The sequence below is a fragment of the Phyllostomus hastatus genome, unplaced genomic scaffold (genome assembly GCF_019186645.2).
Source record: "Phyllostomus hastatus isolate PE091 unplaced genomic scaffold, TTU_PhHast_1.1 phas_contig_150, whole genome shotgun sequence".
Lineage (NCBI taxonomy): Eukaryota > Metazoa > Chordata > Mammalia > Chiroptera > Phyllostomidae > Phyllostomus > Phyllostomus hastatus.
In genome coordinates, this window is record NW_025333611.1 from 4,908,315 (window position 1) to 4,976,304 (window position 67,990).

Sequence of the window (67,990 nt, forward strand, 5' to 3'; positions counted from 1 at the left end):
CACAGATAACACAGATCCCGGTGCGTGCCGTGCCGGGCGCTGCAGCTCCAGCTCCAGCTCCGGGGGTGAACAGGCCACAAGGCTGTGCTCCTGGAATTCACGGTCTGGTGGGGGAGGCCGACAAGGAAGCAGCTAATTACCGCCCTGACGTCATTGCTCCCCATGGAATCGGGGCAGAGGGGACAGGGGTGGCCTGGCAGGGCAGCCGAGGTGCCGGTGGGCGGGTCATACGCTGTTCCCGAGGCCGGAGCTGCGTCTACAGTGTCCAGCATTTTCGTAGCAGCATCTTGGCTGTGGACCCCTTTCCCTCGAGCATTTTTGCTGCAAATATTTTCACCGTGTGACTAATTGCAGGTGAGGCAACTGTGCCGACAAAAAGATAAAATCACAAGACAGAAAAGAGGAATGGCCCTGACCAGGGTGGCTCCGTTGGTTGGGCGTCATCCCGTAAAGCAAAAGGTCACCGGTTCGATTCCCAGTCAGGGCACACGCCTGAGTTGCAGGTTTGCTTCCTGGTTGGAGCGCGTGCGAGAGGCAACTAATCAATGTTTCTCCCTCTCTTCCCCTCTCTCTAAAAATAAATAAATAAAACCTTTTAAAAAAAAGGGATATTAAAAAGAACATACAATTTAAAAAGAACTTTACTGTGAAGTGCAAAATACGTGAACACATGTGAAACGTGAGGATCGATGGCAATGCTGCGCAAGTGGCTGGCGTCACTTTTGTGGGCTGTACCCAGGCATGTGTCTCGGTTCCTTGGGAAATGTGGGTTCCACTCTGCACCCTCCAACAGGGTCCTTGGCCCCCCCCTTGCTCCTCCCAGTGTGACGGGGTTTCCAAGTCAGAAATAGACTCTTGGGGCAGATCATCATCACCTGGAAGAAACCCTAACTATGTTCCTTTAAGATTTTATTTATTTCTTTTTAGAGAGAGGGGAAAGGGGGAAGACAGAGAAGGAGGGAAACATTGATGTATGAGAGAAACATGGATCGGTTGCCTCTCACACACCCCCAACCAGGGACCTGGCCCACAACTCAGGCACGTGCCCTGACTGGGAATCGAACCGGTGACCTTTCAGTTTGCAGGCCGGCGCTCAATCCACTGAGCCACCCCAGCCAGGGCGGTCCTAACTATGTTGAGGCCATCATCACCACCACATCTACCTGTCACTGTGCAGGCCACTATGAGGGCTGAGACTCAGAGACCATACGAAAACGGGAGTAACTGCTAGAACTCCATCCATGGAGAAAGGAACCCCAACCAACCAACACAAACCAGACAACCAGTCACTGTATCTTTTCCCAGGGCAAAGTTGCCTTAGGGCCCATTCATCGCATGATGAAAACACCTGTGGCAAACACATCTACGGCAAAGACGCCTCGGCGAGAGTGCGTGGAGCCGTCCCCGACAGAGGGCAGGCACACTGGGCGAAGTCTGGGTCACCCCACCGGTCCCCTAACCCAGCTCTGCCGTTCCCTGACCGGCCAGTCTAAAAAGCCTCAGTTGTGTCATCCGCACCGTGGGCAGCATCCCACCTGCTCCGAGGACACAGGGGAGCTCCGCTGTGGCCACCCACACTGAGAGCCCTTCCTGCCGGCGCAGGGCCGTGCCCAAGCGTGGGGCGGGCGTTTGTAGCCGGGGCCTCCAGCTCCCGCAGCGCCTGGCCGAGTCAGAGCCTGGACGGGCTTTGCTACTCTGCTCCCCCTCCAGGGACTCTGCCTTCCTGCCCTTCCTGCCCAGGAGATGTGCTCAGTCACGTCGTGGGGTTCGCTCCTCATCGCTCTGCGAGCACAGGGGGTGGCCACCGCCGGCCGAGGCCCCATCCCCAGCACCGGCACCTGCCCCACCCCGGATGGCCCCGCACTGGAGGGACCCTCTTACTTGGGTCACTGGTGTCATCTGTGCTCTGACCTCCTTCCTGTGAGTCACAGGGACAACACAGGCTCAGGACAAACAGTCGTTACCCGTCCATCCATCCACCCATCCATCTGTCCGTCTGCCCATCCGTCCATCTTCACTGAGCCCCTCCTCTCCTGCACAGCAAGTTTGTTCAGGAAAAGGGAACATGTCAGGGTGGCAGCCCGGGGCCTGGGGGGTTGGGGCACGCAGCCGGGGAGGTCTGCAGCGTCTACTCCAATGGGGGGGATGACCACACACGGGTAAACAAGACCCGTTTAGACAGTCACAGTATCGGGGTGGAAGGAAACAGGGCCACCCGGGGAGAAATAATGGAGTTGGTTGCAGTGCTGGCGGCGGAGTGTGGGCTGGACTCGCTGATGGGTGGGCTCAAGGGACCCCAAGGAGCTGCAGCCAGAGAGCTCGCAGGGCCTGAGGAAGGACGGATCCCAAGGCTTCGGGGCATGGGGCGCCTAAGTCTTGGGTCTGCCTTCGCTGGCTGCGTGACTTTGGGTGATAATCATCTCCCCTCTTGGGCCCTCAGATTCATTATCTCTAGAATGGGAATCCCAACGGCACTGTCCTTCCGTGTGATGATGACGACATACTTAAAAATAACACCCAACAGCCCAGCGGGGGCCTGGCCCCCAGGAGGTGCCCAGTAACTGCTCACTCTGCTGTCTCGTCCCTCTTCCTTCCCCTCCTCCGTGGCCCCGGAGGTTCCAGGAACCCTGAGGACCCCGCTTAGGCTGTGGCTCCTCCCCCGGCTTCCCCGGCTGGGAAACGGGGGTGACAGTGCCCGGCACGTACTTAGTGCTGTGTCACTGTGAGTGGCTGCTGTGGCTGCTGCCGCCTTCCAGTGACCCTTTAGTCTGTGGCTTGTGGACGCCCTCCCCAGTCTGGCGTCCACTGCATTTCACGTCCTGCGTCTGCCCCTGGCCCCACGGCCACCTCTCGCCTCCTCCCGGTGACAGTGACACTGTCCCGGCTTTGCAGGCCTCAGGGCCTTTGCTCAGGCTGCTCCGCTGCCTGGCTCACCCTCCCTCTGGCCGACCCCCCTCGCCCGCCTCACCCTTCCATCTTGGGAACTCCAATCACACCCCTCCATTTTTATTTTCTCCTGACACTTGCCAAAATCTGGAAGGACCTTTCTTATTCCTGCCATTTATCTGTGTATTATCTGTCCCCATGCACCTGGAAGTTCCAGAGGGCACAGCTTTCACCTTGCTCCCTGCTGTGTGCCAGCTCTTGGTACAGAGCCCAGCACATAGTAGGTGCATGGTGTTGCGAGAAGGAAAAAAGAGGGGGGAGGGGGGAGGAAGTAGAAGAGATGGTGAGAGGAGGTGGGAGCAAGGGAGGCCTGAGGAGGTGACAGGGAAAGGGGGCTGGGGGTGGGGGGCCCCTCGCCTCTCCTGCTCTGCTTCTCCCCACAATCCTTTTTCAGATCTCTATGCCGACTTGCACTTGAAGTCTCTCTCTCTTTTTCCGGAAACGTGCTTGTACTGGGGTCAGAACATGACATGAGGTCTGCCCTCCCCACGGACCAGCCGGTGCCAGGAGAGCGCCGCTAACTACACGCACTGTGTCGTCCTGCATGTCTCCTGAGCAACGTCCCTCCTCCTGTGCCCCCTGCCCCCCGGCCCCGGGTCCCCACCATTCTACTCTCTGCTTCTGTGCGTTTGCCTGTCTTAGGGAACCTCATAAAAGCGGAACCACGCGGTATTTGTCCTTCTGGGCCTGGCTTACTTCACCTCGCACAGTGGCCTCCGAGTTCATCCATGTTGTTGCATATTGCAAGATTTCCTTTTTCCTTTATGGCCAAATACACTCCATCGTGTGAAGAGACCCCGTTTTCTGCACCCACCCACCTGCCCGTGACCGTTCAGGTCGCTTCCGCATTGGGCTGTTGTGACTAGTGCGGGGAACCCCAAAACGAGCAGTTTTCTGCGCAGCGAAGGGGACAACGAACATCCTGGAAAGACAGCCTGCAGGGCGGGAGGAAACATTCGCACACCGTGTATCTGTACGAGCTGTATCTCGGAAATACACACACAACTCCTACAACTCAACAAACAGCAAGACAACTAGTAACCGTATTAAATCGTGGGCCACAGACAGGGCCCTCCACAGACACTGCTGCAGGGAAGACCCACCCGTGGCCAACAGGTGTAGGAAAAGATGCCCACCGTCCCTAGTTAGCGGGGGAATGCAAATCAACACTTCACACCTGTTAGGGTAATGATTACATTAAAAAAAAAAAAAAGACAGTGCGTGCTGGTGAGGACATGCAAAAAAACCGGAACCCTCGTGCGCTGTTGGCGGGAATGCAAAATGGTGCGGCCACGCTGTGGGGAGCAGTAAGGAGGTTCCTCAAAGAGTTAAACGTGAGCCACCACAGGATTCCACTTCTGAGCGTTATCCGAAAGAATTGAAACCAGGCTTTCTTTCAAAACGGTAGTCGCCTTCCCAGGTGTCCAGGGGCCCACAGTCACTGTCCTTCCCCCAGTCCCACTGCCCCTGGACTTGGGCACGTTGTGGGGGTGCTCAGGGAGCGTTTGCTGATGGGGTTAGCAGGCCCGGGGAACTCAAGGGCACCTTAACTTTGAAGTGTGGTTTCTTACTTGCGCTGGGAAGGTTTCATTGAAAAGAAAGCGCCCCCAGAGCCGCTACAAGGGGCCTCTGCCGCCACCTACTGGGCATCTGGGGGAACACCTCCTACAGTCACCCAAGAAGCCAGCCCGTCGTCTGGATATTTATAAATAAATGCCAACGACAGCAATAACAACAGCTATGATTTCTTAAATGATTACTCTGTGTCAGACAGGAAAGGCGGCCAGCGGGGCGGAGGGCGGTACAAGGTCTTTCGGCAACTCCTCCCGGTGCCCGTCCCAGGAAGGCGCCCTCACAGTTCCTCACCTTTCGGCGCACCCGCGCTGTCGCGTGGCCTCGCTCCGAGCCTTGCGCGGGACGTGCTCCCAGCCGTGCTGGCTGTGCACGCCCTCGCCCACCGTCACAGCTGGGGAAACCGAGGCGCGCAGGAGCGGAGAGCACAGACCACGGAGGTCCAGGGGGTGAGGAGCGGAAGAGGACCCCAGGCCTCGAGCAGGTGCTGCGGCGCCCAGGTGCTCCACTCGGAGAAGGGAGGGCTGGCCTGTGCCAAGGTTCCCGTGGTCTGTGTTAACACGTCACGTGCCGGGGGGGCCTGAGGGCCAGGTGGAGCCGAGCGAGCTAGATTTCTGGGCATGCGCACTGAAATGACGGCCTCGCGGGGGACAAGAGCGCTCCCTGGCGCGTCAGGAGGTCTCTCCGATGGAGAGCACGTGGCTGATGTCGGCAAGCTTCCCAGCTCGCCGCTTTCTAGTTCTGTGACCTTGGGCAGCTCCCTCCAGCTCTCTGAGCCTCAGCTCACCCTTCTGTAAAAATGGGCCGACCCCAGTCCCTACCTCTTTGGACTCGGTGGGGAATCCAGTGAAAACACTGATGTACAGCCCTGAGCACGCCCTCTGTAAGTGGCATCAAGGACCCCGAGGGACGCATACCAGGCCTGCCTCAGGGCCTCGTCAAGGCTGAGGAGCAGGTACAGGTGTGGTGGCAATGCAGAGTCGGGGAACAGTCACTGGGCCAGCGAGTGCCTGAGTCACCGGCCTAATGCTGGGAAACCTCCTCGCAGCCACCTCCAGAAATGCTTCGTGCCTCTGCCGGCCCCCCGGGGGGGCCCCCTCTCTCTCCCCAGGCCCCCAGCCAGGGCACGTGGAGGGAAGGAGCCCCTCGCAGTCGGGCTCAGCCCCGGAGTGTGTATCTGGGGACGAAATGACACTCAAGCAGCGATCAACCCCCACTCTGCCCTTGAGAGGACAGGGGCTTGGAAGGGGACCTGGTCTGTGCAGGGTCACACGCCGTGTTGGGGTAGGACCCTGACTCACGCGCCCCCCCAGCCGAGTCCACATCAGAGAAAGCTCGGGCGGGCGCTGTGCTCCCTCCCGGCCGGCTTCCCGCCCCCGGCTCAGGCCTGGGATCAAAGGCTGGGCAGCAGCAGGAAGCCCGCCCCGGCCCGACTTCCCTGAACTAGGACACGCTTTGACGTCAACACGTCCACCTTCCTGCCCCCGGCCCCAGGGCGGGGGCACCGGTTTCCTCCCCCCAGTGCTGGCATCACAAACAGGAAGCTGGGTCAAGTGGGTGGGTCCCCCCCAGGCCTGCAGACGGGGGGTGGGGGTGGGAGGCTAACAACCCAGTGTCGGTTCCTAGCCTGTGCCTACCTGGCTCTGCCACCCAGGAAGGGCCAGGGGTCCCGTTTAATGCCCCCCCCCGTAGGCACACACTGTCCCTAAGGCACTTACAAAGAGCCTTGAGGTTTGTCATCCCTACTGCACTCATCAATGAAGATCCACCTCGCTGGTTAACAATAGTGGCTGTCAGGGGCTGAGCCCTTGCACGCGGGTTCTCTCGCTGGAGTCTTATCAACAACCCTCTCATCTTCCTGTCTGGGCCGAGGCAGCAGAGGGAGGGTAAATCAGCTGCCCAAAGCCCCCAGCTGTGCCTAGGGGGCAGCAATTCGGACCTGGGACGTCCGGCCCAGAGCCGGCACTCAGAGCCCCACCGGGCAGGGCCTCCTCCCCATCTCAGCCCCTGCTCAGGGCAAACCTGATCCCGTCTCTCCTGCGCGACGCCCTCCCAGGGACAAAAATGCCTGCTCTGGGGGCGGCATTCGGTGCCCTGTATCTCCTGCTGCCCCGCCTCCCCAGCCTGCTTTGCTGTTTGAAAAGTGCAGTTTCTGATTCCGGAAACCGATCTCGTTGTTTTTGTTGTGACCGCCTTCACAGAGGAGGGATCCGAGGGCCGCAGAAGGGCCAGAATTTGCCTCAGGCCACAGGCCGATGATGTGAGGGGCAGAGTCGGAGCTCCCCCTGGGCCTGGCTGGCCCAAAGCCTCTGTGCCTGAGGTTCCCCCACGAGAAGGTTCAGAGGAAGGGGCAGGGGCCTGGGAGCCTGCCTTCTCAGCCATCTCCCCCGTGAGTCTGAGCACCCCTGCTTCCCAATCCTCAGCAGCCCCTAGTGCTGTCTTTGGGGTTCCGGTTCTCACAGCAGCTGTAAGACTCCCGTCCTTCGGGGCGTTTCCAGCTGGTGGCCCCTGCCTTCCCCGGGCTCATGGCAGCCAGGGGCCACCTGCCCATGTGGCAGCTCGGACTTCTCGCCCCGCCTCCATGGGCTCCCACAGTGGCTGCTCTTTGCCTCCCTCCTCACTGTCCTCACCCTCCCAAGGCAGGTGCTCCCCACACCTGAGGAAAGGCTGGGGCACACTGGGGTTGTCACACTATGTTGTGCGTGAGAATGGCCCAGCCCCACCCCCCAGTCTCTGACTTGGAGGTTGGGGGGGACCTCAGAGCATGCATTTCTTTCTTCCTTCCTTCTCTTTCTCTCTCCCTGAAGCCATCTTAGATCCCTATAATTCTTTCCACTGAAAGCACAAATTCTCCAAATTCTTAAACGAGGCCCTGTAAGTTTGTCACACTGAAGACCTTTAGCACTAACCGACCACCAGCTGTCCTGAGGGTAGACTTCTGGGTCTCTTCTGGAATTTTCGGCATAGCTTCTTTCTCCAAATCCTGGTGCTGCACACACGCCCAGTGTTTCTCGTGGGAAGCGAAGGGACCCACGCTGCCCGCCAGCGGAAGGGATTTTATCCCCAGCAGTGTCGCTGATGGTCCATAACTGGGTCATTTCTGGGTCAGCCAGGACGAATCTCCGTACGGGACTCATGGGTTTAGTTCCGAACTCTCCGCTGGTGTCACGCAGTGGCTCAGGGGTCCTGCACGCTCACCTGTGTGCGGTCAGTGTGGGCACACTACGGCAGCTGGTTTGGAAAGACGGATGGCTCCGGGGCCTCGCCTGCCTGCGGGTGGGTGAGTCCTGGCCCGGCTGCTGCCGGCGGACCACACTGGGAGATCCACCGGTGTGGAGGGGCAGGATGCCGGTGGGGGCGGGCACCGGGCAGGGGGTGGCCAGGGCGTCACCAGCTCTACCAGGAATATCTGTGCCTCGGTTTTCTCATCAAACACGAGGACGACAATACCCACCTCTCAGGGCTGCTGCGAGGTTTGAGAGGCACGTGAGAGTAAGGCGCCAGTATTCATTGTTCTTCCCCACCCAGAAGTCCCTTTTCCGGCTGTTTCTTTCCATGAATGTTCCCCAGCAAATACATCGAGTTTCTCCGGGGCTCCTGGGTTCCCGTTCCCACTGGGCCTGGGCAGCAAGGACGTTTGTCCTCACTGAGAGCTCCGTAGGCGGGGAAGCACCAGCTCTGCCCGGCAGGCGCTGCTGGTTCGACAGCCCCATTTAACAGATGGGGACACGGAGGCTCACACAGCGGGGAACCAGCGGGAGAGTGAAACCAGGTCTCAGTCTCTAGGGTCCCACCGAGGTTATCAAGGAGGTCACCGCGCTCACCCCTGATCGAGGAGACCCCAGGCGACCGGCTCAGTCCCCTGCGTGGGCACCTCCGCGCGTATCCGCCAAAGACCCGAGTCTGCAGGGCGATTTCTCAGGTTGCAGCGCCCTCTGGTGGTCAGCGTGCGAAGGCACGGAGCCCGGCTCCAGGACCTGAGACCACCCAGCGGCCCGGGCCCGCAGCCCCTGCCCACGCCTCCCGTGGCGTCTGTGTCCTGAGGAGACCTCTTCCCTGAGGTCCCTCAGACGGGGGTGGTTTGAGTTTTCAGCACTCGCGGATCCCGCGGCAAGTCCGTGGGGTGGCGGCTTCCTGGACCCCCTGAGCCTGTTCGAGACCTTCCACCTTCTTGCAAAAAACACCCCCCTCCTTTGAGGTCCCCCCGCGTCCAGCCCGCCCGCTCCGCCCAGCACCTGCTCCACTGACTCGCATCCCACCTGCTCCCCGCTCACACCTGCCGTCTTCCCGCTCAGCCCAGGCTTCACCTCGGGTTGTCCTCTCCGGGGGACTCAGCAGCGCGGGAGGGGCCCGTGGGATGGCGCCGCCTCCCCTCCCCCCGCGACTGCGGATTTGACCTTTCCTCTCGGGGCCACGTCGTGAAGAAGAGAAGAACTCGGGGTTGTCACCGCTTCCCGGTGGATTCCACCTTTTGTTATTATGACATCTTTATTTCTAGCGATGCTTGTCTTCGAGTCTGTTTTTTTTAGATAATAGTACAGCTATGTTTTTTTTTTTTTTATCACGGTTTGCTTGGTGTGTCTCTTTCCATCTCGTTACTGTCTACCCTTCTTATCCTTACATTTAAATGGTGGATTCAAGACATGCGGTCTCATATCCTTTGTTTCATTGCAATAGCCTATTTTTACGTCTTCAAATTACCTACACATTTTGTCTGCGTTCACCACATTACTTCGAGTTTTCTATTTCTCTTACCCGTTCTATCCTAGTCCACGTTCCTTTTTCTTTCCCTTCTTTCCTTCTCTTTCTTTTATTTTTTCTCCTTCTCTCCCTCTCCTTTGGACCAGTGTCCTCCGGATGCCACAATTCAGTGCCCCAAAGCGGGTGGCTTACAACCACAGAAATTTGTCCTCCTGCAGTTTCAGAGGCTCGAAGCCCAAAAGCAAGCTGTCAGCGGCACTGGTGCCTTTGGGAGGTTTTACAGGAACCCCCCACCCCCGATTCAAACACTGACTTTAGTGAGAAACACGCATGCGCCATTCCTTGAAGTCGCTCTCGTGGGGCTCCCCAGGGCTTCCTGATCTAATGGCCGCTTCCGTGCTCGCCTCGCACCACGCGCTCCGGCAGCATCTGCACGGCTGGCCGGCTGGCCTCTCTCTCCCGAGACACGCTTCTCTGCCGGGGACCCCGCACTGGCCTGCGTCTCCGCCAGCGGCTCCTCCTCTGTCTGACCTCAGACCCTGGGGTCCGAGCTCCCTTCTCCTCCCAACGCCCACTGTCCCGCGGTGTTATTCCCTTCCCTGGGCTGCTGACTGCTGAATCTCTCTCTCATACCCAGACCGCCCCGCTCTGGCTCCAGCTGCCCGTGCAATGCCCCCTCTTCAGGGTTCCGCAGACGAGACCATGTGTCCTCTAAAACCTGCCCCCTAGTGGCGATCCGACCCATCAGCACCTTCCCTTTGCTTCGCCCCCAGGACGCACCCTCCTTCTTGCACTGGGTCTACTGCCGCCCCCGCCACCGCCCCGCCATTGCAGACCCTCCCCGCACCGCGCCCGCCCTGGACCCCTGCGGGAGCCCCGCACCTCTCCCCGATCCGCCTCTCCCCTACTCACGGTCACTGCCCACGGCCTTCTGCAAAGACTGACTCAGTGCCTACCACGTGCCCGGTGCTGGGGCTGAAAAGTGAGTAAGGCAGACCTGTCTCCGCCTCCGCTCACCTGCTAACCGAGTGAGAGAGAAAGGAAACGGACAAAACGTGATCCGCGCTGTGAAGAAATCGAACCCGTGCTGAAGCAGCCGGAGGTCTGCCTGCCGCGGGCAGGAAGGGTCTCTCCAGGTAACGGGCATTCAGGCTGGGCCTTTGGCGACTGGCAGGGCCTGGCGGGCCCCGGTCAGGAGCTCTGGGCCTGATAGGAGACTCTTGGAAGGATTCTAAGCAGAGGAATGATGTGATCTGGCTTACGGTCGACGAACATCCTCCAGCGGCCGTGCGGACAATGGGTTGGGGCAGGGTGGGGTCAAGGGGAGCAGGAAGGCATGGGTCGGCCAGGCCATGGGCACGGCTCTCGGCCAGGAGGATGAGGTCAGCCTCCCTCCTGACCCTCAGGGGTCGGGGGCAGCGAAGGGTGGGTGGCCGCCCCGAGGAAAATCAAGGTGCTGTTCCCAGAAGAAGGAACATGAAGGCTGGGGAGAAAAACCCGGTAGCTCCTCACTCACATCAGGGAGCAAGGTGGGTGGGGTGTGTGAAGGGAAGCGTTTGGGAGAGGAAGAGTGTGAGCGAGGACGGGACCTTCCGGCCTGGGACTCGGGGGCTGGGCGAATGGCTGCTGCTAACAGGGCTGGAAACGGGGAGGGCGGAGGGCGTGCCTGCCCAGAGCCAGAGCTCTCCCCCTCCCCCCCCCATCCCACCCCGCTGATGCAGGAGACCTGCAGGGAAGAGGCAGGAACTGTCTGTCTGCTGTGCTTTCTCGAGGATGCAAGGCTCCCCCAGCCGAGGTCCGTGTGGTCCCGTCGAAGGAAAATCCTGTGGGACCGAGACCACAGTCTGGCAGAGTCGGGGGGCAGGAAAGGGGTCAGCGCAGCCCAATTCCCCCACGGGTACTTCCCCGTCACCAGGAAGAGGACGGAGGTCCTCCCTCCCTCCCTCCCCCACCCATAGGTGCTCCGAGGCTCTCTTCCAAATTCCACAACCTCCTCCCCCAGCCCGGCCTGCGGGTCTCGTGTGCTTTCTCCCACCGCCTGCCTTTTCTCTTGGAACTCCCCCCAGCAGTGGCAGTGGCAGCAAAGGCAGAGGTGGGAGGCCAGGAAGGCTCAGAACACGTTCATTCAGGAGCAATTGTCCCACGGGTGCAGCCTGATGCCTGCAGGGAGAGCTCCCTCTTGGACACCCTCAGCAACCTGTCCTCCTCCCTGTCCCAGTAGTCGAGGGTCTACCTGAAGAACCCTCTGTGGGGGACAACGAAGAGGCAGGCACTGTCCTGAGCACCAGGCATCCAGGAGTCCCTGCCCCCAGAAGCTGACGGTTTGCTGAAGGAGACAGAGATTGGTCGCAGATCAAGCCAGCGTGGTGGCGTGGGGGGCAGGGCTGGGGTCTGCTGGGGGGAGGCTTTGGGAAGAGTCACACGGGACTGCGAGGTCTGAGTGGAAAGCAGGTGAGGAGGCGCGATCCGGGCATGGGTGAGTGTGTGTGTGAGTGTGCACTGGGGGTGTGGCGGCAGAAGTGCACAATGCAAATGGATCTCTGTCCATAAACCCAGGCACCCGCCCCTGAGTGAGCTCACTTCCCCCGCCGCTTTGTTGCCATTTGGAGACCCCATTCCATGGGGTTTCTCGATTTCTCCCAAGTCCATGGCCAAGTTCGTGGGGCTTGTACTGTGCGGAGGTGTTGATGGGGAGCAGGCGCAGACCACAGAGCATCTGTCCACGTGGCGACTCAGGTCGGTCCTAGAGCGTCCATCAGGCACTTGGTCCTTGCACCTTATTCGCCGTGTGCCCCGTGGCATCTGGCCTTGCGGGTGGAGGGAGCGAGACCCCAGGGAAAGAGGGCAGCGCGGGGGGTCAAGGAGGCTCGGTCAGCGTTTTCAAAAGGACGAGGTGCCTGCATGGTAAAAGAGTTCATTCTGGCTGCGCACAGCAAGGTGCTGGGAACCCTGGGGGAGAGGAAGGGAGCACAGCAACCCTGTCCCTCTCCTTCATCTACGACGAAGGGCGTGGCCTGCGCTGGGCCGGGGCCACTGCTCTCCCCGCAGAGTGAGGGAGTGAGTGAGGGAGTGGGCCCTTTAAGGCCACCTGGGGGCTCACGTGTTTCCTCTACCCAGGTCGTGCAGCGAGAGGTCTTCTGGGCGGTTTGGGGGCCGTGACCAACCTGTTCCGTAACTACAGAAACTGAGGGTGACACATGAGTTTGCTGGGGGTCCCAGAGGTGACACAGCCCACGTCTCACCCCCCACCCACCCAGGCACAGCCCCTTCCCTGGCAGACGGGTAGGCAAAGGCCATCCGCCCTTGGAGACACACTCGTCTCTCTTAATCTGCCTGGCTGTCCTCATCCCCCTCGTAGCTGGGCAGCTTTGCAGTGTATCAGGGAAACCAGGGCCCCGGGGAGAGGCTGGACGGGTGGACCCACACGTCAGTGTTTTCTGGGGAGGAGGAAGGGAACCCAAAGGGGGCTAGTTACAGAGAGATATTCAAAAGCTATCCCCAAGGTGGACTGCACCATTCGTACAATTGGGTTTTCTCTTTTCTTTTCTTAGCTATTGGCTTGCTTAGCCACCGAGGCTAGAGTGAAGATGTCTTGAAGACTTTGCACCTTCTGTTCCATCTGCCTGGCAAACCCTTCTTCCTCTCCTCCAAATGGAGCCCGTCTGTGCCTCAAGGGTTCCCTCCCCCATGGAAGGCCCCCCTGATTCCCTCAGCCTAGACCAGACAGCCCGCGCTCTCTTGGGCTCACCACGCCCCTCCGTTGTAGCAGGTGCTTCCGACTCTGTCCCTGCGCTCTGCCGGGGAGGTCGCTGCGGGCAGAGGGTGTCCGTGTCAGGCTAGTTCGCTGACCCGCTGGGCTCCGCTCAGCCGGCTCCCTTTCGGAGGTCACCTCTTGTCAGTTTTCTTCACGCCCACTCTCCAGACCCTTCTCCGGGAAACGAGGATAATCATAGTTCCAAGATTCAGGGGTTGCAGCCCCAACCCCCAATGTGGCAGCATTGGGAGGTGGGGCCTCCCTGGAGGTGACGGAGGTGGAGTGAGGCCATCCTTGTGGCGTCTTCCTGTGCCAGACCTGGCGCGGCAGCAGAGCCCTCTTGGTTTGCGCATGCGCACGGGCAAGGCCGCTCCAGGTCACCAGACCCCCCCCACCCCCACCCCGCCGCGGAGGGCGCCCTGATCTCGGACCTCCAGCTTCCAGAACGGCGAGAAAATAAGTGTCTGCTGCACAAGTCCCGGCCTGTGGTGTCCTGTAGGGCAGCCCCAGGGGACGGGGACAGTGTAGGGGTCCTCACGGTGGCCACAGAGACGGTTTCAGCCGTACTGCCAATCCCTGTCCATACAGTAGGGTTGTAGTGGTGAGCAGGCGAAAACGCAGTTTATTCTCGTGTTATTATTTACTAATTACTGCAGCATTTTCCAGGTGAGCAACTGTAAACCGGCTCTTGCCAAACCCTGTATAGGAAGGTTTCTTTTTCTTTCCAGTTAAAAAACTTCTGGTAAAACAACACATAACACAAAATTTGCTGTCCCCGGCCACTTCAAGGGGACAGCTCAGGGGCATAAAAGCGCGTCTGCGTGGTTCTTGCCGCCGACACCATCGTCTGTCTCCGTAATGCTTCTGGTCATCTCAAACAGAAGCTCCGCCCCCATTAAACACCCCCCCACCCCCGCTCCTGGTGCCCACCCCTCTGCTTCCCGTCTCTGGGAATCCGACTCCTCTCGGGACCTCCCGTGGGTGGAAACGAACAGCACTTGTCTCTCCTGAGCGACTGTGTCACTTAGCATAACGCCTTGAGAGTTTCTTTTTATTGCATTTCTCCCTCCCTGCTTATTTTATTTTATTTTTTTATACTCCGCTGAGGACATGCTTATTGATTTTAGAGAGAGGGGAAGGGAGGGAGAAAGGAAGGGAAAGAAACATCGATCTGTTGCCTCTCGTTTGCATCCTGACCGGGGACTGAATCTGCCGTCTAGGCGTGTGCCCTGACCAGGAATCCAACCTGTGACTCTTCGGTTTGCGGGGCGACACCCAACCCACTGAGCCACTCCAGCCGGGGCTGCTTGTGTTTTTTTAAATGTGCCTGACACAGGGTGCCATGCGTGGGTTGAGCTGAGCCGGTCAGACGGGCGCCAGCGTTGGGGGCCAGGTACCATCTTCCCAGCATTGCAGGGTCTGGGGAAGGATCTGTCCTCAACCCAGTCTTCCCACCTCCCCTTCAGACCAGGCCCAGTGTCACCCTTACATGGCCTCCTCAAGGTGACCCAGATCCCCGAGGCCATCCTGCCTCCCCAGGCCGCCTGGTGACATCTAGTTTCTGCTGGAGGTGAGGCGGGCAGTGGATTGGGCAGTACCTAGACGGTGGCCGACAGTCCGTTTCTTTCTGCTCAGGTCTTTGCTGTATCTCATGAGGACCACTAGAGGGCGGCAGTGCTCCATGTTCTAGAAAAACTGCCGCGCCCTCGCTAGAAAGACCCCAGAAAGCTCTTCTCTGGACCTCAGGTTTTCCAGGTTCAGGTTCACTGCTCCTGAGCGAGAATAGGGGAGGAGGCGGGGCTGGGGGGACAGGACCCTCAGCTTGTATCACCTGGCCATCCTGCCTCCAGACCCCTCCTGCTCCCTAGCCCCCCACCTGCCCCCCAGGCTGTGCCGCTGCCCTTTGCCCACCTGAACGTGGCCTGCACCAGCCAGCAGAGTGGTGGGGACCTCTTGGAGGAAGAGGGGCTGGTTACAGCAGAAGGGAAGCGTCTCTGCGACCTTTGCCCTCACCCTGGACAGCCCGCCCCCCAGCATGCCACAGCCCTGCAGCCTGTGCCCTGGGCCCCGCCTTGTGCAGGGCACGCCACCCCCTCTCTGCGGCCTGCTGCTGCCCACCCCCCAGGGCCCAGCTCTGCATGACCTCCTGGGGGAGCCTCCCCAGTGCCCAGAGCTACAGCATCGCCAGGGTGGACACGCAGAACGGCCGGGCAGCAGGGGTGGCCCTGGAGTGGACCTAGGCGGCCTGGGACTCCCTGTCAGCGGGGACAGAGGCCTAAGGCAGCCGCAGATTGCTCAGAATAACAAAGAGGGGTCTTTTTCATAGAGGTGAGAGATGCCACCAGGGAAGGCAGAGGCAGATCCGCTGGCCCTGGGCTGGGGGTGAGCGAGGAAGGCCAGAGCCTTCTCCCAGACCCGGTCCGGGTGGGGTGGATCTCCCTGGAGACTCCGAGGTGGCCTGCGGCTGCGAGGGTGTGGGATGTGGGGTGTGGGGACGGCCAGGCTGCAGACAGTTCTCAGCTCAGCCTGGGGACGGCCTGGTCCTTCCCACGCCCCTCCTGGGATGCAGGGCTGCTCCTGGGAGTTGAGCAGAAGTGTGACTTTCCCTCTGGAGTCCGAGGTCAGCCAGCCTCCCAGGCCTCGGCCAGCATTCCTGACCTGGAGCCAACACAAGCAAGGGGTGAGGGGCCGCCAGGGCCAGCTCAGGCCCAACCGCCCCCCCCACCCCAGCCCTCGCCATCTGACCGCTCCTCGCTTTTGCTGCTTTCGGGAAGAAGGTGTCTAATGCCAGAAATTCCACGCTGGGGGAGAGGACGTAAATACCAAGGCTCCGCTCTTTGGGAGACGCTGTGCCGGTCACCTGCGCCTGCGGCTGCGAGCAAAAGTGACGTAGGATGCTTCTGAGGGGCGAAGGGGAGTTTCGTTCGGACTCCACGTGCCAATCAGAGGGCGTGGCCTTCGGCATAACCCGCAGACGCGCTCTAAGGTGGGAAGGATAAGGCGAGGGTTTTAAAGGTGACAGCTGCCAGCTGGTCAAAAGGCTGGTCGCTGGGGGAACAAGACCGTAAACGGCCATCATTCATCGCCTGACTGGTGGGGTTTTCAGGGGTCGGCAGGTGGGGCTGTGCGGTCAGAGTGATGGGCAGTCCCGATCGGTCAGCAGAGGGGCGGGGCTCACAGCGCGGGCCGAAGCCTCAGCGTCTCTGGGAGTCTGCAGAATAAAGCAGCACAACAACTTTCCTAGTGAAAGGGGCGACGCAAAGGACGCACTTGGTCAGGTGAACCGAGTCCAGTGTAAACCCAAACGGCCTAGGCGCTCCAGCAGGATCAGAGACCAAGTGGCAGAAAGGTCCACGTATTCTGTCACGAGTCGTGATGTTAGCACACTCACTGTGAACCGTGTCACGGGCAGACTCACTGAGGCAGCCCAGGGCCTGACCGGAGGCCCAGGGGGCCGTGGGGGGCAGAGGGACAGCCCGGCCCCCGCTGGGACAGGGACCGGGGTGGTGCGGCAGGCCCCAGGGTGCCGGTAAAACCAGGAACCCCCAGTACAGAGCCCCTCCTAGTGCCAGCCACACCCCGACACTGTCGCTCCTGACACGGTCCTCCAGGGGGCCGACACCCCTCCCACCTCAGAGATCCAGAGCCAACACGCAGAGAGGGTCGGGGCCTCGTCCACCGTCCCACAGCAGGGGCCAGGCTCCATCACGTCGGAGACGCCCACCCAGGGCCAGGGAGGGGAGGCACGGGGTGGGGGCCCTCCACATTGCACAGCTCTAGGGGGACGGCCACACCAAAGCTAGGCGCCTTGGAAAGGCCAAGTGCCCCCTCTTGTGGGGGACAAGGTGCGGACAGAGATTCCTGCCCAGGATCCTGGGACCCCTCTGAAGGCGGATGCCTTCCCCGGCATGCGGGGAGTCGGAGGACCCTGACTTGGACAGAAAGGTTTAGACCTGGCAGGCTGCAGCCCGGGAGGGGGAGGGCGGGGAGAGGGTCCGAGGATGGGGGCCACATGGCCCCGAGGCACTCTGTTGACGCAGCTGCCCCCAGGCTTCTGGAAGCTTCCCCTGGGTGCATTTAACGGCCAAGGTTGAGGCTACGTTCCCATAGTGGATGCCTGGAATATTCGTGTTTTCCACACCCCCGCGTGGGAGCCAGAACCAGCTCCCCAGAGCCAGGAGAGGTGAGCCTGAGGGGAGAGGCAGAGTCCCCGAGCTGGAACTGGAGTCACAGACCTCGTGCAAAAGTCAAGGACACAACTCGACGGCTTTCCTCTCCTCAGTCCTCTAGGTGCCTAGCCTGGTTCCCGCCCTCCCCATCCCCCACCCCCTTCCTTCTCCCTCCTCTTCCTCCTGGGCCTCCTCCTTGCGATAGTTTGCCCACAGACAAGCTGTGGTGCTGAGGAAAGCGTCAGACCTGGTTCAAATCCTGGCTCCGCAACGCACGCGCTGTGTGACCCAGGAGAGGTCACTGCCTGCTCTGAGCCTCTCTGCCCTTTTCCGTAAAATGAGACAGCACTACCCACCCGATGGGCTGTTTGTGGGGTCCGTGAACTTGCAGGGGCCAGGCCCGTTTGCCCGGGAAAGCCACTGGGTCCAGGCCCTGGGAAATAATTACACAAGGAAAGGGAAGGAATCCTTTCATCTCTGAGAGTCCCTAGTGCGTGGGTGAAGGCACTTAATGTCTCTGAGTCTAGGTTTTCTGTCCTACACAATGAAAGGAGTGATGGGACCCACCTCAGAGAGAGGTCGTGAGGGTTCAGGGATGTAGCGGCTGCCCTCAGCACGTAGTAGGTGCTCACTAAATGATGGTCTGTGGCGATTACTGTGGCTGATTATTTGTCTTGCAGGAACACCAGGAATGAGGCAAAGAGAAGTCTCCACACGCGCACTAGAGCAGAGCCCCCCTGAGGCCGTGCTTCAGACGCAGGGTGCTGAGTGAGGGGTGGGGAGGGCCAGGGCACGGGCCCCGGACACTGCAGCATCGGGGGGGGGGCAGTAGAAGGTGCCGGCGGGCACAGCCCGGGCGTTAGCAAGAGGCTGAGCAGCCAGGAGAAAGGAGGATGCACCACCGCATGGTCCAGGACGTCTGTGCCTTGAATGTGGTCTGTCCCAGCGGCCTTAGAACTCCACTGGTCTGAGCGCGTCTGTTTATGGGTCTGCCTTCCACGCCAGACGGATGGTTCTGGATGGTTCTTGAGGGGAAAAGTCATGTCATAGCTAGTTTTTTAAATCAAGTGCGGGCACGTGACTGAGATCGGCTCAGGGATTGGGTGTTTGATCCAAGGGGTCCAAGAAAGATAGTCCTGGGACTTTTCCTGAAACTCCTCTAAAAATTCATTTATTTATTTATTTATAGAGAGGGGGGAGGGAGGGAGAGATACATTGATTGGTTGCCTGTCGCATGTGCCCCAACTAGGGGCCAGGCCAAAAACCCAGACATGTGCCCTCACCAGGAATTGAACCGGCAATATTTTGCTTTGCAGGATGACACCCAGGCCACTGAGCAACACCAGTCAGGACTCCTGAAACTTTTTAAAAGGGTTAATAAACTGGCATATGTTAGGAGCCATGAGGCCATCTTGGCTACCACAGATGTCCACCTAGAGGAAAGCAGAACTCAGAGACATACCCAATGACATCATGTGAACACCTGGATCCAGCCATTCCTGAAGCGAGACCTGACCTGCTTAGTTGTGTGAGTTTTTTTCTCAAGCTAGGTTTTTTCTTGAACTGGGTTTTAGTCTCTCTCTTATAACCAAAAGAGCCTAGATTAACATGGTTCCTCCCCCTCCCCCAAACCTTTATCACTTAAAAAAAAAGTCTTGCTTATTAGATGGCACCTACGGAAATGCCCCCTGCCCCCTGGAGAAGTGGGTGATAGCACAGGACGGACACCTAGGGCTGGCTCCTCGCCCCAGCTCTGGGAAAACTCCACCTCTAACTCAGGGTTTCTTTGGGCTGATAAACGCTGGTTCACCGTTCTTACCCTACCGCCGCTAACACAGCGTCACCAGGCCAGGCTGCTCTAGCAAGCCCGGAGGGACAGACCTGGGCAGTCCCTTCAGCCGCTCCCTGCACCCCCCCCATAGCACCACCAGCCTTCATCCTGGGAACCTGGGCCCTAAAGTCTGGCCTGGAGGAAGCCCAGCCAGACTGGCCAGCCTGGCCGAGCTGGCCCTTATCTCCCCCGGGACTAAATTTGGATCCCGGACCAGACGATCATTTTGGGAATTCCTGACGGATTCCAGCGAGGGCCAGTGGTTCTCCTTGGGCTTCACAGAGGAGGAAGATCATGTTACTTTTTCAAGTAACAGTTAAATCGAAAGTAATCATTGGTCATGAGAGAAAACTTGGAAAACACAGGGGAGAAAGTCACTGGCGGCCCCGGCATCCCTCAGCCCCAGCCCCCGTGGAGGTTTCGCTTCTTGTCTGTTGCTCATTCTGATGTACGTTCAGGTTTTCAGGCTGTTTTTTTTTTCTTTCTTTTTCCATCCATGATCAGAGTTCGTGTACAGTCTCTTATCTTGATTCTCCCACCACGATTTAACATAAGGATGTTCCTGTGTGAAGGACTCTTTGCAGAGTGCCCCTGTGCCTAGCCAATGACCAGTGTGACCTCCGTGACACTCACACCCATCCCGAAATCCGGAACCCTGGTTCTTGCTCTGCGGATGAGCAAACCGAGGCACAAAGAGGTGTGACGGGTCTGGCCCAGCGTCGCGGGGAGGCCCAGGCATCTGGCTTCCCAGCCCATGCTGTTCCCCGGGCCTGTGTCAGTAATCATGGTTTATGGAGGTTTCCTTAGAGAGGCGCCTATAGTTTTTGCCTGCCTGGCGCTCCTTCCTTGCTCCAGTTTCTCCCACGCACCGTGATTCCCACTCTCAGTTCCGCGGAGGGCAGCTATTGGGTGGAAGTGAGCGCCGCATCCTGGGTCTGACCAATCAGAGCACCCTATCTCTTTGACCGGTGATGGGTCCAGGATGGAGCGCAGTGATCCGGGTTGGCCCACGTGGGGATCGCTGAAAGGCCCGCGGTGTTGAGAACCTGCCTGGGAACAGGCCGCAACCAAGGAGGGCGGAACGAGAGGGGCAGAAACCAAGTCCTGTCGCAACCCTTTAGACCCTGGATCCAGCTGCTCCTGAAGCAGGTTCTTGAGTTCTGCTCCTGGACTTCCCCGGTACCTGACCTTCTTAATCCCATTAAAAGCCTTTTCAGTTGAGTTTCCATCACTTGTAACCAAGAGCTCTGGTCACGGGACAGTAGCATTTGCACAAAGTTTTTTACCCTTATAAATGATGCTGCCACAAACACCTTTGCACACAAAATAACCTTGGAGGACTGTTGTTTCCTTGCGATATTTTTGCAGGGGTCACTTGGCCCAAGGACCAGACATTGTCAGGCCCCTACAGACATTTTGCAAATGGTTTCCTCCAGGTTGGCGGGGGTTCGGGCCCCTCACCCCCACTCCCCAATGGTGTGTGCAACTGTGATGTAAAAAACTGAGTGCCAGAAAGACATTTTTTTTTAACAAGCCAGGTTGTATTTTTTTTTTTTAAACAGGAAACTTCTGTTAATATAAAACAGATAAAAACAGACAAAAAATCCAAACACACAACACAGAAAAAAAGCACAACACACAGGAACCAGTGCAAACCCTTCCCAACCCACTTTGCCCCAAGTTTTATCACCTTGATTACAGTTCCCCAAAGGTCGGACCGTATTGGAGAGGTCACAGTATTGAATCAGAAAACTATGGACAAGAAGAGCAAGAGACAGTTTTCTTAAAAAGATGTGCACACAGGCCGTGGGGTGCCGGGAAGGGGACGCTCCCCCGCTCCGCCGCCGGAAACGCGGTGTGGAGGGATTTCAGCGGCTACCACGGGTTTCTAGAACACCACAATGCACGCTAGTCCCCTGCCCTACTTTTGAAAGTCGCTTTTAAAAAGGATAAAAAGTGCACAGACACTTTCATAAGGCACAGACAGATTGTCGTACAGGTCACTGCATCAGGGACTTGGAAAAGACAGCGAGAAAACGAAATGCCGGGAGGCCCCGCGTTCCCGAGCCTCGGCCCCTCTGCCAGAAAGGGGGCAGAGAGGGGGTCTCGTGGGAGGGTATGGCCCCCGGGTCTCTGAGACGTCGCACGAACGACCAGGGTCCTCCAGGGACCATTCCCAAGGCCTGAGAGGAGCAGATAGCCGTCTCCTCACGTGTCCCTGGCGGGACCTGAGGGTGGTGGTCTCCCGGGTGGGGACTTTGGGGGGGTCTGCCCCAGGCCATCTGGCAGCAGCTCACCAACGGTGAGGCGCCCAGCATTCCTAATGCAGAGGAGGCCGCTGGCAGGAGGCTGTGGGTCCGGAGACCAGCGGTCGGGCACTGGCTGAGACAGACCCCGAGGGACCAGCAAGGCCAAAGAAGCCCCAGTGACGTCTGCCCCGCGCGTCTCATCCCCCTCAAAGCCTGCGCCTCTGGCCTCAGACCTCGGGCTCTGTCCCCTCAGCTCTGTCCCCCGAGCGTCCCACCCCTCGCAGGCATTCGGCAGAGGTCTGTCGAATGACTGTGTGCAGGTGCATGTGTCTTATCCACGCCCTGAGCACTCATAACCTGACTGCTCACTTATCAGCAAAACTTTCATGAGTACCTATTACGGGCAAGCCGTAGGGGCGGATACTGGAGGGAGCAAATCAAACTCGAGAAGTCGGTGCGTCTCCTGCTCTGCAGTGGGAGCTCCCTGCGGGCCTGTTCTTCAGCCCCGGTCCCCAGCCCTGTGCCCAGACACGGACCACACCGACCCGTGAGTGATGAATGGCTGGGAAGGTGCTGCTGCAGTTTGGGGGGAGCGGCGGCCCCAGCGGGATGAGTCCCAGAAGACTCCCAGGTCTGGGAGTGGACCAGAAAAAGAAGCTTCTTTTGACTTAGAAACAGCCTACTTTCTCAGGCAACTCAAAAAGAGCCAGCTGAGGCCACAACACAGGGGCATCCCCTGGTCTCCCCTGACCCACTCCGGGAGGTCAGGAGGCCCAGGAAGGTGCTGGGACAAGGCCTTCGGCCGTCCCCAAAGCTGCCCCGCACGGATGCCCCGGGGGAACAGGTGGAGGCTCCGGGGTTGGACCCAAACTCCCGCACAGCTCCGCTTAGTGTGGAGAAGGCGACGGACAGACAGACAGAGGAGCCTAAAAGGAAGGACACTTGTCCTTCTGAAGTGTGGGTAGCTTGGGGGCCACAGCCCGGGGCTGGGACCCTCCACCCAGGTGCACTGGCCCAGACTCTCCAGGGGTCGCTCGGATGAGTGTCCAGGAAGAAAACTCAGGCAGCCCCACCCTCCTGGACCCCGGGCCAAGCACTGGAGAGAGGGGATTCGGCGCCGCCCACCGCTGGGTGTGCGTCCCAGTCCTGCCTGCACGCCCTGCTCTAGGATTCCACGTCACTCCCGGGACCTCAGTTTTCCTACCTGCCAAGTGGGGACAATCCCATTGTTCATTGGTTCTAAGTAACAGGACTTCTTCCCCCACCTTTCAGGAGCTCTGACCGGGATGCGCTGTGCAGCTGCGGCATCTCACAGCCACAGCTGGCGGCGTTTCCCTCAGAGGCACGTAAGACGCTGTGGCTCACTCTGGCTGCGGTCGGGAACGGGCCTGGTTCCTGGGGTTGCCGTGTCGCGGCACCTCCCTCTCGGCGCTGAGACGCGGGAGAAACCGGAGGGTCCCTCTCCTTCCTTCTGCCCCCGTCTCAAGACCAAGCCCGAGAGCCCAGCGAGCAGCTCCTCGGGAGGGAGCGCTGAAGAAGTCAGTTCAGAGCATCAGGAGATGTCTGCTTTTTAGGAGCAAAACACGCCCTTCACTCCTCCTGGAGGCAGGAAGTTATTTATAGCAACTGCAGAGCAAGTCAGGCAGGCCACTCACTCCGTTCACCCAGGTGACAGGTTGCCAGGGGCGCGGCCGGGCCCACCCTGGGCCCAGGCCCTCCGCCGCTGGTTTCCGGGTGGTGTCTGTACGTGACCCTGGCTGGAACCCGCGTCGGGGAGGGGTCAGGAAGGGCAAGTGGCAGGATACTATGGGAGCTGGCTCTCCAGGCCGCCGAGACCCCCGGAGCTCGGGACTGTGGCCCTGGCCGGTCAGGGGGCCTGCCGCCTGGAGAACTGCCGTCTCGGGGGGGCTGGGGGCCACAAGCCTTCCCACACGGGGCCTGCGCCCACAGCCAGCACACGGGGGTGGCGGGAGGCTCCAGGTGACCAGGTTCAGCGGGGCCCCGAGCGCTGCCTGGATTCTCAAACTCTTATCTTGGCAGCTCCCCCAAGGATTCTGCTGCACAATTACAATGGGGGGGGGGTGTTTCCCAAATTCCCTGGGGGAAAAGGACCTGCCAGGGGTTCGTGCAGGGGACAGAGCAGGATCTCTGCGGTTGGGATCAGAACACTGTGACCGCTCCCGGGCAGAGAAGCAGGCTGCAGCATCGTCACCAGGGCACCGGCCTCACGGGGCCTGACGGGGGCGTGGCCCAGCGGGGCTCTGAGCCTCTGGACACCCAGCGAACGGGAAGGCCTGAGCTCCGAACGCTCTCCTTCCGCTGCCTCCCTCGGCAGATGAACGGCAGGCGAGGAATTGTAATAGAAACAATACCTGCTCTTTGCAAGGCGTCTCAGGCCCCTCGGAACATTGTGCTGGTCCTCCCAAGACCTGCGGAGTGGGCAGGTGCCAGGCTTCCTCTTGGTCAGACTGGGGACGGAGAAACAGAGGGACCCCAGGGACTTGTCCGAAGGCCCAGCCCAAGGCAGGACAGAGACGTGCGGCCCAGAACGGGGGGCCAGAAGGGAGGAGGCGGCAAGGGCAGGGCCAGGGGCCTAGCAAATAGCCCTGGGTAGGGGGACAGGTCCAAAGCCAGGATTCTCAGTTAGTATCTCAGTTACTAGTTAACATCCCAAGGACCAATGAACACCTTAGCAATCAGCAAGTGAGGATAAGCTAAGAACAAAGACGGTTGCAAAGCCCTGGTCCCTCCTACTGTGCCCGCAAGCTGCCCTGGCGGTGCCCGCAGGCCCGGGGTTACAACAGGAGGTGTGGGGAGCTGGCTGTGCCCTGCAGTGGCCTCTCCAGCTCCAGGTGAGACCCTGCCTCTCGGTTTCTTTCCCTCCCCTCGCCCCCCAGGAAAAGATAACCTGTTGCTCGTCTTCTCCTTGGACATGGTGGGCCGGTGCGGACCCATAGCATGTAGGGACAGAGTCAAATGCTGTGTGCTTATTATTAGGCTGCTGGGGGGTGGGGGGTGAAAAGGCTTCTGGGGGCGGCCCTGCCCGGAGCTCCCCGATGGCTGCAGCACCCATCAAACTGCCTCTCCGGGCCGCAGTTAGAAACCGAAGAAGCAAATTGTTCTTTTATGTTCTCCGCCCACCTAACCCCCAAGGAGTTGCTGCTTTGGAGCTGTAAACAGTGAGTGATGCTTTCCTCCTCTGAGAAAATCTGAGTGTCCCTTTTCCATACCATCCGAGGGCGTTCCGTCCGGGGGCGGGGGCAGGCTGCATCCGTTCGAGACCAGCTGACGTCACAGCTGCAGAGAGGGAGCCACCTCTAGGCCCGCGGACGGACGGAAGGACGGACAGCCTCCGGACCGCACACCCCTTCGTGTCCCACAAACTCCCGGAGCCAGGACCCCTGGGTCAACACCGACGCACCCTCTCTCTCTCCTTCCCGTACACATGCCTTCTCCCTCCTCGGTCACCCTCCTGCCCCTCCCCCTCCTCAGACACGCATGACAGCACCGCGCACAACTCAGCCCGCCCCCAGCAAAAAGCGTTGCGCGGGGGACACTGTTCCCCAGCCGAGAGGTCAGCAGAGAGGTGGGTGGTCTGCCAGGCAGTTCCTGAGCTTGCGCTTGGGGTGGCATTTTGGGGACAAAGCACTTTGGAGCCACAAGCAACCCTCGCCCGGCCGCAGACCCCCAGGGCCCCGTCTCCATGGCTGTCACGCCTCTTGCCCAACACCGGGGAGTGACAGACGAGATGACCGCTGCCCCTGGACTCCCTGGTGGCCGTGGTGGTTGCCGGGCCCCGAGGGGCTGCAGTAAGGTGACCTTGCTCCGGCCGAGGCCCGTCCGCGGGCCCGGCTACGGCCGGTAGATCTTAATGACGTCCTTGATGGGCCGCCGGCAGATGGGGCAGCAGGCCCGCGCCTGCCGCCTGAGCCGCAGGCCGCAGCTGTGGCACAGGCACATGTGTCCGCACGTGTAGATGACCGTGTCCACCTCGCCGTCGAAGCACACCGTGCACTCGCCGTTCTTGCTGCCCGCCGGCTCCGGGGCGGGGAACACGGGGGAGACCGGGGGGCTCAGCGGGGAGCTGGGGGCTGTCACTGCAGGGAGGAACACCGGGCCGGACCTGAGTCACGGGGCTCACGGGTGGGTTCGGCTGGGGCCGCCCCATGAAGGCGAGGCTTCAATGGCGGAGCCCATGGTGGGGTGGGGGGGGGGGCAATTGGGAGGCACCACGGCTGGGTTTTCCTCTGGGTTTTGGCCCTTTTTCCTACCCCGTTACCCCCGAGCATCAAGCACCAAGGTCACCCTTTGGGGTGCCATGTGTTTCTCCTCCCTCCAGCCGAACGCAGGGCGGGAGGTGCGGCCACAGCCCGGCCCCTGCCCCTGCCCCCGCCCCCACTCCAGGGTCTCCATTTCCTTACCCAGGGACGACTCGGAGGCCGAGGAGGACTGGTTGACGCTGAAGGCCATGTCGGAGTCACTGTCGTCCTGGGAGCCGCTGAGGGACCCCGACGGCGACGGGATCACGGGGCCGGACTGCAGGGTGCCTGGGACCAAGGAGACCCCGTCAGGTGGGCGCTGCTCTGTGGGTCCCCGGCTCTGCGCCGCTCTGCACCCGAGCCCCCCGGGCTGTCTCACGGAGGACGAGAGCTACCCCACGGGATCTGAGGGACTCGTACAGGCGTGCTGGACACCTGTCACTTGCCTGCCCTGCCACCATCCCCCTTTATCTCTGGGCCACGGCACTGGGGTTTGTTTCACTCACACGGTCCGGGCCGGGCCAATAGGAACTCCCATCCCTTGGTCTCAGAGGCAGTCCCGGGAAGGCCAGCAGGCGCTGCCCGTGACCGTCCCCTCCAGCTCTCGGGAAAGGGCTCATCCTGCTGGGAGCTTAGCCTGGCACTGCAGGGCCTGCCCGAGCGAAGCCAGCACAGGGGACCGTGAACTTCCAGGTGGAAAGAGGGACCCACTGCTAATGGCACCCTTTCACCATCTCGATGAAACCACAGTCGCCATCGTTATGGTCACTACCTATTAAACTCGCTGTGGGTGGGAGCACCCAGTGCTGAGAGCGCTGTGCCCACCTCGCTGTTTCAGCCTCACATTCCTGGTGTGAGGCAGGTAATTGCTCCCCTTCCACACAGAAGGAAACACAGGCCTAGGCTGGCCCAGCGACCCCATGGCTGACCGACCACAGGGCTGGGGCAGGGGTCAAATCCCTCTGTCCTTCAGTTTGCTTATCAGTAGATGGGGCGGCAGATGGGTTCACGCCCTCCGCAGAAGGGCAAGTTGGGTGAGGTTACGTGTGACATGCTCGTCATCTCTGTTGTCATTCGGACTCTAACCTTCTTGGACCATGAAAATGGAGCCGCACCCTCTGGGAACCTTCCCTGACACCGCCCCCTGCCCCCCCGCCCCCCGCCGCCTCCACCGGGCGAACAGCACCCTGGGTGGCGCCTGTGCCCTGCCCTCCGACTGGGCCCTCCTGGCCCGCAGCTGGCGGGTGCCTCATGTCTGCCCAGGGCACGACTGAAGGCGAGAGTCGCCTCAGAATAGGGTGGCTCAGGCCTCCGGGCCATTTTCCGTGGACGAGGTTGTTCTCATTTCCTCTGTTAAGTGTAGCTGTATCTCCTTTCTCTCCTACACTTCGTATGCATTACACACGTGAAGAAATAACAAACCCCCCACCCCCGTCACAGCAACGGGAGTAATAAAGACTGCACTGGCTACTTACCGACAGCATAAAGCCTGCCAGGCCCTGACAGTGGCGGGTACTTAGGGGGTGTGGACAAAGGGTGCACCCTGGGTGCCCCAGAGCACTTGTGGGAAAGACCTCATTCGGGACCCACCCTCCTGGAAACTCTAGGTGGTGGTGGGTGGTTCCGAGGCACGCTCACGGGTGGGAACCGCTGGCTGGGCTTCAGCCCCGGCTCCAGCAGCGGCGCGGTCGGGGCACTCACCGAGGAGGCGCAGCTGGCCGGCGGCACCCCCGCGCACGGCGAAGAAGGCCCAGAGCGCCTGCGTGGTGTCCACGCACATCAGGCGGCCTCGTGGGCGCCCGTTGACGCCCAGGTGCACGTCGCCACCGGGCCGCAGCGTGAAGCTGAGCGAGTCGCCGCCGCTGGGCACTGGTCCGGCGCGCGCCACCACCCAGTATTCCTTGCGGTCGAGCAGCGAGTCGGGGTCGGCGGGCAGCTCGGTGGGCCGGAGCCCGCCTGGGTCGCAGGACGTGATGCCGAAGGCCAGCGCGCTGGGCGCCTGCAGCCCCGGACGGCCCACCTCCACGAAGAGGCTCTCCCCGGGCCGCAGCGGGCGCTCGGAGAAGACCAGCGTGCGGCCGCCGTCGGGCCGCGGCGCGCAGGCCACCTTGCGGTCAGTGGACAGGCACACGTCGGGCCCGCGCATCGCGTGGAAGCGCAGGTCGGCCTCGAGCAGCGCCGGCGACGACGCGGGGCGCGGGCGCTCGCGGGGCCCGCACGGGATGGCGGAGACCGCGCTGTCGGCGGGTGGGGGGCCCGGAGCGCGGGCCAGTGCCAGGTGGCCCAGCTTGGCCACCACCTGGTTGTTCTCCAGCTCGTTGTTGTCGAAGTTGGCGGCGTCCAGGCTGCCGGGCGGCGGGCAGGCGCTGAAGCGGGCCTGGCTGATGCGCGCAGGTGGCAGCGTGTCGGCGAAGGTGCTCTCTGTGCCGGGACAGAGGAAGGCCAGGTGAGCACATGGGCCCAGCCACCAGAGCGCCCGGCCCCCTGAGCCCCCTGCCTGGCTGCCCGTCAGCAGGCTCCGTCCTCACCACCCTCCCCGCTCCGTTCTTTCTCTGGTTTGTTTGTGAATTGATTTAAGAGTCAGGGTTGTACAGAATCGGATTCAGCATGACCCTTAGTTTCTTTACACATTCTTACCTTTGGAGTGGGCAGCTAAGGCCCTCCCTCCCTCCCTCCCTTCTCTTCACCCCTCTTCTCCTGCACCTTTTTTTCTCCCCCCTCCACCTTTTCTTCCCTCCTTTTTTCTCCCTCCTGTCTTCCCTCCTTTCTTTCTTCCTCCTCTCCTCCCTCAGAGGTTCCCATACTTTTGAAGGTTGAAAGGGCACTCGAAAACTCTTTATGGTCTGTTTCCCCAGCTGGAACACAAGCTCCAGGAAAAAGAGGGCCCCCCTTTTTGCCCTGTATCTGCAGCCTTATACGGTGACGGGCGCTATCTGAAGCAGGAGTTCGCTCCTTTCATCCTCACACAGCCCGCAAGGTGTGTCCTGTTATTTCTCGCCATCGAGCGAAGAAGGGAGTTGAGGCACAGAGGGGTCCAAGACTGGGACCAGGGTCACACGGCCGCCAAGTGGCAAAGCCAGGCCAAGAACCGCGGCTGTGTAGTGGCTCCTGGCCCCAGAGAGCCGGCTCTCCCACACAGGCTGACTCTGAACAGTGGCAGCCTGGAGCACAGCGCCTGGGTCATGCTCAAACCCTGAACACAGAAGGTTCCTGTAAGGGGTGGACTCCCTCTAAAAACGAGAAACTAAGGGGGAGTTTCTTTCTTTCTTTTTTTTAAAGCATTTTTTAAAGATTTCATTTATTTATTTTTAGAGAAGAAAGGGAAGGAGAGAGAGAAAGAGGGAGGGGAACATCAATGTGCAGTTGCTGGGGGCCGTGGCCTGCAACCTAGGCATGTGCCCTGACTGGGAATCGAACCTACAATGCCTGGTTCGCAGCCCGAGCTCAATCCACTGAACTATGCCAGCCAGGGCTCTTTTTTTTTCTTTTTTAAGATTTTATTTATTTCTTTTTAGAGAGAGGGGATGGGAGGAAGAAAGAGAGGGAGAGAAACATCAATGTGTGGTTGCCTCTTGCATGCCTCCTACCAGGGACCTGGCCCGCAACCCAGGCATGTGCCCTGACTGGGAATTGAACCTGCGACCCTTCGGTTCTCAGGCCATTGCTCAATCCACTGGGCCGCACCAACCAGGGCCCTAAGGGAGAGTTTCTTAAAAGCCACAGCCGTGAAAATATTTTTGCGCCATTTTTAGCGATATGAAAACATGTTCTTGAGACTACCTGTTACAGTGAAGTAAAAAGGCAAATTAACAGTATTTATCCTTCAGGTCGTAGAGGCCCTTAGACTTTGGTAGAGCAATGACTGCTGGTCTCCCTGGCTGGAACGTGAGTCCCTGGAGGGTGGAGTCTGGGCGGGTCTCTCAGCAGAGCATTCTCGGGGCTCTGCCCTGTACTTGGTAAACAGCCCTCATTACCATGTAGTTTATTGCATGGATAAGGTCCATCCCATCGGAAAGAAAGAAAGTCATTAAAGTATTATAAAGTTTTTTTTAAGTGATTAAAATATTCTTATTAGCTCTAAGTAAACAAAGCAAGAAAACCTGTTCCTCAAACTGTAAAACCAAATCCCTGGAGCTCGGATTTTGTTAAACGTTACCATTCTATAATCCATTCCGTAACTGATATCATGGAATAAAATACTTCTTCCTTTTTAGTTTGTCCAATATAAAAGGAAGCCAAGTTCACGGACATGCGTTCTCAGAAAGCCTGGCCCAGCCCCGGTGAGCGTCTGTCTGGTATGGTACCCCACACTCCTACCGCCCCCTACAGGGCGGAGGCTGCAGGGCGGCCGTCCGAGTTCGGACCGGCTCACAGACCAGTCTGGTTGGCCTCCTGGTGTTTTATCAATTATTATTATTATTTTTTTTTTGCTCTAGTTTCTGAAAAGCTGACCTCTCCAGCGAGTACAACGAACACTGACCACCCAGGTTCACAATGACCAATTCACGGCCAGTCTTGTTTCAGCGGCACCTCCGCCACCTCTCCCTCCTGCGTTATTATTCTGAAGCACACCCCAGACGTGCCACTCCATCTGCAAAAATCTGTGTGTCTCCCTCTCGATGAGGGAGGCCCACTTCCACCCGCCCCGGTTCTCACCACCAGGAAGCAGCCTTAGTCACCGCCGCCTCCGCCCGAGCCAGCGCCGCACTAGTCTGCCCCCTGCCCCGCCCCCGCCCCCGCCCCCGCCCCCCAAGGACCTTGCGCCACCTAGAAGTGCGCTCATTTCTCACTGCCTGACCGTGGATACTGGAGGACTGGGGCATACATCTGGTTGCTGAGGGAGGGAGGGAGTGGATGTGCGAGTGAAGGAATGAAGGAGGGAATGAATAAAAACGTGTGAATGAGGGAAGAAGGGAGCATGTGGGCAGCGGAGAGGAGGGAGGAGCGAGGGAACGGATGCAGGCCTCAGCGAGTGAACGAGCAAACAGCTGAGCGCAGGGGCGAGCGGGGGAGCCCGGGCCAGACCACAGACTCCGGACCCACTGGGCTTTCCAAGTCAAGTCATTGAACCTCTCTGTGCCCCAGTTTTCTCAGCTGTGTAAGAGGGACGGCCAGGTGTCCTGAGAAATAAGTGTTAAATATGTCAGTTGCTTATAACTGTGCATGGCGAAGTGAGCCCGCAGCGCTGCGTTCGAGAAATACACATCCGGGCGGGCAGAGAGCCGTGGCCTGGGCGGGAGCAAGCGGCGCCCCGCCCCCTCGCTGCAGGGACCCCGCGGCCTGACCTACCGAGGAGCTGCACCTCGTCGGTGATGCCGTAAACGTCGATGAGCGCCCAGAGCGGGCCGCCCACGGCCACGCCGCAGTGGAAGAGCACGGGCTCGCCGTCGTTGACGCTGTAGAAGACGCGGCCGTGGCGGTCCACCCAGTAGGCCAGCACGGTGTCGCGCAGCGCCAGGTTCTCAGGCAGGGCCTTGGCCCAGTAGCCGGGCCGCGTGACGAGGTCGGGGCAGGCGTACTTGGGGATGTCCTGGGGGCTCATGAGCGACGGGTCGTGCACCGTGAAGCCGAAGCGCAGCGCGCCGCTCCAGCCCGGGCGCACAGCCACCAGGCGCAGCCGCACCTGTTCGTACAACCGGATGGGCCGCTGCGTGAACGTGACCCCGTTGCAGAAGCTGTTGCGCCGCGTGGCCCGGCGCGAGTGGCCGTCCAGCCGCACGTTCTTGCCCTTGGCCTGTGCGTGGAAGCGCGGGGCTTCGCCCAGGACGGGGCGCCGCTCGAAGCCGGGCCCGCAGCACTGCCGGGTCGCCAGAAGGCGCGCTGGGGGGCTCGAGTCTGCGGGGAGAGACAGGCAGGAGGGTTAGGGCCCCTCGGAACTGTGCGGCCCCTAGTCGCCTTTTAATAATCATCTCCGTTTAACCTTCCGTCTTAATTAGACCAGCAGTTGATAAACTTGAGAAGGTTCCAGCCACCCCAATCAGCCCAGTCCTACCACAGCAAAGTCCCTGTGCCCACTTCACAGATGAGCAAGTGGAGGCTGCGTGCGCGCAGCCCTGTCCAGGGCTGTTTCACTCCCGGACGGACCAGCGCCCATGGGCCTGTCCCACAGCAGACAGGCCGGGGTCACCTGACTTCCTGTTCCCACGACATCTTTCCAAATCTTCCTCCAAGGGACACTTGCGGGTTACAGAGTCAGGCCAAAGGCCACAGGGGCCTTGGACTCTTGGGGAGGAGTAAGGGGTCTTTGGCTGCTTTTCTCTGCGTGAGTTTTGTTCAAGAGCAAGGCAGGAAAAGCAACAGAAAGAATGCGGCCTCGGGACCCCCTGGCGATAGAAGGGAAGGTGACCCAGTGCGGCCCTGGGGGCCCCGCTCTCCCGTCCTTCCTGGCCCTCCCCCAGCCTGTCTCCTTGCCTGTGGAATGGGGCCATCACTGAACTCACAGCTGCTGAAAGATCAGGTGGGTGAAGTTTCTAGAATGTTTCCTGGCACAAAGTATGTGCTTATTAGGCAACGAACAGTGCCCTGATACAGAGGTTCCGAGGAGACCCACGCCGGAATCCGGTGACTTCCAATCCCCTTCACCCACAGACAGTGAAGGCATTCTTTATAAGCGAGGTGGCTCTGCTGGAACACGCACCGTTCAGGGTTCGTTTCCAGGAGAACTCTGCCCCAGAGGACCTAGAGAACCTTGGGATGGTCTCTTTTGAAGGATCTGGCTGCTGCTGGCCTTGAACCCTGGTTGCCTGGGACTGAGACAAACGCGTCATCCCTCCCACCTTCCCTCCTCTGCCCCAGGGGCAGTCCCTAGGGGGGCTCCACAGCCGGGGAGCGGGGGAGGGTGGGTCATTACCGCCCGAATCTCTGCTGCTTGTTCACAATGTTTTCACGGCAAGTGCTCGTTAATCACAGGCCACCCCTGGCACACACTGGGAGCGTGTGTCACCCGTGGGAGAAGAATGCGCCCCAGGGAAGGACAGGCCACTGCAGGGACCACTCCTCCCATGCCCGGCCCGGGGGTCACTGTGCTCTGCGCATATTTGGGGGGGGGTCAGTTAATACTGAGGCTCCTGGGAGCGAGGACGGGGGAAAAGCAAGAGGGAGAGGCAATGACAGGGCAAGTGCCCCAAGGCTCCCCCTCCCCGGGCCCAGGGGAGGGCCCCAGGCGCTGCGGGAGGGGGCGGCGCTGAGAAGCCCAGGGGCCTCTCTCCCAGCAGAAGACCCTGGCCCACAGGAGACAAAACACAAGGAGTAAAGCCAAGGCCTCACGTAAGAAAAGGAACTTAAGGGACGCGAGTCATCCATCCATTTGTCAAACGTTGAGTGAGCACCCAGTCCACGCACGGGAAACACAGCAGCCACCGAGACGGATAAGGGGCCTACTCGGTGCTGCTGCCATTCCAGACCGCCGTGTGCAGGGGTGACCACAGGGCCCAGAGGAGGCCCCGGACTCCACCAGGGGCTGGGGACAGAGGGTGGCGCCCACAGAGCCGGGTCTCGAGGGAGGGGAGGAGGGAATGTCCCAGGCTGAGGGGACACGAGGGGCAGGAGGGGGAAGCGGGACTTTGTGGGGTGGGCAGGTACTAGGGGAGGTGTGGCAGAGGGTGTCGGAGGTTGGGCAGCCACTGCCCTGAATAGGTAGGGGGCGAGGTTGCCATGGACACCACCGGGACCAGACAAGAAGGCCCCGAATGCCAGCCCGAGAGGCACAGCTTGCACAGCGTAGGGGTCAGGGAGCCATGGAGGGCTTCCAGTGGGCAGGCCAGCACTGCCTGCCAGGGAGGGGCCGAGAGGCAGCAAGGAGTGGGCACACAGAGCCGGGCTGTGGCCCTCTCCCGGAAGGTAAGAGGAGCAAAGGCCCACGGGAGAGCTATTTCATTAGCGCATAACTCAGGCGGGTGGGGATACGTGAAAATGCCCTGGAAAGGCAGCCCAAGGGTTGCAGAGCCGATGTTCTGCCTGCACGCACACACACACACACACACACACACACACGCATGCCGTGTCCTGTCCAAGCCACCAGCTTCTGGTGTCCAGCCGGCCGGAGTCTCTCCAAGGTCCCCAGCGCTGGCCGACTCTCCAGGAAACATTAAATATGACCACGGATCAAAGCCCTCCTGAGCGCCAGAGACCACAAGCCACCCTTATGTGATTATTTTGAGCTGCCCCGTGGTGGCTGTTGCTTTCCCAACCTTATCTCTCCATCGGAGAGTTTCTACACCAAGCGGCTCGGGAATTCTAAGCAGATGCTCCTGCCCAGCGGCCTCGTGATCCGAACGGGCGCTGGGGTGGGGAGAAGTGCCGCTCTGTTACTATAAGGGGAAGTTTCCTGCGAAACCCACTATATGTTAGGATGACACGCAGCCAAGTAACCAGCGAAGTTTACATATTTGTTTAATCTTGATTATATGACCCAACTTCCTTCAGGGAAGGAGGGATAAACACGATTTTCTCCCCCCCCTCGGAGGCCCAGAGCCCTGATGCGAGTTAAAGAAAACCAGAGTGAAAAAAAAAGTCTCTAAGAAGATGTGTTATTTACACGGATTGAAAATGCTGAAAATGAAAGAATAAGCAACCTCCAACTGGTACATGAATATCTGCTTTCAGCTCGGCTCTGGGGAAGTGGCTTCTAGAAGGAACAGAAACACGGGCCCCCGGAGAACATCCTAGTTTGGAGACGTCGGCGGGGAACCTGAACGTCAGCCCGCTCCCCTTCTCTGGGTCCCCCCCACCCCCGCAACCCCGCCCCGGCTAGACCCAGACGACCGGTGAGAGCCACCTGCACGCGGCGAGATCGCCGAGGACGAAGGAGGCAAGCCCGTCAGGCACTCGGTGTGTGGCACATAGTAGGTGTTCACTAAACACTTGGTCGCTTTTTAAAATCACCTTATTAGAGAAGAGGTTTATTCCCGGGTCGGGGATATCTGCTTGTGGGTTCGGTGAACGCATTCTGAAACGTTTCTCCAGTGCAGGGCCGGCGGCCTTGGCCAGGAAGGGCCCCTGGAAAACCCTGGGGTTTCTCTCCCTTGGTGTCCGAAGACGGAGGCCTATTTTCGAGCCTTCCCAGCAGTGTCTCCAGTGTGCACTGTACCCCGGCCCCGACTCCCCGCCGAATAAAGCTCGCTCAATGCCCCAGCCCGGCCTCCCCTTTGCTCTAAAAAGAGCCCGAGGAAATGGCGGTGGCCGCCAGGGTGACGGCAGAAAGCCACGGCTCCGGCTCCTCCGGCCGCCGGGATGGCAGCTGCCAGCGCACTGGCACTCAGCAGATGGCGATCCGGCTGAGATGTCCGGCAGACTCTGACCGCAGGGAGGGAGGGGCGCTCCTCTCACAACCAGCCTTCAACGGAGCCCTCCTCGCCGCGCACCAGCCCCGGGCCTCCCTTGTGGGGTTTGGGCTTCAGCACCACCCCACGCGGTCAGCTTCACCCCCTGCGTTTCCCAGGTGAGGAAACTGAGGCTCTGAGAGGCAGCAACTCGGGGCAGTGGCAGGAGGGCCGGCTCGGGCCGATGCCCCACACCCACCCCTTCTCCAAGGCAGCCCTGTAGCCCCTGGGGGCCGGGGGCCCGGGGCCGGGCCTTGAAAAAAGCTCTCTTTCTCCAAAACATACCTGCACTCCATGCACACCATTTGACGTGGGCCTCCTGGGCCCACCTAATGCCCACCTGCAGACCGTGGACCCCAAGTGAGAAGTCTTGGATTCAAGCCACATGTGCCCGAGTCCACAGTTCAGACCGACACTGTAGGCGGTATGAAGCCACACAGTGCATGTGTGTGGTGGCGTGCGCATTAGGGAGAAGAGGCAAGGCCGGCAGGGCCAGGCTGCAGTCTCCTCCGGCACCAGAGAGCACCTCTTCCATTGGCCGGTTTGAAAGTGGGCTAGAAAAACAGCAACTGACGCTCTCCAACCTCTGCCAAGTGGGACAGCGACATGCGTCCAGGGGACAGACGCCAGCTTAATGGACTTTGTTCTCTGTTGCAGAGGCCTGCTCCACCAGCACCCGGAATGGAGAGGGGCCAGCCCGCGCTGGAAACCGCCACCACCCCGCTCTCCTCCCCGTTTCTTTGCAAACAATATCGGGTCACCTCAGTGCAGCCAGTGACACTCCTGTCACCAGCTACAAGGAGGCCTGGCGAGAGGCCAGAGGTCACACAACACCACTTGTTGGGAGGAAAGCCGGCTCCTTCCAGGCCGGGGCGGCAGCCCTCTTTGCTCAAGTGGGCTGGGCATGCCGAGTGCCCGGGGGGTGAGGTCATCCCAGCGCCCCCTCGAAGCGCGCTGAGTGGCACCGGGATCCCCGGGCCTGTCCAGACCCCCTGCTGGGCCCCTCAGCCGAGGTCTCCTGATAAACAGGTCCAGGAAACTCCATCCTCAGAGGCGCCAGCTCCTAAGGCTGGGGGCCCCACCAAGGGTGGGAGGTAGGGGTGGGAATGTGCCCTCATTCTTTCTCGAGTACATCACTGCCTCCTTCAGCTGGCGTCCACGGAACATCCCCTCCACGCCAGGGCCTGTGCTGGCCGGCTGCAGGGACACGGGTCCTGATGAATTGCACACAGTCCCTGCCCGCCCCCCGCCCCCCGCCACCCAGAGCAGGGGGACAGTACAGACACCATGCCGGCACAGGGTGGTCCCCCAGCCAAGGGGACGCTTCTCAGAGAAGCTACTGTGCAGACAGAGGACAAAGGGCCGGGAGGATGGGAAATGAAGGAAAGGTGTGTTTCGGGCCGAGGGAGCAGCACAGGTCAAGGGGAGGGCCAGCTGAAGGCCCCTGGGGAACTGCAAGGGATTCAGGGCAGAGGGAGGGGGGAGGCTGGAGGGGGTACAGGGGCTGCGTCACAAAGGGCCTTAGAGGCCATGCAGAGGAGGTTGGGGTCCTCAGGCCGGCTCTGGGGGTCACTGCACTGTTTGGAGCAGGGAAGGGACCCTCGAGGATCCGCCTCTCTGAGGCTGAGATCCCAGCCCTGGGTGTCCCCGCAGAAACTGTCCCTCCCACTCTCCCCTACCCTTCAGGATGACCGGGCACAGTGGGAGTGAGAACAGCAGCCCGGGTTTTAAATGTTGCTTCCAACGGCTGCCCCCCTCCCCCACCGCCAGCCTTTCTCCCCCAGGCGGCTCAGGCACCTGCCTGCTGATAAGGGGCCCAGGCTGCCAGCTTTCTCCTTCTCTTTGCCAGGAGGGCAGCCACTCCCCCAGCCAGGTGCTGCCCAGCAGAAGGCCGGCTGCTCGCTCACCTCAGCCCCAGGGGAGCACCCACAGGGCGCCCTCCCCCACCCCCATCCTGACTTTTTGGAACCCTAGGCCCACCGCCCCTGCTTTCCAGTGTCCGAAGCAGCACAGGCGCAGGGGAAAACACCCTCAAACACCCCAGTTCTCACTGCTGGGGCGGAGGGAGTGTTTCCCAGGCCCCAGGCCCCGCGGGGCGGCCAGCCCACCCCTGTGGCACCCCCCGCCCCGCGTGTGCCAGGTGCCCCCCACGCAGCCCGTGCACTCATCGCCACTCCTGCTGGGTGGCTTCCAGACGAGGAAACCGAGGCCCAGGGAGGCGGGGATTCTCATCGGAGGCTGCCCGGCCTGGGAAGGCGGCGCCTGTTTGAGTCTGGCCCCGCCTCTTGGTCCCCAAGGCTGTGTCCTTCCTTTTTTATACCTACCCCTCCCCAAGGCCCCTCACGCGCCCCCTGCCTGCACGGGAAAGAGCCAAGACAGCGTACAAGTAGCACCAGCCACCTTCTGGCCGAGGGGGCGTGCCGGGCCCTGGCCGGGGCTCAGGGAAGGGCAGGGGGGTTGGGGGATGTCGTCAATCAGCTTGTTTGGAGCTGCTCAGAGGCCTTGGTTCGGAGGAACTTGGGACGAACAATAAACAAAGCGTCTAAAAAAGGAAAGTGGGTGACTGATGACGGGGGCGGGGGAATGGAGCCTAAGGGCCTGATGTCCCCGGGGTCTGAAAAAGGGCTGAGACTGGGCGTGGGGCCTGGTCTGAGAGGCAGCTCTCCCGGGGGGCGGGGGTGAGGCAGAGGCTGCAGCTGGCCCCCACGCACCACCCCTCCTGTGCTCCTCCCGCAGACCCGCTGCTGGTGAGGCAGGCAGGGAGGCTCAGAGAGGTTAGGGGAGCTGCCCCAGGCCACGCAGCCTAGACGTGCTGGAGCTGGAGCATTTGAACTCATGTCAGCCCAGCTCCCACAGTGAGGCAGAACAGGCCACGGCTGCCTCGAGGGCAAAGCGGAGAAATTACCCCCGCAGGGAACAAGGGGAGCACAGCGCCCGGCACACAGTAGGTCCTCAGCTAGCGCCCATCTCTCCCCTGCCACATCTGGCTCTCGGCCCCACCACCGAGAAAAGAAGTGACTCTGGGGCTGCCTCGTCCCCTGCGCTTCCTTCGCTGCAGATCCAGCTTCCTCTTTTCTGTCCCCCCCGCTCCGCCGTGCTGGCCTTCCTCCAGATGCCCGAGGGCTCACGGGAGCCCATGGGTGTGGGCCCAGGAGGCCTGCAGGGAGTCTGCACAGACCCCGGCCCCCTCACCTAGGGCGGGGAAGGACGTGAGTTGGAAATGCAAGCTCTGGCGCCTGACCAGCATCTCCATGTGCATCGCCTAAGCTCTGGTGACCCGAGAGATGGTAGCCCTGTGGACCCTCAGCACCGATGAGGGGGAGGGGCTGGTCCAAGGCCTCCATGCAGGTCACCAGCTGGGTCAGATTCAACCCAGATCCGCAGCCAATGCCCATGCGGGCTCTCGCCCCCTACAGGCACGCGTCGGACCTCCTGCAGCTCAGGTCCGGACCACCACGATAAAGTGAAGCGAGGTGCAGTGAGGGGTCCTGAGTGTGGAGTGGCCAGCCAGCCAGCGGGCGCTTTGGTAACCTGCCCCGGGGCCTGGAGAGGCGGGACCACTCAACCGCCCGGCAGGAGTGCCTGGGCCGGGCAGTCCCCGCCTCACACCCGTGTCGGGGGCACAGGTGTCTAGCCTTCCGGGGCCACGAACGGACTCCCTGCCTCGTGCTGGGCTGTGACTTCTCGTGGAGCCGCCCATGTCGTCCTCATCACAGCCCCAGGGGGGAGGGAGTGTCACCATCCCCATCCTGAGATGAGGCAACCGACGGAGGCCCAGAGAGGGGAAGAGACTTGCCCAGGCTCCCAGGCTCCCATGGCAGAGACACGGGTCTGAGATCAGCAATCGAGACCGCTGCCACAGCAGGGCCCCTTTTCTAGCCGCCTCTCTCGGGATGCCAGCCAGAGACGCCCTCTGTCATCGCCATGTGGCCCCGCGGACAGCTCTGGTCCTCAGAGTCCCGATCCAGAGAGCGGGAGGTGGGGCGTGGTGAGTCTGCACCCTCCCTGGGCCCGGGAGCGGAGCCCCGGGTGGCCTGCATGCAGGGAGGAGGGTCCGCGCCATCTCCAGGGATGTGGGGACCCCATGCTCCCATTTCCTGCCCCAGAACGGCCCGGGCCTTGGAGAAGAGGACCACTGTCCTCTGCAGTGGAAAGTTACCCAGCCGCACAGGCTCCCGAGACACAGAGTATGTGTGTGCCCACCCACCTCATAAATCCATCGTCCTTGGGGGAAGAGGAAAAAAAACGCACGCCCGGGGGATATAATTGTGGTATAAACAATGTGTGATGTTGAGGATGTAAACAAAACACACTTGTTAATAGTGATGGGCGTTCTGCCAGTTTGGAGCGCCTGACACCCCCACCCTACCATTTCCCCCAAATGGCTTACTCATTAAAGAACTCCCCCCCCGCCCCGCCCTGCAATGCCCAGAGGTGAGGCTGCGCCGCGCCGAGTCCAGTTATAAGGGTGAAGGGAGGAGGGTGAGCTGGGACTGCCCCCCAAGGATGGCCGGCTGTCCTAAACCCCACACAGAAACACCTGTCGCTGAGGCTGGGGGGTTGGGGGGGGGTGGGAACAGGCCTGGGCAGGTGGCTTCGTCTTCTGTGCCGGAGTCTCTTGATCTCTAACCGTGGGGCTGAAGCCTCCCATCACGCAGAGCTGGCAGGAGGGTTACGTAAGCAAGAGCGTGAAGGGCCCTGCAGGTGCCCAGCAGGTGAGCGCTGAACAGCACTCCTTGTGAACCCCAGGGTCAAAGGCACCTTCCCGGGCAGCGCATCCCCGGTCCACCCGACGCTCGCGTTGCCTCTGCGGTGTCCACATCCGGCCCCAGCTGGGCTGGACACCAGGGGGGCCCCGGCCGAGGGTGCACCCGCCCCCTGCCCTCTTTCCCCTCCCGACAGCGCCCACAGTTAGAAAGTTCTCGCTTTGACTAAGCTGAAATTTGCCTCCACGGCATGCCCACACACTGGTCACGCCTGCCCTCGGTCCCCAGTGCCGGTCCCCATCAAGTCGGTTGGCTGGCCTCCGGGAGCGGCAGGCCACCCTCGGCTCCGGGGGTCCCCAGGCCAGGCCTCTGGGGATTTGTCACTCCCCTGGGGATGACAAGGCCCTCGCTCTGCTGTCCAGAAAGACCTCAGAACAGCAACCAACTGGCTTGGAAAGGTGGTGGGAGATCAACACACCAGACCTTGGGGGATGCCCGCCAGGGTCCCCACAGCCGCCTGGAGACTGGCCCCGCCCTGCCCTGCCCTGCCTAGAGGTGGCGTGCGACACAACGTACAAAAGTAGGTGAGCAACTAGAAACAAGTCTCCAGGATTTCCAAGTGCTTACAGATCCCTGCTCAAGACGGTGAACGCTTCCAGGGCAAACATGCAATGCCCCCAGTCTGACCCCCGCCCCCCCCCAGCCCCCCTGGTCACCCCGGTCAGTGTCCACCCCACACCGACACCCCTTCCGTCCAGCGGACTGCCCGAGCTGTGTGCCCTGGGGAAGTGGCTTTCCCTCTCTGTGCCCCTCTCTCTGCTCTGGCAATGTAATAACAGGACTAATAACTGAAGCTGTCTCACCGGGCTCGTCCCGAGCGTTACTTGCGGGGACCCGCTGGGACCAGCGCCCGGCGCAGACTGGCCGCACGGTACAGCTCAGCGCTTACCACGCTTCTCTGGTGCGTGTCTCCCCCGGGGCCCGGGGCTCCTCAGGGGCGGGGGGCTTGCTCGCCCAGTGAACGCACAGTCCCAGCAGGTGCCCCGGGGGAGCGTTCACTGTGCCAGACTCTGCGCTGCCTCAGAGGCCGCGTCACTGTCCCCGCTCTGCCGAAGAGGGAACCAAAGCCGAGAGCTGGGTCCGGCAGCTTATCTGGCTAACGAGGGGGCAGGGCCGAGACGCCGACCCAGGGGGGATCCAGGAGCTCAGCCCGCGCTGTCACCAGCTCTGCTGACAAGGACAGCGCGGGGCGGGGGGTGGGCAGCACGTGCGGGGCGCCAGCGGCTCTCCCCCGGCCTGCTGCCCACGCCGACTGACCGGTGGGCACTGCCGGGGGCTCTGGGTGGGAGGACCTCCGCGCTCAGGGGGATGGGTGTGGATGTGCCGGGTGTGACACCTGGCCACACCTGGCCACGGCGAGTGTGGGTGGCCGGCCTCGGGTCAGCTTCCACCAGGCAGGCGGGTCAGGAGGCTGAGCCCTTGCTGGGCAGGAGGAAGGGGTCGTCCTCTCTCCAGGGTGGGATTCCCAGGGCCTCCTCCACCTTCTGAACTACAGATTTGGGGGGGGCGCTGGGGTGAGGTGGGGTGGGGGACCGACTTTTTCGCCAGAGCAGCTTCACTCTGGCTGCTGTGGATGGAAGTCATTCCCTTTCCCAGGACAGAGAAGACAGAAAGATGCACCTGTGAACCCACTGCCTGAGGCGGGCAGGACTCCCGAGGGAGGGAGGGAGGGGCAGCGCCCCCTGGCGATGGAGCCCGGAGCCCCGCAGGCCTGGGGTCAGATTCTGCTCGGCCGCTTCCTGGCCGCCTGACCCAAGGCAGCTCTCCTTGCCGCCCTGAGCTCAGTCTCCTCGTCTGTGAAATGGGAGGCTACTTCTGGAAGGCTGGTCTCGATGGCTTAGACGGGACGACCCAGACGCAGGGTCTGGCGTGGGGCGGGCGTGCGGAGGTTTGACCACTTGCCCCCCTGTGCCCGGCGGGCGCTGCCCACCTGCAGGGCTGCACCAGGCCCGCCCCCTTTCTCCCCTCTGCTCCCCACTCGAGCACACACCTGCCTCTGGGCTTCTATTTTAAGCCGGCACAGAGTGTCTCTAAGTACAGAAAGCCTTTGGTCCAAAAGAGGGCAGAGCTGACTCCTTGCCCCTGGGGAAGATCACACAGCCTGTCGTGAGCGGTCCTCGAGGCCCAGCCCCGCGCCAGGGCTACGTCCCTGCTGGCAAATGCATGCGGCATGTCATGCAGGCAGGGACTGTGGCCGCTGGCCTGCAAGACACCCCGCCTCATGCCCTGACCCGGCCTCTGACCCCACACACCACCCCCACTTGTACTGAGACCCCCAGAATGCCACGGCTCCCCACATATGGCGTGCTCTCTCTCCCTTCAGGCCGTCACACGTCTTGCATCTCTGCCTTGAACAGCCATTCCTGGTCCCTTCTCTTGGCTAACTTCTCTGCTTTCTGGTCGCAGCCGGACAGCACCTCCTCCAGGAAGCCTTCCTGCATTCCCCAGGCTCTCATGACCGCCCTGGGTTCCCCCTCTCCCAGTTACTGCTGTAGCTGCCTGTCCTTGAGGTCTCTCCCACTAGATCTTGAGTCCCTCCACCCAGGCGGTGACCCCGGGACCAGCACAGAGCCAGGCCTGGAAGTCTGGTGGACAAAATAAAACCGGAAAATTCAACCTGTCAAGAAGATTCTCCTCATCAGACATCAGGTGTCTCGGAAAGAGCTCAAGCATCCCTTGGTGGCTGCTGTCAGCTCGCATGGAAGGGACACCCCCTGCAGCCTAGCCCTTGGCCAAGGGTTCCTGGTCACTGGGGCTTTGAAGGCAGGAAGTGAGGGCTCCTGTCAGCCAGGCCCGTCCAGGCCCCCGGGGGGCAGGCCTCTCCTGCCTGTGGGGACAGCCAGTGCCCCGGGCACTGTGCTGAAGACTGCCTGCCCCATTCCAGTTCATTCTCACCACCGCCACCCACGGGGGAGCCTCCCCCTGCTCCCCATTTCACAGCAGGGAAACTGAGGCACGGCAGGAAGTACCTCGGCCAAAGTGACTGCACTGCGGAATGGCTGAGCTGAGATTTGAACCCAGGCAGCCTGACTCCAAACCCTCGTTCTAGACCGGGGCACCTGACCTCCGGCTGCTGCTGGCCCTCGAGCGGCCTCCTCACAACCCCTCCTCACTGCGACCCACGGAGAGAAGCCGCATTTCACATTGCAGCACGCACGCAACACCCACCTGCAACAAAAGTGCGAGAAGCAAAAGTGCTCTCACTACAGGGGTGCCTTCAGTATTTCATTTTTTACTCTAGTCTACAGCATCACAGTTTTTTTAGTAGCTGGTTGTGCACATGACCCATGGTAGATGGATCACTTGGTCTGGCGGCCAGGCCTTGCTGGGGCATTGGACACCGCCCCCGCCCCCTCCGAGGGGCAGGGCAGTGGCGCCTGTGCCCTCCGGCGACCTAGTCAGCCGCCGGTCCTGCTGTACTAGGGCATTCTCTTCCCCTCCCACCGCGGCCAGTTCCACGAGCACCGCCTGTGGCTGGTGGTCTCATTCACGGCTGGCCCTCCTGTGCCTGGCACACGACAAGTGCCCACGGCTGTCAGCTAAAAGAATGAAGGGGCACACTCGGAAAAATGCAGGGCCACCCCAGCCCGGGCATGTGGCACTGAAGTGGAGATCAGGGTGACCTTAGGGTGACCACAGAAGACCCCAAAGGCAGACAGAAAAAGATGACCTTCGAGGGGCGAGGCACACATCCAATTGAACTTGACTTCGGATACCACCTCCTCCAGGAAGCCTTCCCCTCCTGCCATGGCCCCAGAGCTTCCTCCTTTCCTGCCAGGGGAGAGGAAGAGTGAAGGGAGCAGAGCGGGGAGCAGGAAGAGGCACAGAGGACGGACGTTGTCCCTGCTGGTTCCAGACTCTCCTCGTGCACCTTTGTCACCTGTCCCACGCACTGACAGACCCATTCCTTCTTCCCCGATGGGCAGGACCGCTCCCCCTTCTAGCTCCCGTCCCGTCCCAGCATCCTCACGGCTGTCCCCCGGGGCCCTGACTCAGCGAGCCCCTGACAAGGTGTTGACAGCGTTGCGGGCTTCAGGGCGGCCGGGGGGAGCCCTATCACTTCCAGAGGCTCCGCTCGGGCCTCCTGCCCAGCTGGGTGGGGGGGAGGGCAGCCGGGCAGGATAAGACAGGCAAGCCCAGCTGAGCTTCGCGTTGTGACAGGGTAGAGGAGGAAGGGAGGTGTGGAGAGAGGAGAGTGACCCTGGGTGCACCGGCCACACAGCCACTGAGATGGCTGTAAGAGAGTGACAAAGGCCTCTGCTCTCCTAAGGGACGAGAAAGTCCAGATCCAGGGCAAAGGGTGGCCCTCAGGCCCTCGGAGCATCGCCCTCCCCTCCAGGGAGCAGCAGACCTGCCCCACTCGGGCCCCGGACCCACGCTCTCCTTTTCCTGGAGGCCCACGGGGGCAGCGTCCGAGAGGCCGGGGCGGGCGCAGGTGCTTCTGTCCTGGACACAGCATTTGCAGGCTGTCCACCTAGATCAGGAAGACCAGGTCCCCCTGACTCCAGAGAGTGCCTCTGTCCTTTGCCTCTCTGGGCCTCCACCTGCCTCCCTGGAAAATGGTGATAGACAGACCCCCTCGAGAGGGTGGTTGTGAGCATTTAAAGTGCACAGTCTGCACCTGGCACGGGGCAGTGCCGACACACCTCCCTCGCCGCACAGCTCCAGGTTGCCCAGCGATGGAACCAGCACTAAAGAGGTGGTTGGCTTGCCCGCGCACGGCTCGACTTAATGATTAACCAACCCAACGGGGAGTTTGAATCCAGCGTCTTCTCCAGCCAGAGCCCCAGCGAGCCCCAGAGGCAAGCCGAGGAAAGGGTCTGAAATGAAAGAAAAAGGAAAAGGGGGAAAACTTCTCCCCGCAGGAATTCCACCCTCTCCTAGCCGCTCGCCTTTACACTTTTTCCCCCTCCTTACAAAACGCAGAGGAAAGCCAGTGGAGTCCAGAGAGAAGGCTCACGTGGTCTTAGCAATTAAGACAGACCTGGGCCTTCCAAGCCCAGCTTCGCCACTGCCTGGCTGTGCGAGTTGGGGCAAGTGTCTCCACCTCTCTGTGCCTCAGTCTCTTCCTCTGTAAAATGGGGCTGGCACCTTACTGGGCCGGGTGGCAGCTAGAAAGAGAGCGAGCCATGCACACAGCAGGAGCCTAGCACGTGCTGACTTCCACGCGGAGCCCTGCCCGATTCTCTTCACAGGGCGTTCACCTGAACTGCTGACACCCTCTGCCAGGGCTGCCAAGGGGCATCCCCACTATCGGTCATAAAGAACGTTCCCTTTCTTTGGCGTCTCCTTACTGTACACAATAGCATGCTGAGCGGACTTTGGGGTGCCCGTACATGTTATCGGAACCATGGATCGGGAGGGTACTGCACGGCGGAGGAGGACCGCAGAACTTTGGGGCCGAACAAACTTGGATTTCAATCGGGTTCTGTCAACCGGATGAGCCACGCAAGCTGTGGTCTCCTCATCTGTCAGAGGAGACGGCGATCCCTCCTTGGCAGGGCCGTTGCAAGAATGAAATGCATTCATTCACGCAACAAATCTTTACTGAGCACCTACTATGTGCAAGCTGCCACTGCAGGTGCTGACCCTACAGCAGTGAAAGAAAGAGACAAAACACTCCCTCTTTAGACAATAAACAGCTAACCACACACACAGCGTGGCACATGGGGACGCAGGCGAAGGGGAAACGAGAAGCAGGGAGGAGGGAGAGGGAGCACTGGGGACAGGGACAATGGCAGGACCCGCCCTGGAGCAGAGACCTGGAGGAGGCGAGGGGGACAGCCATGCCGGGGAAGAAGGTTCCAGGCAGAGGGCTGGGCCAGTGCAGGAGCCTGAAGGAGAGCGTGCTTGGCGTGTAAAGGAAACCACATATGCAGCGGGCCTGGCACGGAGTCCAGGTACTCGGCAAATGCCAGCTCTCTATTTCCATCCCGTGGAAGAAACCCCACGCGTGCGTCCTTCTCCTGGGAACGAAACACAAGGATTTCTGCAGGGCGACGCGGAGCCCAGGGTCCTTTCAGCCCGAGATGCTGGCAACGGGGCTTCGAGGCAGGGTTTGGAGTCCCTGCCCGGCACCAGGCTCTGGGCTGGGCCACCGGCGAGGGTACGAGACGATCATAGTCTCTGTCCTCACGCCGCCCCAAGGCGAGCGGTGGAGGTGGGCAGCCCCAACGGGCTGCGGTCAGATGAACAAGCAGGGACCTAAGAAGGGACCTAGGTTGCAGAGCAAAAGATGGGATCAGGGGTGGGTGGTCAGGAAAGGCTTCCTGGAGGAGGTGACAACTAAGTTGGATTTGAAGAGTCGGACTAGACAAGGAAGAAAATTCCAGGTGTGGGGGGCAGCGCAGACTGAGCTCAGAGGTGTGAAAAACGGCAGGGCGTGTGAGAAAGGAATCTGAGGCAGGTCCCAAAACAGTGCACAGCTTTTCCTATTCTTGGCGGTTGCCACCTAGCGCGGCTCAGACATTCCAGCTCTGGCCCCTTCCTCAGCGCCAGTGCAAGCTTCAGCCCCGGTGCAGGGCCTGAACTGTCCACCCTCGCCTCCTGCAGCGGGTACGCAACCCAACCCCAGGCTCCCCACGCAGGGCGGTCCGGGCCGGAGCCAAGGCCCACGGGGATGGAGACGACAGAAATTTCCAGCTATATTTAGCTTACCTGGTGTCTGTGCTTCCACCCACACAAACCTGACCCACAGGTGGCAGAATGGCTTTTTTACTAGAACAGTGTAAGCGTTTCTTAATTAAGAAATTCTAAAAAGGGGCCCGCGCCTGCACATGGTGTCTCTTTGGCTGGCAGATGCTGCCATATTTGCCAACATCCCCGGGGCACCTCCTGACCAAGTGGGTGGGTTCTCCCCCAGGGGGCCGTAGCCCTGTCAGTAGGAGGTGGAGGACACCCTCTCTGGGAAGTGGACCTGGGTTCAAATCCCAACTCTGCCACTAACTGGCTGGTGACTTCACCTCTCTGAGAATTTGGAGGCGCGAGTGGCCCTGAAGGTGCCCAGAGGCTTATACGGTGGGGCTCTGTGGGGGCGTTGGAGCGGAGAGGGGCTGCGTGCCCCTCTCCTCCTGAAGCGTCTCAGTGAACTTACCCACAGCTGACCGGCTTCCCCACCGAGCGCTGCTTTTGTACTTTAAACGCACACATCTGTCCCCTTCTGCATAAAGGATGCCACCAACACCCAGCCTTCAGCCCAAATAAAGCCTTATTTGAAGGACTTGGGAGATGAGAAGAGGGCGGGCGCGCAGACTGGGGTCTTCCCCCGGACTCCCCACCCCCCCCCCCCCGTTCGTGGTGTGACCTTGGGCGAGTCACTTTTCCTCCTCTAAGCCTCAAGTTCTTCATTTGTAAAACCGGAATACACATCGTTCCCATGAAGCTCCTTTGCATATCTCCTTTGCAAAGACGCCAGGGTATGCAAAGCCCGGGGTGTGGAAAGTGTCCGGGTGCGCAGAATGCGGGGCCCAGAGCGTTCGCACGGCGATCCGTTCCCGTCATGATCCGGTATATTGTAGTACGGCCTCCACCGCTTCCCAGCTCCCACCCTTTGAATCCCCTTCCCCTGGCCCCGGCAGTTCTGCGGTGGTGTGTTAACTAGGGGGCGATGCGCTCTGTAGCGGTGACTCCGAGGGGCTCGAGTCCCTAGCTGAGCGGACACCAGAGGAGGGCGCAGCCGGGGTGCGCGTGGGAACCTGGCCAAACAGAGGCAGCCTGTGCAGCGGGGGCGCCGGGCGGCGGTAAACTAGGGTACCCCTGAGAGCACACTCCCACCCCCACCACTCTCAGCGGCTGCAGTCTCCACACAAGGGCGGCTCTGGCCGTCGGAAGCTCTTGGGAGACCGCTCCAGTAACCGTCCCCCCACCCCCCATCCCGGGGGCGCCCCGAGCTTCCTCATCAGCGCCCTCAGGCTGGAACAAAGGCAAGGGGGCGCCCAGCATCGCCCCAGAGGCCCCTTCGTTCCTCTTGGCAAAGCCGGGAGAACGAGAACGGGGGTCCCCAAGGTAACCAGGACGCGGTACCCGCCCTCCCGGAGCGCAAAGCCCAGCCGCAGGGCGCACGCGGATCCAGGGTCCGAGAGGCATTGTAGACTCCAGCCCGCTGGTCGCTGAGGGCCCCCAAGCAGGGGTGGCTCTCCGGAAGTCACCGAGAGGGTCCCCCAGGGAGAGGAGAACCCCAACGCCCGCCTCCCGGGCAGGGCTCCCCAGCGTACCTGGCAGGGACCTGTGCACGGTGTTGCCCATCGCTGCTTCGGGGCGCGGCGTTGGCGGCAGCGCGCTTAGGGCGCACGAATGCTAATTACCCAGTGGGCCAGCGACCCGGGCCGGGGTCGGGCCGTGGGGCATCGCGGCTGCACGGGCGAGCCTGCGGGCGGCAGCTGGGGCGGGCGCCGGCAGGGAGGAGGCGGCGGCCGGAGAGGCGGAGCCACCGGCCTAGGCCCGCGGGCTCCGCCCCCGCCTCCCTCCACCGCCAACCGCGCAGGGAGGGGCGGGGGCGGGGCCGCGGCCGCCGCATCTTTTGAAAGTTTGCACCGGGTGGCGGGAGCAGAATCGCGGAGACTCCCGCCCTCGCTGTTCCCGCGCCCGGGACTGGCAGGCACGCCACGCAGCCGGATGCCCTCTGCGTGCCAGGCTTGTCCGCCTGCTGGCCTTTCCCTCATGTAATCCAGCGTTTTGGGAAGCCCTTCAGCGTGTGCCAGGCCCTCTTCCAGGATCTGGGCCACAGGGGCCCAGTCTTAGCTTTAGTCCAGGTCTGAGACAGGACGTACACACAGGCAGAAGGCCACTACGGACAGCGTGCTGAAGGGCCTGAGGAAGACGGTCCAGCCACGTGATTGCGGAGTGGGATCACGCACCTACAATTAGGGTAAACGAAGGCAGCATCCAAAGGTTGAAAGGAGGGACCCCCATATTCATGAATTCACTCACTCAGTTACTGAGCCCATCTTACGAGCTGGGCGCTGGGCTGGGCACTATGGATACAGGCAAAGCATGCTGGGGGTGAAGACAGAAATAACCAGCAATTGAGATCAGGCAATACAATGACCAAAGCCAGGAAGAAAATAAAGCAAGAGTGATGGGGTGACTTTGTCTGAGGGGGCTCTGGGAGAAGCTGGGGGCACATCCCTCCATCTGATGGGCGAGAAGGAGTCGGCTGTGGGAGGAGCTAGGGCGGGTGTGTGGGGCAGAGAGAGTCACGGGCATCATTCATTCATTCATTCATTCACCCCACAGGTATCTTTCTGAGGGCACCTTTCCTGTCTGCGAAGGAAGCCACACTGCCCCCCCCCCCGCCCCGGGGAACAAAGCCTGCTAGCCGCCACCCCCACTGGGCTCCATTTTGCAGATCAGAACACAGGTGAACCAGTTCCAAACCCGCTTTTTTTTTTTTTTCTGGCTCTCCTTTCCATGCTCTCCTAGCCGCGAAGACCTTACGAAATCTGCCATTACCCCCACTGCGTGGATAGATGATAAGGCTCGGAGAGTGGAAAAGAGATGCCCAAGTTTCCCCAGCCAGGAAGGGGCAAGGCTGGTTGGGAGCTGTGTGAACGAAAGAGGGGTATCTGGGAGAGACCCCCCCCCTTCCTTCAGCTCCGTTTGTCCCCTGTCTTCAGCCTGGGGAGCCTGACCCAGCCCAGAAGGTTCTCATTCTTCAAGATCAGCTCAAAGCCTCCACCTACAGGAAGCCTTCTTGTATTCCCCACCAGGCTCTGAGTCATCAAATGTGTCTGAACATGAGGTTGCCTTTGTATTACCAACTTGCGTGGAGGGTGTTCTCTCAGTTGCTTTCTTTCTTTCTTTTTTTTTTTTTTAAAGAATTTTATTTTAATTATTGTTCAAGTACAATTTTCTATCTTTTACTCCCATCCCAGCCCGCCCACCCAGCCCTTCCCACCTCCCTCCCATTTCCACCTGCCCCTAGTTTTGGTCCATATGTCCTTTCTACTTGTTCCTATAAATCCTTTTCCCCTGAAATCCCCCTGAAATTCCCTCCCCTCTCCCCTGTGAACACTGTCAGCCTGTTCTCTATTTCAGTGGCTTCGGTTATATTTTGCTTGTTTCTTTGTTTCGTTGATTAGGTTCCTGGTAAAGGTGAGATCATATGGTATTTGTCTTTCACTGCCTGGCTTATTTCGCTTAGCAGAATGCTCTCCAGTTCCATCCATGCTGTCACAAAGGGTAGGAGCTCCTGTCTTTTCAAACAGAAAGTCCTGTTCGGGAAGGGTATGGGAGTTTGCCCTAGGTCCAGTGAGTTGGGGATGCACGCAGAGTCGGCATCCTCATAAAAGGAGTGGAGGAGCGTTCGCTCACAGGAAGCAACGGGCCTTTGTGACTGTGAGAGAGGGGGGTCGTCACACACGGGCCTTTTAAAGGTCACCGTCAGAGCACCGCAACCAGCGGCAGTGTCGTGCAGATCGCAAACGTGTGCACCTGCAGTTCTGGACGCCCCAGCGGCCCTCACGTGACACCAATAGCACCTGCAGCGGGGACACAGTGCCCAGTGGTCACCTGACACATGGATCCAAAAGGGCTCTGTGGGGTTTTTTTGCCCTGGCTGGTGTGGCCCTTTGGATTGAAAAGTCACAGGTTCGATTCCCAGGCAGGGCACGTGCCTGGTTTGTGGGTCGGGTCTCCAGCGGGGGGACGATCGGGAGCAACCGATCTGTTTCTCTTGCACATGTTTCTCTCCCTCTCTTTCTCCCTCCTTCCCCCCTCTCTAAAATCAATCCACACATGCATACATACATACATAGCCGGCTGGGTTTTAGCATGCTGGTCTCTGTGAACAAGACCTGCTCTGGAAAACTACAGCTCCTCCCCCCGCCCCCACCCCACAGGATGACAGTGACTCGGGTGTCAAAGCCACAAGCGAAGTATTTGAACCCGACCATTTCTTGTAATTTGAGACCAGACAAAAGCAGTCTTTCCAAATTAATCACGTTCTGTCCAAAAAAGGTTTAAAATACGTATGTCCTGGTCAAGAAATAAATTAGGTGTTGCACGCCGATGTCTCTCTCATGCCCACCCCTTGCAGGTTATAGTACTCGGCCTTATGGGGCATCTTCTCTTTGGGAGAGCAGGGTCTGCCCTTAACCTTCACTGGGCTTTCCTCATGCTGGGCATATACAGTGGCTGCTTCCCCCTGCCCCCCCCCCGGGCCCACTGCACTGTGGCTTTTTCCTCTGTTGCACCCTGGGGGCAGATGCTGTGGCTGTTACCCCTCTGTGCTCCCCGCCGGGAGCCTCCCGAGGGCAGGACCCAGGCCGTGTTCACTGGCGACTCCCCAGTGCCCGGGACAGCACTGGCCCACACTGGTACACGATACACACATTTGAACAGAGCGACCGCAGCGATGGGTTGCTCTGAACTGGGAGAAGAGCAGAAAGGAGGAGGGAGGCAGGGAGAGAGGGAAGAAGACAGGGCTAGGAAAGGGTTGTAAAGGAATGAGTTTCAGTTGACAGCAGCCCTGGACTCTGGTGTCACCAATGGGGACAGGTGCTGGGACAAACAAGCAAACAGAGCAACAACATAGGGGTGCATTCACAGAAGTGTAGTCTCTAGAACAGAAGTCGGGCAGGTGGCTTTGGGAGAGAGGGAGACCCCTGTCACAGGAGGTGTGCAAACAGAAGCAGGGGACAGGAACATGCCGGGCCCGGGCGGCAGCCTCCAGCCATAACCTCTCCCGGCTTTTCCTCCCTCCCCCTCCCCGTAACTACATCCAGCAGTGCAGAGACGGTGCCACCCTTCTTTGGAACGAGGGCTCCCGCTTGGATCACCGGGGCCCCTGGGCGGGGCCGTCTCTGGCTTGTGCAGAATTGGTGCAGCCTCCAGGGCAGTGGGCAGAGGGAGGGCCCTGGCGGGGCTCCCCGGCCTGGCTCTCTCGGGGCGTGCCCTGGCAGGCCCTGCCCTGCACAGTAGCAGGCAGTCAGGTGCACCTTGGAGGGAGGGGGCACACTGATGGGGGGTGTACCCACCACGGACACCTGGGGGAAGAGACCCCTTCTTCCAGGAACCCTGGGGCGGGAGCTCAGCCTCCTCCCTGTAACTGGAGAACTGGGAATCCAGGCTGCAGTCAGACCACAAAGCTCGGCCTCATGATTGCGACAGGAAGGCCCTTCTTTTCAGCAAACCTCTGAGTGCCACACCCCGAGGGCCTGCACCCCCCAAAGCAATATTCTTCGGTTCCTGGTTACAAAGCGCCAACCACGGGGCGGGCACCAGGCTTTTTGAGTGACCTTCCTCACAATCTAGTGGCCTGGTTATTAACACAATAACCGAAGCACAGAGAGAGAAAGGAACTGCCAAGTTCACAGCCGAGGAGAGGGCAGAACCCAGAGAGTTCTGGACTCTCTACAAGTGAGGGCCATTAATGCGACCCCAGGTGTAGAAAGATAAGTGTCCTTTTCTTACCCCCACCAGCAATTTCTGGCCCCCACCTGCTGTCACACATCCCCCGCCCCCCACACACCACAGGGAGAGGCTTAGTAAACAGGCGACGGGCAACAGAACCTCACGGAACTCTTGGGCTGCCCTTTCCAAAGACTTCCGAGCGACAGGAGAAAAGGTATGGTATCCGATTGCACAAGTACGCTGGGCGGCATGGCAGTGCGACAGGGAGTGCTCACTATGTCAATAGGTATTAGGTGCCAGCCCTGAACCAGCTTTCCAGAGCGCAGGGGACGTGGGTACAGAGGGAGGGCCTAGGAATAGGCGGAGCTTCAAGTCCCTGTGATGCCATGCTGGCTGCTGGGGCTTCAGAGAGACGTTCTGGGAACATCACTGTCATCGCGAGTTGGCTGTGTCCAAATGTTACCTGTGCTGTCACCCACTTAAAAAAAAATGGCTTTACCTAAAAAATGCCCAGGAAACGATAAAACACTATGGAGAGGAACCCAAAACCGAAACGGAAGATATACCATATTCATGGATCAGAAGACTCAGTATTTTAGAGAAGTCAGTTTTCTGCAATCTGATTTATAGATTCAATGCGTACAGCCCTGACCCAAACCCTAACAGGTGTGTATGTGTGTAACTTGGAAAACAGATTATAACATCTGTGTGGAAACACGGCAAGTGAAGGGTAGCCATGTTTTCAAAATGACATTTTTTTAAAAGATTTTATTTATTTATTTTTAGAGAGGGAAGGGAGGGAGAAAGAAGAAGAAGAAGAAGAAGAGAGAGAGAGAGAGAGAAACATCAGTGTACGGTTGCTGGGGGCCGTGGCCTGCAACCCAGGCATGTGCCCTGACTGGGAATTGAACCTGCGATGCTTTGGTTCGCAGCCCGAGCTCAATCCACTGAGCTACGCCAGCCAGGGCCATTTTTTTAAAAAAAGAAGAACAAGGTAGAAGGATTTCCTCTCCTGGATACCAATACCTGCTGTACAGCTCAGTAGGTGAGGCCGTGGAGTTGGTACAGGGTGAGCATGAAGACCGCTGGGATGGACGAGAGATGCCACACCCCCACGGACACGTGTTTGAGGACGGATGTGGTACTACAAAGCCATGGGGGAAGAGGACAGTCTTTTCGATGACTAGTGCTGGGCCAGTTGGATATTTACATAGAAAAAAGAGAAAGAAACTCGATCCTCACCTCACACCATTTGCACCACCAATTTCAGGGACACTGTAGGTTTAAACATTAAAGGTAAAATGGTGTAACTTCTGGAAAGTCACGTAAGAGAGTGTCTTCATGGCCTCCGAGTGGTAGGAAGATTCTTTAACACAAAGACATGGGATGTGCTGACCATAAAGATAAAATCGATAAAACTAACTTCATTAAAATGTAACACTCTTGTTTGTTAAAGATATTGGTAAGAACATTAAAAGACAAGCTGCAGACTGGGAAAAGATGTATTGCAAATATACAGCCAACGAAGAACTCGTTTCCAGAATTGCAAATGGATGCAAAAAAGACCAACAACTCAAGATAAAAATGGGCAAAAAATAGGTACTTCACAACAAGAGTATTCCAATGGTCGATAAACATATAAAATAGTACTGAGTCTCATCGGGAATCAGGGAGGTGGAAATTTAAAGTCACAGTGAGATAAGGATGGCTCCCCAGCCAGGTTGGCTAAAATCTTCAATTTTGACAACCCCAAGAATCCGCAAGGATGAGGAGCCGTGGGCACCCTCCCGCGGCACCCGTGGGAACGCAGAGTGGTCCAGCCCTGCTGGAAAACGATTCCGCAGCATCTTTTATAGTTAAACATAGCGCTTACCTCCACGATGCAGCAACACCTCCCAGACACCCACCCAAAGAAAGGCGTACCTGTATGAAGCTAGAGACCTGCTTGTGAATGCTCACGCAGATGTATTCAGGACAGCCCCAAACTGAGCACGCGCCAAATGTCCGACGCCCCCAGAATGGGTGGATAAACTGGGACGTACTTATGCAATTGGATACCATTCAGGAATGAGAAGTAACTAAGCACCGCTTTTCCCGCCAACCGGCTGACTCCTCACCGCCGAGCTCAGTGAAAGAAGCCAGGGACCAGAGGGCGCATGCTCCGGGACTCCGCCCACGTGACGTTCAGAACGCGGCAGGGGTCGGAGGTGGTAAGACCCCGCAGCAAAGTGAGAACTGACCCTTGTAAAATGCAGGATAGTGGTCACTTTTGAACAGGGCGGGCGGGGGGCGATTGGGAGGGGCCCAGACCGGGTTCCTGGGAACATGTTCTCATTTTTTTTTTTAATTTTTAAAGACTTCAGCCCTGGCTGGCGTAGCTCAGTGGATTGAGCGCGGGCTGCGAACCAAAGTGTCGCAGGTTCGATTCCTAGTCAGGGTACATGCCTGGGTTGCAGGCCATGACCCCCAGCAACCGCACACTGATGTTTCTCTCTCTCTCTCTCTCCCTCCCTTCCCTCTCTAAAAATAAATAAGTAAAACCTTAAAAAAAAAGGACTTCATTCATTTTTAGAGAGAGGGTAGGGAGAAAGACAGAGAGAGAAACATCAATGCATGGCTGCCTCTCATGTGTCCCCCACTGGGGACCTGGCCTGCAACCCAGGCATGTGCCCTGATCTGGAAGCGAACCAGCGACCTTTCAGTGCGCAGGCCTGCACTCAGTCCACTGAGCCACACCAGCCAGGGCCATGTTCTCATTTTTGACCTGAATGTTTGCTTTGTGATAAATGATTGAGCTGAACATTTTAGTTTTGATACAAGCTTTAGCCACACACAATGGGCTTCTCCCTGTGTGTTATATTTCACAATAAAACATTGAAAAGATTAAAAAAAAAAACTTCCCGGGCACCAAAGGAGCACCTTTAGGCAGGAAAAGCAAGACGGTGCCCCTCAGAAACACAGAGGCACCAAAGCCTTACTGCATCCGGGCGTGCCGCCCCCGTCCTAGAACAGAGTTCAGAGAGAAAGCGAAAATGCAGAGGTGCGAGGTAGCAGGTTTACAAATGGAAAAATAAACCCACATACGTCATTTCCTGACTGAAAGTCAGGCAGACCCGGCTCTGCAGCTTGGCAGGGAGGGTTGGCTTTGTTGCCCTCTGGTGTGCATGGTGGACTTTCTCAGGAAAATGAATGAGCAGACTCTATAGCTCTAATGCGGTGATGAGACTGTATTTAAAGCATTTGTTACGTGTAGGGATGGCTGGGGATTACTTCCTTTGCAACGGTTTACATTTGCGATGAAAACATTTAGATGCCAACTAAAAATGTTTGTGCATCGTCTGTAGTTTTCAAAATTCCTTTAGGGGCCCTGTGGGGCCCATATTTGAAGAGCCCTGTCTTCCTAGGTGTGGTGAGTAGAGGGTTCGGGGGAGAGAGGCGGGGGCAGGGGAGCTCTGGGGCGGGGGGAGCACAGGCCAGGGCGGGATGCTTGGCTGTGCTGGGACGCACATGGTGGGGGGAGGGAGAGTGGGTGTCTGGCCTACAGGGGGCCCTGAAGAGTCACCCCAAGGGGGGAGCAGGTAGAAAAGGCATGGGGCTGGGAGTCTTCTGAGGAACAGGCGGTTGAGCAGGTGTAAAAGAAGAAAGCATGGAAAGGCGGCGTCCCTGGCCCCCTCCACTGTGTGCGGCCCCAGCTCTTGAAAGGACCCAACCACGCAGGCCCCGTATTCTGGCAGCTGTCTGGAAAAGGGTGTGAGCCCACCCATCTGCCACCAGCTCTCGCCCCCCACTATTGCCAGGGTCTCCCTGCAACACTGACCTTGTCCTCACCAGGTCGGGGCAGGGGGCAGAAGAAGGAGGCGGAAGACTCTAACCTGGCCCTCTGCCACCCAGCCCCTCTGAACCACTCTGTCAGGGAGTGGGGCTCCTGCCAGCCCAGCTGGAGCCCTTGCTAAGCCCTGCCGGAACCCAGGAGGCAGAGGGGCCGTGCCCTCTCTGCCCCCCAGGCCTGCCAATGCTGCAGGCCACTCTGCCCTCAGGTAGACACTTGAGGATGTGAACCTATTCATGAAATGGACCAAGAGCAGTTTCTAAATATTAATGAGTGAGTGAGTGAATGAACAAATGAATGAATGAGGGAACGGCTGACGGAATGAAAGGGAAGAGTCAGCAGACAGGCGGCCCGGGGAACCCTGGCCGACACAAGGCTCAGGGGAGAAGCCAGACTCAGCTGAGCTCCCAATGTCCCTGCCTCGCGGGCTGATGTGCGCACCTGTGGAATGGGCCCGTCATGGATTCTGCAGGCAGCGGTCATCTCTCCCTCTCCCTGGCTCAGCTCTGGCCTTCGGTCAAAGGCCGCCAGGCCCAGAGTGTCCCCGCCTGGACTTGAACCCATATGCCCGCCGGAGGGAAGCCCAGAGCAGATCTGAGCCTCTCAGCAGCCCTCACCATGGGTGGCACTGTCCCCGTCTTCAAGGGGCACAAGCAGCCACTTGGCCCTGGTGTCACACAGGAGCCAGAACCAAGCCCAGATCGGGACCCCAGAGGCGCCGGGCCACAGGTCCTTCCCCAGGCAAAGCTCGTCCACGGGCGGGTCTCTGTGAAGCTGCTCTGACCCACAGCCCACGGTGGGGGTAGGAAAGGCGGGGGCCAATATTTCAGGGCCCATCACGGGAAAACAGACTGAGGATCCCCCTATTTTTAGCAACTGAGCCACACGTACCTGTTTCACCCCCCACTAGGAGCAAAAGCTCGGATGAACATCCGCTCACACCAGCCGAACAATGCCTTAAATAAAGCAGCTACATTTTGGCGTCCCCTGTGCTCGAAACACACGCTCCCTGGATTTTCAGTATCACACGAGGCCTGCATAGTTTTAACCTGAGTGCATTAGCCGTGGGCCGCCTTCGTGCGTGAGTCACTGTTTGGGGTGTCAGGGTAACGGGAACAGATTGGCGGGCTCAGTGGGTGTCGGGCGGTGGGGGGGTGTGCCTGGGCTCAAACCTGGTGGTCTGTGTGAGCAATCGGGGTTGTCCTGACCCCCCAAGGAAGGGACAGTAATCATGCTGAGGCCTAGCAGCTGCTGAGCTGGCCTTCCCGTATGTATCCACCCTACTCACAGCAGCCAGAGTTCTCATTCTGTGACATGCCCCTGGCTGAACCCCTCCCAGGGTGCCCCCTTGCCCCCGCAGTGAGTAAGAGAGCCCACCCACTTCCTGACCTGCTCTCAAGGCCCCCCCGATCCGGGTCCTGTGGGCCTCTCCCGCCAGGCTGGCCGGGGCTCACCATGGTCCTGGCCACACCAGCCTGCTGCTAGCCCCAGGGCCTTTGCACCTGCCGTTCACCCTGACGGTTCTTTCCCCGGGTCCCCTAAGTGACCCTGTCTCATCACCCGGGTGTCGGCTCCAGTGGCATCCCCTCGGAGAGGCTCCCCGGATCCTGACCGTGCCGACTACTTATACTTAACCTTCCTGCCCCTCCTCCCTCGGGGGTGGGTTATCTCCACTTTTCCTTTTATTTCCTCCGAAGAGCTTCTGAGACTATATCGGTCGGATGACTCATTTGCTGTCTTCCTTCCCAGTGGAAGGTCAGCAGCATGAGAACAGGAATCTCGTCCACCTCGTTCGCCACTGCACCGTCAGCACCTATGCGGCGGCTGCCCGGTAAGCACCTGTCAAACGAATGAGCGATTTCTCACAGCCACCCTCGGCAACGCTCTTGCTAGTTTCCCTCTTTTACGGGTGCAGACGCAGACTCAAATAAGTTAAGTGAGTCGCCCGACGTCACACGGCCCGTACGTGGGGACCCTTCTCGGCCCCACGAGCCCCACGGTGGGTGTGGGGCTGGGAACGCGGCACCGGACACAGCCCTCCTCCGCTCCTCCGAGAATGAGCCGCGCAGGGCCTGCGGCGAAAGGCTGGGCACGCTGCGCCCAATTAACCAGCGCAGGGGCGCCGGGCAGAGAGCGGGCCTTTGATCACAGCCCACAGGTGTCAGGGCAGGCGCTCCGCCCACCGAGACACCTGTGTCACGCGGGCCAGCAGCTCTGACAAGGAGCTCGCCGGAGCTTGTTGTCACAGAGGCAGGTCATTACAGGGCATGACGGGCGCCACCGAGTGCCCTGGAGTGAAGGGGGGAGGGGAGGAGCCCTTTCAGCAATTTCCAAGCCAACTTCCCAAACCTCTGACCAGCTCAGGGGGAGGGGATCTCCCATTGCCTGGGCTCCTACTGTGTGTCAAATGCCACGCCAGGTGCTGTCCTCCCACTCTCCCGTCCAGCCCTTGGGGGACCGTGGGAGGCGCGCTGCGGCCGGCGGACCGAAGACGCCGCCTGGGTAAAAGCCCCCTGACCTCAGCCGAGCCGAAACGTGAGCAGTGGAGCCTTGCGCAACTGGTGGGACCTGTGCTGGCCCCCGTCCCCTGATCGCAGGCCGCCGGCTCAGGGAGGACCATCCGTGACCCGTGGTGGGGGTCTCCCAAACTGCTCGGCCGAGGTCCCCACCCCGTCCAGGGTGCTGCTTCCCGCCCCCAGGTGGCCCTGCACACCGTCCCCTCTGCCGCAGTGCCCTGCTGGGTCACCTGCCCTGCTTCGGCCGGTGGGCTGCCACCACCTTCCCCCGCCGGCCTGGACACCACCAGCCCCCTCCCCGGCGCTCCCTGGCCTCTGCGCTCTGTGGACCAGTATCTGGTCTGGAAAGGGGTTCCCCACGTCAGCCAGAGCAGTGACAGAGTCTTGTTCCCTCCACTGTCAGCGGCGGCATGGACAGCATCACTTGAAGGGCTGCCTCCCTCCATATCGACAGGGACTCGCAGTCCCACTGTCAACGGGTGTAAGGGTCTCACAAGCGGGCAGGCATCCCCCCCCCCGCCCCCCCCGCTCCCCACCCAGGGCTCGCACATCCTTCAGACCTCAGGGACGCCCTCCCCTACCCTCTTCCCTTCCCCCGTGCTATGAGATCACGGACCCCCCACTTTTCCTTTTGTGGGTGCCAGTGCACATTTACTCCCGAGGCCACTGAGTCGTCCCCTCTCCCCCAGACTGTGAGCTCGAGCACACGGTCACCCGAGCCATCTGTTCACCTCTGTGTCCCTGGCTTCTCGCGTGGGACCAGCACATAGTAGGTGCTTAACAAATGCTGGCTGAGTGAACAAAAGGATGGGTGAAGGAAGCACATAAGTCCTGGGGAAGAAGGACCTACTGTGCGTGCCGAGCTGAGTCAAGCAGAGGGACCCGGATGGGTGAGGTGAGGGTGGGGAGAGACCAGCATTGGCTCCCTGGGCTGGCCACTGCCACAAGGACTCACTCGACCCTCGAGGCCCCGAGACGGGGGCACCCCCACCCCTTGTCCTGGTCCGAGAGGCCTGGACCCACTTGACTGGCCCACACACAACTGGCTGTGTGACTGGGCCAAGTCCATCGGCCTCTCTGGACCTCAGGTCCCTCACCTGGGAAGTGACCACAGCTGCTCCTGCATGGGGGAGGGGTGCGGGGAGCAGCTGGAGGCGGGGGGGGGGCAGGCCCGGCACCTGGCACCCAGCGCCCGGGAGGGGCTCAAAGAACGTTCATGTGTCCTCTTGGCCAAGGAGCCCATCATCCAGCTCGTCAGGAGGACAGGATTCTCGCCGGATTCCGGACTCCATATTAGTGAGCAGGCTTGAAAAACCACACTAACACTGTATTTTTAAGAGCTGCGTCCACGGGAAAAGGAAGCAAAGACATTGCTTCGTGAACTTGGTCCAGGGGAAACGATGTTTAAGTTAGGGAATGCTCGTTGGGGGTCCAGTCCCGTGAACTGTGGAGGGGCGGGAACGGCCGGTGGCCCAGGGCCCACCTGTGCAGTGGGGTGTGGGTGCAGCCAGAGCACCCCCGCACCGACGGCTCCCCCGTTCGCATCCCCTCTTGGTATTTATCAACCGGGCCTTCCGGAAGTCTCCATGAAAAAAAGAAAGCTCTGTGGTCCTAAGGGATCCCTGAGAGGGGAGGTGAAGCTGAGGGTAGGGAGACAGTGTGTGTGCCTGTGCGCACAGGTGTGAGTGTGGAGTGGGGGATTGTGTGCGTACCTGTCATGTGTAAACCTCCGGTACCTGCGAGAAGCTGGTAGAAAAGGGGGGAGGGACCCACGCCACACAAAGAAACAAGCGAGCGTTTGTTTTTCCACAGCCTGGGCAAGACCGTGAGTCAGCGGGCAGATCAGGAGGGGGCAGGCTCCAGCTGGAGACGCTCAAGCAGCCCACGGCTCTCTCAGGGAGACACAGGGGCCGTCCTTGGCACCGCGAGGCCCCCCCTGGGGCGCTCCCACGTCCCCGGCGGGACTCAGCCCTCCAGGAAGTGCCGACCCCCTCCCGCTACGCCATTCCCATCATAAAGAAGGGATCGCCTCGTCCATGCCACACAGGGCAATGTGACACTCACTCGGCACCCGGTGTCTCATTAACCCTCACGACGACCCTGAGCGGTGGGAAGAGGACAGAGAAAGACACCGAGGCTCAGAGAGGTTAAGTCAGTTGCCCAAGGCAGCACAGGGAGTCTGTGGTGAGGCCCCTGGGGCCTGTCCAAACTTTCTTTGGACAACTTGACCATAGCAGCAAAAGCCTTCGAAATGTGCCTGTTTCTGACCCAGCTGCTATGCTTGTAGCGACTGGGACTGTATCATCAGGCAAGAGCCTCAACAGCTCAGGCCTGCGCGTGCCCTGGGCACATCCTCCGTCAGGGTGAAAAGCTAGAAGCCGCGTTTCAACCACAGGGAATTTGTTAAGCAAACTCTAGTCGTGGAATACTATGCAACCATCAAAAATAATGCGTGGCTGCTGTTTGCTGGCGTTGAACACGTTTACAGAGGGCAGAGCCGAGATCTGAACAGTCTGAGAAGTCCCGGGACTCTAGTCCTGGCTCAGTCCGTGTGACTTGGGCCGCTGATGAACTCTCCATGCCTGTTCGTTTATTTTAAACTGGGGGTCAGTGAAGAGCTAGAGAGCCTCTGTAGGCAGCGAGAAGTAGGCGAGTGAACAGGCGGGAGCCTGGGAGACAGCAGCTGGCACATAGCAACCCCCCTGCAAGCATTGCCAGATCAGTGGGTTCGGACACTAGGGGCCAGCCTCTCTTCAGGTCCTGTCCCTGTCCTCCACTCCCCTCGCGGCACACACAGGGAGCCCCCTGCCGCTGTCCTGCCGCTCACTGGGGCTCCGTTTCTTAAAGTCTTTTCTCTCTTCATGTGTTTCCTTTGGGAAAGTTTCTGTTGCTACCCCCCACCTCACTAACCTTCTACCACTCATCCCGATGTGTCGTTTCTCACACACTGTAGTTTTCTTCTCTAGATGTCTCCCCCGTCTCTATGTAACTTCTTAAACATGTGGAATGCAGTTACAATAACTGTTTGAGCGTTCTTGTCCGCTAATCCTAACATTCGTGTCAGTTCTCGGTCAGCTTCCATTGATTGATTTTTCTGCTTATTATGGGTCATATTTTCCTGCCTCTTTGCATGCCTGGAATTCTGGAATTTTTTTTTTTTTAATTCTCACCCAACGACACTTTTGCATTGCTTTTAGGGAGAGAGGAAGGCAGAAAGGGGAGAGAGAGAGAGAGAAACATTGATGCGAGAGAGAAGCCTCCATCGGCTGCCTCTCGTACATGCTCAGACGGGGGATCATAACTGCCCAGACTGAAAATCATATGCGCCTAGACCAGGGATCCAACCCGCAACCTAGGCATGTGCCCTGACCGGGAATCAAACCCACAGCCTTTCGGTTACAAGATGACATTCTAACTAACTGAGCCATACCAGCCAGGGCTGCCTGGAAAATTTCGATTAGATGCCCAACGTTGTGAATTTTACCTGGTTGCGAACTGGGCATCTTGGCATTCCTGTGTTCTAGGACGAAATTAAATTAGTTAGAAACAGTTTACTTATTTCAAGTCTTGCTTCCAGTAGCACTCAGTGTGACTCACTCCAGAGGGGAGCCCCTCTCTCTGGGGGTCCCGAGGGGCTCCGGTCTGGCTGTGTGAGCACCTGTGCGGTGTCCAGCCCCCTCTGGGGCTTTCTCCCCACCTCAGACTGTTTCCTCTCCTGGGCGCACGGGTCAGGACTCAGCCGAGCACTCAGGGGGATGCTCTGCGCTTCCCAGAGCTCTCTGTGCGCAGCTCTCCCTGGTCCAGCGCCCTGCTCTGCAAACTTAGCCGCTTTGGCCTCTCTGGCCCCCCAGTTCCGTCCCTTCGACTGGGAGACCTACGGACCTGCCTGGCTCCCCCGCCTCCCTGCATCCCGGCCTGCGCCCTTTGTTTCCTGACACTCGGAATCGCTGTCCTTCCTTGACTCGCGCCCAGTGTCTTGGAAACTGTTCGTGTGCAGATCATGTCTGGTGTCGGGTTGTTTCAGCAGGAGGGTAAACCCAGATCCCGTCACCCCGTTGTGGTCAGAAGCAGAAGCGCCTGCCTCGGCCAGATACACGGCTGTCGCTAACCCCCTGGCTCTGCTGCCTCTGCCAGGGCCCGAGGTCTTTGGGAAGCTGAGGCACAGAGAGGGAACGTGACCTGCCCAGGTTGCACAGCTAGGAAGGGGTAGAACCAGGATCGGCACGAGGCGCGGCTGATACGAAGTCCCTTCCCTCTGTCACCTCTGGGCAGACGGCTGGCCGGAACCAGGAGTGGCCAGGAACGGGGCACAGAGGCCAGCCTTGTGCCTCCAGCCCTGAGACTCACGCTCGCCCCCTGCAGCCCGGGCCGGGACTGAAGGCCACACCGAGGCAGGAAGAGGCTTTTGGCAGGATCTGCAGCCCAGGCTTGCTGTTCTGCCCACCTGCTCCCTCACCAGATCCTGCGGCGGTGGGGGGGTGGGGGGGTGGTCAGGGGTCAGGGTTCAGGAGTGGGGCCCTGCCGGACTCAGCAGCTGGGGTGGGGCTGCCCAGGGCGGGTGACAGGCAGAGGCGAGGGCAGTGGCAGGGGCTGCGTGGCAGCTGCCTTGCACTCCCCCCGTGGGGCAGGACCCCTTCTGGGCCCTGCAAGGCTGCAGGCTGGGAGGAGGAAGGAGGCCCGTCTCCCTGGGCCTCCTCATTCATCCACTCATTGCTCATCGAAGGGGCAGCGAGCTGATCTCTAAGGCCCTCTCGGGGGCCTCTCTGTTAGGGTCCTGATGAGGTCAGAGCGCCCCTTCTCCCCCGAATGCTACCGAGTTTGCTGCCCAGGAGAGAGTGAGGAAGAGAGGAAGAGGCGAAATTCCAAAGGCGGGTGGTTATCCTTTAGCCACGAGCACCCGACAGGGGTCCCCGAAGCCCCAAGGGAGGCACCCCGTCTCATTAGAGAGGCTCCTGTTAGAGACTCTGCCCCCCGGGCCAGGGACCCCACCCCCCACCCTCCAGCCCTCAGTTTCCTCAGCTGTGAAATGGGGTCCCTCCCAGGACGGTTGCAAGTACCCCGCAGAACAGCTCCCAGCCGGTCGTTTGCCCTTTTCCGTGGTACCACAGTCCTGCCACGGCCGACGTGGGGCTCCTGTCGCGTGGTGCCGCACGGTGAGCCCGGTAGTCCCTCCCCCACCCATCCACCACCCCCCCCCCGTCCCCGTGATGATAGATGATATCTGGTCCCCGTTTTTCCTAGGAACACACTCCCAGGAGGGAAAGGGCTGTTAAAGCCTCAGTGCTGGCTTAGGAGGAGCCACTCCAGACTGCCCTCCGGGAAGACGGGAAGACGTTATCCGTTCCGCTCCTGGCTGTTCACCCCACCCCGCCCCGCCCACAGCCGCTGTTATCTCCCCTTCTGATCCGTCTCGCCTTCTAATCTCACCGGCGGATACATGGGCTAATGGTAAGCTCCTGGCTCTTTTCATTTGCATCACTTTTGGCGGATGACTTGAAAATTAAATTTACAGTCAACTGGAATTTCATTTGGCCAACTTTCAGAACACTTCTGGAAGCCTCTGGGGATTAGAGGTATCTAAGAAGCAATTTGGGAATCATGGTTTAGGTACGTGACTTTGCTTATCCTTGAGATCAAGTGGTGGATCCATTCACCCACCGAACAGCATCCAAGCTTTTCCCAGAAGGCACCTTGCCGTGTTGCTCAACCTTTTCCCAATCACCCCACCCCTTATACCACCGCCCCCCCTCCTACCTTTGTCTCAGGTAAATACACCTGGAGATGTTACAGCGCTCCCTTAGCATGCGGTGGGAACCGGCACCAACTAACACCTGTGCTTAGGGAAGGTGGAGCTGGGCGGTAGGAAGTACCCGAGGTGCTTCACAAATACAGGGGGGTGTCCCGGGGAAGCAGCTGTGTGGCCTTGGGTGAGTCATTTCACCTCTCTGAGCCTCAGTGTCCTCATCTGCAAAATGGGAGTGGGGGTGGGTGGTCATAGTGCAGCCCAGGCCAGATGACGGTGAGAATTAATTGAGCACACACATTTTAAGTGCTTAGCACAGAACCTGGCACGTAGTAGGTGTGCAACAAGTGACGATCATCATCATCACCGTTATCGCGCAGTCCAGGTGTTCTGTCAACCACAGTGTTTTATACGAACGGAAAGCCGTCTCCTCCAGGCTCTCTGCTGTGATCAGAAGGGTCGCCACGGACCTCATGTGGCCAGGGCCAGTGCGTCTTCCCTGGAGTGGACTGGGCCCCCTGCGGATTCCTGGAGCCCAGTGTCTGCACCGGACCCCGCACATGACTTTCTCGGAGTGGGGCCAAAGTCTTCTCCAAGAAGCTTCCTCCATCAGGTCCTTCTGGCTTTGTCTGACCTCGGACAAAAGTGTCCTAACAGGGGTGCCGCCTCCTGTTTCTCCCACAGACAGTTTGTCCTGCCCGGGCTGGCTTCCTGAGTCTCCCAGTGCACAGCCTTCTGCCCAGCCATCTGTCATCTGTCCGTCCATCATGTACCCATCTGTCCGTCCATCCATTCACCTGTCCATCATGCGTCCATCATCCATCTATCCACCTACCTCTCCACTCATCCATCCATCATCCATCCATCCACCCATCCCTTATCCATCCATCCATCCACCCACCTATCCATTATCCATCCATCTATCACCTACCTCTAATCTGCCCACCTCTCCACTGATCCATCCATCACCCATCTATAATCTTCCCATCTCTCCACTCACCCATCCACTCATCCATCCATCTGTCCATCCGCCCATCCATCACCTACTTATAATCTGCCCACCTCTCTGCTCATCCATTCATCATCCATCCATCCACTCATCCCGTTCCATCCATCTATCCACTCACCCATCCACTCATCCATCCATCCATCCATCCATCCATCCCTCATCCTTTCATCCCAACACATTGGTGCTTGGGCCCATTCTCAGCCACAGCACAGGACTACAGAAAGCATGCACTTGCCAAGGAGTCCCATTTCAAGCAAACTAAAACAGAGAAGCCAAACCTCCTTACCCTGGCCTTCATTACCCGAGCCTGCCCATCTGTGCGATTTCGTGCTGCCGCTCTCCCTCCCACCCACCGCGGTCCAGCAACTCAGGGGACTTGCGGTTCCTTCGACACTGCTGCGAGCCATTTCCCCGCTCAGGGCCTTTGCCCATGCCCGGTCCCTGGGCCTTGAGGGCTTTCCTCTTCCTTTTTATTATTTTGTTTCCAGACCAAATGCTCCTTCCTCCCAGGGAACTTGCACGGCCCTGCCTCCCAGCCAAAATGGCGCCCCCTTCATTATGCTTCCTTCGCAGGCTTAACATAACACGTGAAGGTGTGTTCCCTCTGTGCTTTGACTCAATGTTCGTCTCTTTTGCAGGATTGTAAGTTCATGAGGGTGGGGGTCCTGGCTGCTGTGTTCCTGGAGGGTCGGCTGGAGCTAAGAATCATGCCTAGCCACGTGCACACTCGGGATCCATGTGTTGAATGAGCAAGGCAATATTTAGCCAAAGCTCAGTGAGAGAAGCAGTATTGAGTAAGGATTGCTTAAAAGACAGATTGTCCACTTTCCATTCCAGATATGCTCCAGTCTCTGCCGGCAGCAGCCAGATGGCAGCCAGTTGGGAGCGAAGACTCACCATGGGAACTCGGCTGCAGACCCGGAGTGGGTGTTGGCGGGAGAGCAGACGATGTGTGTGTTCGGGGACGGGACGAGAACCCTCCGGTGTCTGCTGCAAGAATGTTGGCTGTTACAGCGTCCACACTTGGGAGGACCCTTGGGAGGGATTCCTGTCTTAGGACCATGAGAAGGGTTAGAGCTGAGGCACCGGATTTCGATGTAGGCCAGTCCTTGTCCCGCCAGGTGTACGACCATGGGCAGGTTGTGACCTTCTATTTTCTTAACCAGTTAGTGAGGGCAATGATAGTTCCTCCATTGTATAGGTATAAAGGACTAGGAAACGGCCCATAGATGCTAGCTATTATTGTAATTCTCCTGGGTAACTCGTTTATTCAGATGACATGATCATTGTTGTGTAACTGACCAACTTTCCCTTTTCACACCGACTGCTAGGAAGCTCGACATCGATCTTGCGACTCAACCGTAGCAAATGTCTAGGATATCAAGTGCCTTTTGTGCACGAGCTGTATTCGTGGCTCCATTATGCCCGACTCTGTCACTAATTTCCTCACTCCCTCTACTATTTATGTATGCAGCTTGCTTTAATGCACGTGTCCTTGGAAACTGTCTGTAATCTTTCCAGTGTGAGATCGGATATCTTGTAGACGTTTCTGCTCGCACGTGGCTACTTTTGTCTCCTTCGTGAGACAGAGGACCCCTTGGGAGGGGGGGACTACTTCTAGTCAACCTTCCCCTCCCCTGGTGTACACTGTAAGTGGTGAGGAGGAGTAGATGAAATGTCAGAAGGGTGAGGAGCTCAGAGAAGCTCTCTGCCTGGCCACAGAGAGGATGCACTGAGCCAGGAGCTCTCTGCTCTCTCAAGTGTCCATGAACCTAAAAACAATGCCACATGGGAAAGGTCAGGGACCAAGGAGTAAGTTGACAGGCACCAATCCGTGAGTGCCAGACTGGTCCCTGCAGCTCTGCCTGCCTCCCTGACCTCTGACCTCTGCCTGCCCCTGCTGGGTCTGAGGCTGAGCCCTGGCTGATGGTGACGTTGATAATGCTGGGACCCGGGCAGCCTTTCTTGCCCCACTTGGAGACCCCGTGCCACCCTGTGCAACCTCGTGGGTCCTGGTCCTCTCAGGTATTCTTGGTGTTCCCGTCTGTAACTCGCAGTCCCCTCTGGGGCACCTCCATCCTCCAGGACACCCGTCTCCGGCCCACACTGTTCACCCAGATCTTTCCTGTCCTTCAGGCTTGAGCCGTGTCTCCCTGGGAGGGCCGCCAGGGAACCCAGGTCACCCTTGTTCACACCCCCAGGTTGTTCCGCAATTATTTATCCACAGTCCTGCCAACATCCCCACAGACCTTGTGCACGCACTGGGGGCTCAAAGCACCCTTGTTGAATGAATGAGTCAGTGAATAAGTCAGTGAATGAGTCAGTGAATGAGTGAGTGAATGAATGAGTGAATGAGTGAGAGAATGAGTGAGTGTGTGAGAGAATGAGTGAGTGAATGAGTGAATGAGTGAGTGAATGAGTGAGTGAATGAGTGAATGAGTGAGTGAATGAGTGAATGAGGTGAGTGAATGAGTGAGTGAATGAGTGAATGAGTGAGTGAATGAGTGAGTGAATGAGTGAATGAGTGAGTGAGTGAGTGAATGAGTGAGTGAATGAGTGAATGAGTGAGAGAATGAGTGAGTGAATGAGTGAGTGAGTGAGTGAATGAGTGTGTGAGTGAATGAGTGAGTGAGTGAATGAGTGAATGAGTGAGAGAATGAGTGAGTGAATGAGTGAGTGAGTGAGTGAATGAGTGAGTGAATGAGTGTGTGAGTGAATGAGTGAGTGAGAGAATGAGTGAGTGAGTGAGTGAGAGAATGAATGAGTGAGTGAATGAGTGAGTGAGTGAGAGAATGAGTGAGTGAGTGAGTGAGTGAGTTAGGGAAGCAAAGCGTGGGTGAGTAGACTGAAGTTGCCTGAGTTGGTGCAGGTTCCAGTAGCAGAGCCCACGTCTGAATGCAGGACTCGGAGTCCTGTGCTCCTATAACATCGCTCCGGCCCCGCCCCTGGACCACCTGCTGTCCCCCTGACCACCT

General features: G+C 59.4%; 1 protein-coding gene and 2 long non-coding RNA genes across 3 annotated transcripts; 2 read left to right on the top strand and 1 right to left on the bottom strand.

Annotated features, from left to right (window-relative positions):
- Nucleotides 1-20,511: 20,511 nt before the first annotated feature.
- On the bottom strand, nt 20,512-47,955 carry NEURL1B (neuralized E3 ubiquitin protein ligase 1B). The gene is made up of 5 exons (XM_045820435.1): nt 47,781-47,955; nt 30,771-31,316; nt 27,183-27,902; nt 25,644-25,769; nt 20,512-25,319 (listed from the first exon to the last, which is right to left on the bottom strand). Exons 1-5 carry the CDS (start codon nt 47,809-47,811, stop codon nt 25,075-25,077), a joined length of 1,668 nt encoding a protein of 555 aa, XP_045676391.1. The 5' UTR covers nt 47,812-47,955; the 3' UTR covers nt 20,512-25,074.
- On the top strand, nt 27,889-30,145 carry LOC123806963. The gene is made up of 3 exons (XR_006783553.1): nt 27,889-27,927; nt 29,696-29,761; nt 29,918-30,145. It is a non-coding gene; the product is annotated as an uncharacterized LOC123806963 (long non-coding RNA).
- On the top strand, nt 39,324-43,539 carry LOC123806959. Its single transcript, XR_006783552.1, has 3 exons — nt 39,324-39,516; nt 39,930-40,091; nt 41,974-43,539. It is a non-coding gene; the product is annotated as an uncharacterized LOC123806959 (long non-coding RNA).
- Nucleotides 47,956-67,990: the final 20,035 nt, after the last annotated feature.

What these genes read in the sequence shown, in the direction of transcription:
- NEURL1B (XM_045820435.1), bottom strand. Translation starts at nt 47,811, where the DNA reads ATGGGCAACACCGTGCACAGGTCCCTGCCAG. An exon ending in CGACGAGGTGCAGCTCCTCG is followed by an intron (nt 27,903 to 30,770) that starts GTAGGTCAGGCC and finishes GTCCCGGCACAG; the next exon opens with AGAGCACCTTCGCCGACACG. An exon ending in CGGCCAGCTGCGCCTCCTCG is followed by an intron (nt 25,770 to 27,182) that starts GTGAGTGCCCCG and finishes CCTTGGTCCCAG; the next exon opens with GCACCCTGCAGTCCGGCCCC.